The sequence below is a fragment of the Merops nubicus genome, unplaced genomic scaffold (genome assembly GCF_000691845.1).
Source record: "Merops nubicus isolate BGI_N331 unplaced genomic scaffold, ASM69184v1 scaffold14098, whole genome shotgun sequence".
NCBI lineage: Eukaryota > Metazoa > Chordata > Aves > Coraciiformes > Meropidae > Merops > Merops nubicus.
This window is the reverse complement of record NW_008626463.1, coordinates 3,652-60,132: the sequence shown is the minus strand read 5'-3', so window position 1 is coordinate 60,132 and position 56,481 is coordinate 3,652. Positions and strand designations below refer to the sequence as shown.

At 38.3% G+C, this 56,481-nt stretch overlaps 1 protein-coding gene across 1 annotated transcript; it reads right to left on the bottom strand.

Annotated features, from left to right (window-relative positions):
* Nucleotides 1–14,325: 14,325 nt before the first annotated feature.
* PER2 (period circadian clock 2) lies at nt 14,326–44,003 on the bottom strand. Its single transcript, XM_008946017.1, has 22 exons — nt 43,630–44,003; nt 42,980–43,048; nt 39,713–39,867; nt 39,094–39,215; nt 37,283–37,484; nt 35,509–35,560; nt 34,037–34,179; nt 33,620–33,698; nt 28,599–28,705; nt 27,852–28,005; nt 27,321–27,429; nt 26,808–26,939; nt 25,215–25,311; nt 24,847–25,003; nt 24,637–24,764; nt 22,871–23,044; nt 22,350–22,610; nt 20,199–21,046; nt 18,267–18,453; nt 17,591–17,783; nt 15,716–15,866; nt 14,326–14,667 (listed from the first exon to the last, which is right to left on the bottom strand). Exons 1-22 carry the CDS (start codon nt 44,001–44,003, stop codon nt 14,518–14,520), a joined length of 4,044 nt encoding a protein of 1,347 aa, XP_008944265.1. The 3' UTR covers nt 14,326–14,517.
* Between the last annotated feature and the right edge of the window lie 12,478 nt (nt 44,004–56,481).

Genomic DNA, 56,481 nt, shown 5'->3' with positions numbered 1-56,481 from the left:
CTGTCCAGCGTGCCACAGTGGCGGGGGACCTGGGCACATCCCTTCCCTGCTGCTGCCGGTGGACATGAGCAGAGGGGCTGCAAACCTGGGGCCAGAGCTGCCTGGCCAGCAGCCCTCCCAAAGCCAGGAGGGTTAGCAGGAGCCCCAGCAGAAGGGCAACAAGCCTTTCCCTTGTGACTTAGTCCTGTATTAGCTGAAAAGAAGCAGCCAGGTCAAAGCAGCACTACCAGGAGTATTTTAAAAAGTGTCAAAAGCATTTTAGAAATGTGTTAGCAATATGGCTTTTTTTTTTAAATCCACAAATTAGGTTCACAGAAAGTTTACATCCTCTGATTAGGTGTTGCTGGATTTCTCCATTTGCATTTCTGTACCTTACTGCAAAGGTGTCAAATCTGACACTTCCCTGACAAAGGCAGGAAGAGGTGAGCATTTCAGGGGTGGGACTGGGGAAGGGGCAGTGGGGGAAAAGGAAGGTTTCCAGCAGCTCTGATGAAAAAACAGTGAAGCCTTTTCAAGTCCTTCTTTATAGAAACTGCCTTTATTCTTTTCCATTCCAAAGTAATACAAACAGACTATCTGATCTGACAGTGCACCGCCTTGTAAGAGGAGAGAGGAGCAGCACACTAACAGGAGCGCTCTCGTTTGATATGCAGTTGAAGAATAATAGAAAGAAGGGCTCATTTTCCTCTCTCTTTGCATGTCAGTCACTCACACCTGTTGCAGGGGAAAACTGCGCCTTGTCAGACCAGATCAGATGGGAGGACTTCTGGTTTAAACCTTCTCCCAGCCCCTTGGCAACATGTAGAAGGTCTTTTGTCAGAGCCCTTTGGCCAGGAGGCAAGATTGAGCTTTCAGATTGTCCAAATGAATTTACATCTTCCATTGTCTCCCACTAGCAAGTATCACATAGCTCTCTACAGAGTTATCTTCTTCACATACATGTTTCACTCTCTATTCCAGTCAAAAAATTAAAAGGAAGAATAAAAATTCAGTCCAGCCCTCAGCAGAAGGGTTATGAGATGCACACAGACATCATGAAAGAAATCCCTGCTAGGCAGACAGTTCATTCCTGTGTGTAACAGAGCTTACATTTCTTACCAGCCAAGATGCTGTCATTAGCAGAAGGTTATTGAAGTAAGTCACAAAAAAGACAAATTTCTGACAAGTGTGCTGGGATGAGTGTTCCTCCACCCTTCAGGCCCATGGCTGCAGACACATGGGTTTTACAAATCTGGTGTTCAGCTTTTGGAACACACAGACTTTTCCCCAAGCAGCTCTTACTTTTCTCTGGTGAGGAAAACAACTGGATCAAGCAGCACATCTTCTGCTGAGCTTGCCTCATCAGCCACAGCTTGGGCCATCCTCACTTGGACCACAGAAACACACACACACACCAGTACAGATGGTAGCTTGGAGAACATCCTCTTGCTCCACAGATGGGCACAATGGTTTGAACAAGGTCATGCAGGAAGCACATGGACAACTCAAGGATCCAAACAATCTACTAATCCAGCTGTCTCAACCAGAAACCTATTTTTCTTCTGTTTCCTAAGACATTTTCATTTTCCTGCATGAGATGTTTGGTTCCAGGTTGCATTTATACTCTTTCTTATGGAGATTGCCTGAGTCCACAGTTATCTAAACAGATAGTGTCACTACATCGTGCACTTCAAGCCTCTCAGGCTTCTGCATGAGCTAAGCTAAAGAAAAAGAAAACTGGAAGGAAAAAAAAAAAACAACTCTCCTTCCATGGGATTTTTAGCTGCCTGTACAACATGAGCATTGCATTACTGTTTTCAGGAAGTACAAATCATTGCACTGCAGTTTAAGAAGGTTAATTTCTTTTTTTTCAACCAAAGCTGGTGCAGAAAACACTCAAACATGGTAGTACACCTTACAGCAAGAGACTTCAAGCTTAATTTAGTTAAACAAGATGATGATTGAGGGCAATTTGATTAGTTATACTCCATATGTTATATTATACATATGTTACATTGCTCACTTACCAGCTGAGGAAGTCACGGCTTCAAAAAGTCTTTTAATCCAATAAAGCAGAGCCTTAAAAGCTAAGAGCTAAATAGAGGGCCCAAGCTGTTTGAAATGAGAAGGAAAATATTTAAATTAGACACTAAAAGACACCATCAATTTTCTCTCAATGTCACCAGGTCAAGTGAGACAGAATATCATTCCAGATGCAAACACAAGTTGCTTTAGTTACACTCTTTAGTAAAACAACAACGTACAAGTAATTATATGAACTAATCCTTTCTGGCCTTAGTTTTCTTAAGTATGAAATTACCCCAATTTGTGGTTGTTGGTTTGTGTTTTTTTTTTTTCCCCTCCACATTGATTCAGGCTGAAATACAGGCTGAAACCATGGTGAATAGTTTTTCTTTGCATCTGGGATAGTGAAGTCCTACGGCATCTTCAAACTTATTTCCAACCAGCACAAAGTCAAGCAGCCTAATTTAAAACCACCACCAAAGAAGCACATTTTAAAGTATTCTTAAAATTAAGTGCCCATTGAGGAGAGAGGGAAATAACTGGGCATCACCCAGAGCCTGCATATCCACTTAAAAACTTTTGAATTTCATTCTCTCTATCCTAAACCAAGTTCACCAGAACCAACCTGTGCTAAGCATAGTTACCATAAAACCCCTTCTACTATCACCATGCCATGGCCTTTCCAGTTGGTGCTCCACAGATTAAGAAGTGGGAATACAGCCCAAAAGACACACATCAATTCCATTATCAGCCCAATCAAACTTCTCCACCAGTGGGGAGAAGTTGTTCTCAGCATCCATATGCCTCACCAAGCCCTGCACCACATACATTCTTGCCTCCTTTGGGCCTGCAAATGCTATTTGGCATTTATGATCAGCCTTCATAAAAGAAGGATGTCTTCATTACTCACAGCTGACCCCCAGGATGGGTGGTATCTGCCTACACATTACCCCTTTCCAAGACAACATACACAGATTCCTTTTCCCACTCACTGGACCCTCAGCAGATGCCTGTGGAGTACCACAAATTCAGAACACAATAAGGATCCTGGTCTGGTTTCTTTCTGTCCTTCACAGCAGCAGATTGACCAGTCAGAAAAGTGTAACTGAATTCCCTGCTCCAGGCAGAGGAAGTACCAAAATCTATCAGTCTGGAGCAGATCTCTGCAGAGTAGCTGCTACTCTCCCAGCAGCTCCAAGCCTCCCACTCATTAACCCCTTCACTGAAGCAGCAGTTTCCTAATAACCCAACACAGGTTCTCAGTGAAGTCCATGACAGCAGCCTTCAAGTGCGCAGTGACGTGCTCCCGAGGAGCTTTGGGATGCCTGTACAGGGCACTCAGAATGATCCTCAACTTCCCAGAAAGCTTTATATGAAGTGGCACAAAATTTGGAAAACTCCTGAAAGCGCTTGGTCTCAAAAAGAGGGTTTTAACTTCCAAAAGGGCCCAATTACTCTCACATCATACCTTACATACCCTGTTTGTGAGCACAGAAGCAGCTGCCCAGAGCAGCACTGTCATGTAGACAACATGGACAACCAAGCCAACCAACAGGTCAACGCAGCCACTTTCTGCTGCAGTTATCAGCAGCACTTGGCTGCTCAGGGGTGACCACGCCGGCTGTTGGGGAGCACAGCCAGTCAGGGTGACTCAGTGGCAGCAGGACAGACTGCACTTTCAATTGCTCCAGGAAGCAGGAAAAATGATTCACATCCTTTCAGCCAACGCTGAGCTGGAGTGTCGTTCCAAGGCTTGAAAACTCCAGTGACAAAAGGGAGTCTTCAAAATACAATGTTAAAACTCAACATCCTGGGGCTCTCTGCTTAGGAGTCTGTTCCCACCCCCCATTCCTTTCCAGAAACACCACTCCTCTCTTTGTGGAATTATAATCTACTCCCTGAACCCTTTTTTTAAAAAACAAACAAACAAACAAAAAACCACAACAAACCACCAACAAAACAGCACACATAGATTCTTACTTCTCAGCTTTTTGCTAGGAGGTCTATTGGTTGCATTTCCAGGGAGGACAAGTAGTAGTTACTACCTCCTTGCTTTAACACCTTGGAGTTTATTTATTCTTATAGATTTTAAAAGATGCAATCAAAATATTATTATACTGACAGTACAAATATTATTGTGTGTCAGTTGTTACAACAGCAACCAGCAACACTTTGCTTTTGTAGTGTTCTAGCAAGGCTTCAAAAACAAGGGAGATGTATTATATCAAGGGCTTTTGAGAGGGGAAGAGATAAAAAGGAGAAATTGCCAACAAATTGCCTGTGTCTGTCATGGGATTAAACAGTTACACACTAATTTACAGCTGTTATAATCAATCCATTTATAGCACAAATTAAAGGGGTGAAATTCTGTAAAGGAGATGATGAAAAAACTAACTGTCCTTTTGCCAGAGGAAAAGGGGAGGGAACCATAGTGAAAAACTCGTTTCCACTAACATCTCAAAACTGTTGAGTCTTCCCTGTAATCAAAGCTCTTGCTGCCAGTTGCAGGAGTGACTGCTGCTGAATGCAGCCAGTGGCTTCCTGCACTTTTATTTGTATTGTATGTGAAATTCAAGTAAATACACTCAATGCAAGCAAAGGCTTCTCTGTTAGCTAGGACAGAGCTGGGCACTGGACACTCCTCCCTCCATCCTCTTTTCATGCAGTCTGTATTTAACACCAGAGTTACATTAATGAAGAACTGCTCACACATTTCTCAGGGTAGGGTTTTTATTGCCTAATTGGCCAATTCAGACAAGGAAAAACCTCCTCAAAATTTATGTTCTGAAGTCTCCTATGACTAAAATATTATGTGACTCAGATATTAAGTGAAACACTAAGGTTTTGCATAAAAAGCAAGTGTTGCCATACCTAAAGTGAATGACAGATGTATGTGTTCTGTCCGTGTGCTTTATTTAGTCACCCAAACAGGTTTTGCAAGTCCCATCCAACCCTGAACACTTCAGAGATGAGTTCTCCTTGCCCAGCCTAGCAGCGATCACTCTGACTCAGTCACACACACACGTGTTAGGATAGATGTAAATAGACATAGGCCAGATGGCAAATGAAATATGCAAAACAAACACAGAAAATCAGCCTCATGTCAGATCCGTAGATCTGGAAAGAACAGTTACATGCATTCAAGCACTTCTTTGTTTTGGTTGGGGGTTTTTGTGTCCTTACTCTTTTGCTCCCAAAGAACATGCTTCCAAGTACACTGTCTGGGAAAATGGATTCCCACAGTGCTGGCAACACCAAGGAAATTCCCCAAGTATTACCCTCCTTCTTGAATATATTAGATATGCACCAAGCAAGTTTTAATTCTTGCTTACACAGAGTTTGACTCTCTAGACTAGTAATCCTTCTGTTACTTTTACAGTACAGCATATGCAGTCACTCAACACCTGGAGCCCCCTGTAACAAAGAGGTCCTTGCCACGAGAAAATGCTGATGGTTGGCCAAGCCAGAAGTAAGTGGTTTAGCTGTGGATCCCAGTTTGTTTCACTGCTTCTGGGAAAACCTATCAGTCTGTGGGAAAATCTCCAGCTAAATGTGTTGCCTTGACCTTTCCTTCATCTTGTTGATAAGATATCAAAACAAAACTGTTGCTCACAATACATTCCCCCTAGAAACGTAGCAGAACCCTACAAAATAGTGGGGAAAATTCAGCCCTCTGGGCCAAATGAGGAGATTTTGACATCCGGTCCTTCCTGTTGCTGAAAGGCATCAGCATTCAGCCTCACTCCATCTCCTGTTAGAAACCCACTAACAGGCAGAGAAGTTTGGACTGCTGGAAAATAGCAGGGGGGGCCTACCTGGTACCACGGGTTTGTTTTCCATCGTGTTTGTAACCATGGCATCTGAGCAGCAAGAAACAAAAGACACACACACCTTCAAAAGCGGAAGGGCTTCCACTTCCCCTCTCCTTCCCCTGAAAGAGGTTTATCACTTTTTACATGTTTTGTACTGACTGGGTTTGTGTTTAGAGAACATTTAATATTAAAGAAACCGTTTACACAGTTATTTTATACACTGCTCCAAATAAAGCCATAAACAGACCCAAGTGGCCCAATTGATTATTTGGGGTTCATTTTTCAACGACACCAAAATCTGAAGTGTCTGGATACATAATTTTGATTTGAATCAGTTTCTAAACACTACCTTAGAGTGCTGGTCTGTAGGGAGACAGACAATTTGGGAATGTACTTAGCAGAGAACCCAGGTGAACACAGCCCTTCGTGGAGTTGGGGGCTGCAGCTGTAGCTTCTTTTGCCAAAAGCTCTGAACATCACTCTTCTCAATTCTGCCCCCACCCACCTCTCCCCCCTTGTTGTCTAGACACAGGGCAATTCCAACCCTCTGTGTTTTGACAACTTGCTCATTTGTTATGGTCACAGCTCACCCAGGCACACAGATTTAACCCTTTGCCTTCCATTTTGTGTCTGTATTTTAACAACTCCCTGGCTCCATTCAACTGAACTGTTCCTAAAAGTCCAAGTATCCACATGACTCAAGAGACATTCGTCTTCATCTCTTTCTCAAATTCTCTCTTTGACAAGGAATGGCTACATCTCATCCAGAGAAAGATAAAATTGTGTTTTGCTGTTGATAAAACTATTTTTAAAAAGATAGTGCTAAGTGATTTCAAAGAAGAGGCAGTGCCCTTTGGAACTCTTATTATCCTCTTCCTCCAATTCTTTCACAAAAGTCACAAACCCGAGTGCAACAACCCAAATGTTTCCAGAGCAGCAAACTGTCACCTTCTATATATAGCCCAGGTGTCACTGTTTAACCCCAGTCTTATCTAGCGGGCTTAGAGGTATGGAACACACAATGCTTGGGAGGCTGCAGATACATTTACTTACAGTGATTCACTCTCACTAAGTTTTGGCCATCAGCTTCAAGTCACTACTCTGTGTTGATAAAGTCTGCAAAGTCTGGGGAAGGCTGTTGGCATCCATGCTCCTGGGGATACTCCTGTGGGACAAAAATACAGATTTTCTTACCTTGTACCCTCCTTTAAATGAACAACAGATTTTATATCTGAAAGTTTTCAGGCTTCTTTGGAAATGCCTGAATAAGCAAGTTAGACTGTATAAATCAAGTAGGTGATAAATACCATCTCCATTTATAGACCCTTCTTAAAACACATTAGATCGCAGTGCTGCGCTTCCTGTGCCCAATTTACTGCCAGATCATTCAGACACATGGAAGATTTACATTATGGTGGCCAAGATATTCTGACCTTCCTCTGCATTACTTCAGTTTGTCCCTTCAGAAGGCACCAGTATGGGCAGCGTCACCATTCAACAACTTCCTGAGCATTTGGACCCTTTGATCCTGTTAAATACATTCAAAAAGACTCTACCTGTAAAGCCACTGTTGTCAGCCTAATGAGTAAAAGTTGACACCATAAACTTCACAGGCCTAGGAACGCTAAATGAGGTGACAAAGGCAGTCATACATCACTCCATCAAACTAATTCTGTCAGTGAGTGAAATCTGCACAACCACTTACCCTATGCAGCCCGGTTCAATTGTTCTGCTGTGAAATCGATTCCAGACTATAAAAGGTTTACTCAGATTAGGATACAGGCACCTTTATTTTGCTAATCTGTTAGCTAATAGACTATCAGACAAACATTTTTTTAAAAAATAAGCAAACAACATTTTCCTCAAAAATCCAAACCAGAAATCCCTGAAAATTCTTTCAATTTAAGACTGAAGCATCACCTCATAATGGCAAAGTACATGCAGGGAAGGGGTCTCAGGTGGACGAGTAGGACAGTCCACTGTAGATAGAACAATGTTGTGCATTAAGTGCTTCTTTAGATACACAAATTGCAATACTTCAAACACTGCTGCTGGCCCCAGGCTGGTCACTGAGTCTGTAGGAGGGCCTGAAGGCACAGGCTGAGCAGCCCGGAGCCTCAAGGAGCTGGGTTCCAGGGCTGGGGCAGGCACTGAGCCTTCCACACCACCCTGGAGATCATCCTGCAGCCAGAGGGGCTTCAGGCAAGTCTTGAGTTTTCCATGCCCTGACACAGACATTTTATTCTTCAATACCAGTATGTCATGGAGATTTCTTTTTTCTTTTAGTAAATAAAAACCTCATTTAGCCCAAAAGAGGAAGAGAAACAATTTTAGTGGGTAGTTAGGACATTGCACAAAAGAATACAACGAAGATCACTTAAATACCATCTGGTACAAGAATATAATGGTTGGAATAACAAATTACACCTGTTCTGTCACTGCAAGAGAAAAAAAAAAATTATTTTTTAGAATTCTGTATTGCTGCAGAACCAAAATAAGTTCAAAACAGTATTTCTGCATTGCAGAGTGCCACTCCTAATTGCTTAGCACAAAGAAGTTGGTCTGCAATCTAGTTAAGCATTTTCATCATAAAACTCTAGTTTTACCAGATTTATAAATGCAGCTGAACCATGAAAAAAGTTTTCCACAAAATGGGAAGACAGATTTGTCAGTATTCAAAATTCTAACTGCAAGTTAAGGGAGCTGGGAGAAGTTTATTAACACAAGCACAAGAAATGCATGGAGCCAAATTTATCTATCAGCTTCCATCTTTATGTTTCAGTAATTTTGTATATGCTCTCAACAAAACTGCAAAGATGTAAGAGCTGAAGGGATGCAGCCAGGAGCTTGAGTCACAGCACACAGAATGGACAGATGGTTCAGATTAAATCATTACTATAAATGCTTGTGTACAACCCACACCATGGACGTGGCTCTTACCTGGAAAGTTGAAAGAACTGAGCGTGTCTTGCCAGGTCTCCACAGAACTGAGCTCATCTAGATCAGAGCAGAGGCAAGCACAGGCCACCCGACCCCTCTTCTGCTTCCTGCAGCAAAGGGAATTAAAGATTAAAGCCAACTAGAGAAATGCATTTGCTAAATTTATGCATAGGTTGGAATATGCGAGTTCTTGTTTTTTTCTGGTTTCTAGGATTGGTTTTCTTTTGTCTCCCTATATAAAAAGGCACAGGAAATTTCAAAAGGAGCCAGCTGGTGACAACTGAAGGGAAAGGAGCAGACCTTACCTTAGACAAGCAGTGGCCATACACCTTTAAAAAAAAAAAAGAAAAAATGCAGCCAATAGTTTCTTGGACAGCAGTACAATTTTTCAAGTTGCTTGTGTTGCTGTTGCACTGTCAATTTACTTTTATACCATTATAACAATTCAAGAAGGTAATAAATTCACTACCTTCTCTCTTATCAGTACACATGCTACAGAGAGAAACACCTTGCCAAATCCTACACCACCAGAAAATTCTAATCCACTCTCAGATTTGTGTCCTTTTTTGTCTAGTTAAAACAAGAAATGAAGTGCAAAGTAGAGCTGCTCTCTAAGGCTGCCCCACCAAGCCATCTATCCCAGCTGCAGCAGGTGCCCCAGAACTGTCTCGCTACTGATCTCCCTGCTCTGTATTGCACAGCAAACATTGTGCCCACCACTGGAAACTCTTAGCAGTTATGCCATAGCACCTGCTTGTCTTGGTTAATCCAGTGCTGACAAGTGCTCCGCGTTGCTTTGTTTTTTTTTTTTTTTTTTTTTTTTTTTTTTTTTTTTTACAGGTGTAAACACATGTCCTGTGAGTAACAGTGAGTGGCAAAGTTTTGTATACTTTCATATTAACCACTAAGGTCATAACAGTACTGATGTGCTGCCACAGCAGCTTCTTTTTGTCTGCAGTTAATGAGATATAATCCAGAGCCACAAATAGTGTAGAATGAAACCCCTTCACACACACTCCTATTGCCCATGGCAGCCTGATGTACCTCAGATTTTTTTCAGCAGATGCCAAGAGAAATACCCATGGTTAAGAGTTCAGTTTTCTCAGTTTCCACCCAGTCTCACAGCTTTCCTCTTAGACAGCCTGGCAGAAGAAATAGTTTCCTTATTTTTTTCCCCACCATTGAAGCACACTGATGAAGTTATTACGTATCTTGTGTACCACCCCAAAAAATACTGTCTTCTTCCACAGTCCCCAAGAAAAAGGACCTGATGAGCTATTCCATAACTCATTCAATAGATCAAATATATTTCTTAAGCTCCTAACTACTTGTGAGCAAGTAAACACTGGAATTTCTGGATATTACACCTACAAGCATTATTCTCCTTTTACATCAGCCATTTGTCACTTTGCCAGGAACATGCATCATTTCACCACATTGAGTCAGAAGCTTATCAATGCACTAGGGTTTTTTCCACCCTTGCTAGAGAGACAAAAGAACAACCAAGAACATTAACTCTCAGTAAGGAGAGTGTTTACCATCCCACCCCACTCCCAATCATGACAGCTGTTAAGGAGTAAAAACTGATGCTTTTCAGTAGTCTGTCTCCCTTTTCCAAGCAGGAGGTTCAGATTTGCATTCTCCATCACTGGGCCAACAGCTAATCATTATGAGTTTTCTCACCATCTTATTTGAAATTCAAGTCATAGATCTTTCCCTTTACATCTAATGATGTCATAGCCACCTCAATAACTCCAAAAAGCAAGGAGCTAAAGCAGGAAATACAAAGGCAGCAAAACTGCCAGATATAATCACAGGACAGCAGTGACGCCTAGGGGCTACTGAGGTGGGAGAAAATCTCTGACAAACTGCTCCCAGCGGTGCTGCAGTTAAAGCAAGTCATTCCCTTTGAGTGCTGACATCACCAAGGAGAACGTGAACACCTGAAGTCACATTTAAGTTGTACCTGGTGCATTTACCACTGCAAAACTTACCACAAGCAAAAAGAACTGTGAAAAATTACCTGGTAATTTATGGTCTCAGCAGCACTTCAGTCCTCCCAAGGTTATCATCAGTGATCAAAACTTACATCCAAGTGCTAGCACAACACTTTGCCTGCCAACTTGCACAGATACACTGCACACATGCATGACATTCACAGCTCTGTAAACTGCTTCATCAATACATCTCTCCTCTGCATGACAAGCTAAGCAAGGAACCAAGGTGCTGTTGGGGCAAAAGTGTTTTCAGACTTCACACACACAACTGCTCACGTATTTAGAGTCAGTTCAGAAGACTTCAAAGGGACTTGGATGATGTGTTGAGCAAGCATGCCTTAAAATGCAGTTCTTGGCAACAGAGTGCACAACACTATAATTCTACCCTCGGTGTGAAGGCAATTCACCTGTGTGGTGAACTGTTCCGTGGTACAGAAACACCTCGATTTTGCAGCTCACAGAAATATCTGGGTCCCTCACAACCAGAGTAGGGTTTGCACTAGCTTGTTCTGCTTTAAACCTCTCAAAACAGAGTCATAGGAAAAAAAGACCTAATGAAGGTCTCATAACCCAAGCAGTTCCTAAACTGGACAGGCAGTTCAAAGGAGCATCCCACTAAACTACATCACTGCTCGAAGGAAGAAAATAGAAATCTTCAGACCTCCCCACTTTCTCCACTGGGATATCAGAGTATAAAACAAGAACCTCAGCAAGAAAGTACACAGGCTGGGCAAGTTTGTGTTCTTCAGAAGACAACACTTTGGAGCATAGGAGGTTCAAGATGAATATCAGGAAAAATTTTTTCACTGTGAGGGTGACGGAGCACTGGAACAGGCTGCCCAGAGAGGTTGTGGAGTCTCCTTCACTGGAGTCATTCAAAACCTGCCTGGACACCTTCCTGTGTGATGTACTCTAGGTGGTCCTGCTCTGGCAGGGGGGTTGGACTAGATGATCTTTCGAGGTCCCTTCCAACCCCTATGATTCTATGATTCTATGACTTCACACCACAATAGAAGACTAATAATCCCTGTACAAAGCAAGTTCAAGGGAGAGAACTGGAATTCTCTACCTGTGAACGACGAGAACGAAACCAGAGGGCTGCAGGAGAAGAGGTATCCATAGCTATTGTTAAACAGAGCAAAAGGACAACGTGCCTTCAGGTGGTTTTGAACAGTGAACACCAAGAACACAGCTGCACATGCTCTTCCAGGTAGTAAATTTGTACGTTTTTAGAACAACTAGTCAATATAAAGATTCAATCTTACATTGAACCACAGAACTTACAGATTAGACAAGATGCCAACAATTTTGCTTCAGAACTACTACTACTGCTTCAGTAGGCCACAACCAAGTTCACAGCTCTCAAGTTCTTCAGTTTGAAATACTGGTTCACATACTACCACTAACACATATCTGTGCTTCTTCCTTGGAGCAGATGGCTAAAGGAACAAAAAGGCAATTAAAAATATATCTGTTTTATTTACCGGTTTTCTAAAAAGCAAAGTCATAAAAATTAGTCACAAGTGGCAAAACCAAAATATATTGCACAGTGTACAGAAAACATTGTTGACATGTTGACAAAGTGTCATCACAAATAAGTCATCTTACAACAGTTTGGAAAAATTACAGCTTCAGAATCTTATCTATAAATGGAGGCATGTAGATTTAAAGTTACAGGAAAATATTTTAATACCACCCTGTAAATGCAAACACTTTAAGGATGCAAGATTAAGTCCATAAGTAAGCACATCCACAAAATGCTCTAAATATACTTTTCTCTTCCTTTCACTAAGTTATGGTTACAAGATGGTCATTGAAAAAAAAAAAGAAGAAATGAGAATAAAAATAATAATAATGATAAAAAAACCAAAAAGCATGCTAAAGCAAAGAAGTTCAAAGCAGTTGAGAAGTCCCTGAAAATAATTTGTATAATTATGATGCACTCCTTTTATATAAAGCTTTTATTTTTCCCAAACCCTGGTCCAATTAAAACTGTGTTTGCATGTAAAAATGAAAGATATTTAATATGTTGGTATAACTGCACTGCTCCATTTATAATTAAAACATCTAATACATTGGACTTGAACACCAACATTTTTAAATTTCTCATTCAGTTTATATTTACACCTATCCGAGTCTGACCTTGATAAACTGTTAAAGACAGGAATCAGGTCTTGCTGGGTAGTGTTTCATACCACATTTAACATACTTATTTTTTTAAACCCTGATGATTTTTGTTTCACAAGTTCACACAATCTCTCTGCAGAACTTGTCTGCAATGCAAATTTACTCGTGACACTGTCCAATTAGTAACTAATCACTTGACACAAATTATTTCTTCCACTAAGGAAATACCAGTCACTTCTGCGTGTTTTTGGTGGTGTCAGATCTAACCTCACATCCTCTTTGTATGCAAAGAGAAATATTTTTATAGAATGAAAACAACCTTATAATTTAAGTGAATAGAAACATTGTTCTAATAAAAAAGGAAATGCTTTCCATGAAAAATATTTTAAGACAGACATATCAAAGTTAATTGAATTTATCAGTGTTTTTCACCCCAAGACCTGCAGCTGACATCTAATGATGCTGCAACTGCATGTCCTTTAACTAATCCATATATTAAAGTTGCTCTCGTGTTCTTTTCCCACATCCAACACATATAAACAGCACAAGAACATAAAAGTACACATATTCAAGTCAATACAATCTCAGAGGCATTAAAATTGAATCCTTGACAGCAAAGGATTCCAGTCACACTAAATTTTAGATTATGCAATTCAAATATAGTGAAAGTCAGCACTGTTCTCAAAATCACTCCTTTATAGGAACTATCTTCAAATGACAGGAAACGTCTAATCCTCTCTAGCCACATACAAGTCTGATGTTTGTTTAGCCACACAGGAAAAAGTGATGGCCCACCTCCTGCCAGAACTAATCATAAATAAAGGCTGAAGTTACACCAGGCTTTGTCTAATGGTCACCAGAGCATACGCAGTCATCCTCTGTGGTCTCAATTTTTAAAATCTTTAAGCATAAAGATTCCTTGTGTACAATTTCTTGGAAATGAAACAGTTCATAGTATTGCAATGTCCATTTAAATAAAAGGCTACAAAGTTGTCAGCATTCATCCATACTTTCTTACACATTCACATAAGTATTTTAACCCAAGACCCTGTTACAAAATTAGTTCAACATTTCTCTTAGACAAAAAAAAGGTTCCTACATTCAAAACTCTAAGAAACAAAGAGGATGGATTGGCTGGTAAGAGAAGGGCAAGTGTGAATTCATTTGCTTGAAGGTTATTTCTTCCACTATGCTGGACCACTTCAAATATTAGAACAACGCTGAAAAGCCACTAAGAAAGACTGCTAGAACAATTTATAATGCTGAATCGTTACCAAAAGGAGATTTGAAGAACCATATGTATGTGAAGGGATTTTCAGTACTCATTAATCCACTCTACAAAAAACAGTAGGCATCAATGAAAGTTTCTATAGTTTATAAAGAAATACTTGAGGCATGTAAGTGCAAAATAGGAGTCCATCTTTTTTAAAGAAAAGCTATACCATCTTCAACAACGTCCTTACTGGGAAGAGATTGCCACCATTTAAAAAGAGATTCATTCACAAATGACTCTTCCAGAGCAAGAAAAAACACATTTGTTTTTATGAACTGCATTCATCTTGCTGGATACAAGATTAAAACCTTTGTGGATCATGACTGTTGTTTTGAAGCAGCCTGGAAAACAACAGGCTCAAAGGCTATGTTTGTTCTTCGCTGACTTGACTGAGAGAAACCAAGTTGTTTTCCCCACTGTCTTCAATCATTTCATTAAGGTCCATTTCATGGATTTCTTCATCATACGACGTATAAAAATTGCTCTGTATATTGTCCTCACAAAAAATACATTCCTAAAAAGAAAAAAAAATAGAAATAATCATAAGGGGGAAAAAAAAACCCTTTTCCAAACAACAGTCCGAAGAGTCCTTTTGATGCAATCCCTGATTCCAATGGAACTTTTGCACATGTACTGCAGCTATCAAATATATTGCACTCTCTAATTCTTCCCTCACACAATCACTTTATAAGGTGTAGTAAATCAATGCAGGTACTTGAGAACTCCACTGGAAGCAGTTATGTCACAGATTACTTACAATGCTGACATTTTACAAGCACTTCCAACCACCTTTTCCTCCATTTGGCTGCTATCCCTGCAGTAGGATGTTTGTGTCAGGTGCAGTGCTTCAGAAGTAACTGTGCACGTAACACGAGTTGGGTGCTGTAGTATCAACACTGCAGTAACATTACCATCAGGATTCTACTGCACTTCTGTTACACTGACTTTTGAAATACTTGTGCAAAAAGAGCCTCTGCATTTGATAACTTATGTGCAAAAAAGCTACAAATGATGGAAAGCTTAGGGAAAATAGGATGCAATCAGGTATTTGTGTGTGAATTAATAAAATACACAGACAACAAAACTGCAAAGATGCTTTGTTTTAGGGGTTTTTTTGGTTTGCCTTTTTTTTCCCCCCCCTTTTTCCTCCAAGCCTTTAATCAAGTCAGGAGATGATCCTGTGAGAAATCTGACAGCGCACTCCTGTTAATTTTGTATTTTTTAGAAAAGCAGTGAGCATCTATTTCTGCTCACAAACCAGAAATTTTATGTGTTCAGGTTTCTGGCTGTGTTGATAAAGGATTTCAGTTACACAGAAATTTAGAAATAGGAAGGAACTTTCTTACACTGTATTCACTGCTACTTTGACTTTCCCAATGGAAAGAAGACTTATAGTAAATTAAATCAAGTCAGAAACCACTGCATGGAAATTTGATTTTTTTTTCCCCTCTCTGCATAACTGACCAATCTTTCATAGCAAGAGGAATGGAAAAATTAACATAGGCCACTAATAATTTAAGCACTGTTATACATGGAAGTGTAACTAACTCATTTAAACTTACAGAATTCGCTACAGTTTTTGGCAGTCCGCCTTGCTGGATCCATGGATGAACTTCAATAAGTTCTCTTTTTTGTTCTTCTGTAAATTTTGGCTGTAGTTTCTGCATTTGCTTTAGTTTCTGCTTATCTTCCTTTAAAACTGTTTCCAAATCTCTGAAATAAAATGTGTTTAGAAATTGAGCTTCAATAGTTTCTGGGCTTTATGCCTATACAACGTTACACAGTCAAATCCTAACATTTTTAAAGACTATTTTTATTCTGGAATGTTAAGCTTACAAATCTTATACTGGAAGAAAATTAAGTGTGGTTATTTCAGCAGCTTTCTGCATTTGCACACAACTTTAATGCATCTCTGCTGGCTCACTGTCTCTTCAAATCTCTTCAGTGAAAACAGTTTTCTTAGAGCTATTCAGGCAGCACCACCAGTGAAACCACTAAGAACTCCAGTTTCCCCTGCTGCAGTAAGTTTGAGTTCCCCTTCACTGGGAGGGCAACCCAAGACAGACACTAAATGCACATATGAGATATTAAAGCAGAATTAGTAAGATATGTTTAAGAAGGTCATCAAGAATGGATTAAACTTCAGGACTAAGTGGTAGAGATTTAGAAAACACTGCTCTATTTCAGCAAAGTTCTCTCTCCTCAATGCCCCACCTGGATTCAGACACTTAAACCCCACCCCACCCCAAACACTGGATAGCTGTATAGCTCTAGAAAAGATGACAACAGAAAACAAGTTCCAAGAAACCCCATAGGACTTCTGTTCCTTGCAGCATACCTAAGTGTAAAGCCAGTCTGTTCTTCTCTTCTTGGGCACCACACTCTGACAGTGAGCTTAACTCATCTTATCACAATGGCCTGGTTTAGATGGACTACCTTCTCTTTGGCAGGCCTTGCTACTCTTACAGTCTACAGGAATTCCCATCTGTAGCTGCCAACCCTTCAGGCTACAAAAACTGAGAAATGCCACGCTATTTTTAAGTCTAGGGAAAATTTTTATGTTTTTATGACGTGTTTTCTTTTCCCCCATCAGCCCCATGCTTAATTTTGAAAGCTTGTTTCCCTTCCCTTTCAAAGTACTTGTCTTTACTGAAACTTTCTATTCCTTTCAAAATACCATTCACTGCTCCCAAGAAATATAAACAAGAAGATTAAAAAAAAAAAAAAAAGAAGTCTGGAGCTTGTCACCCCCATTCCCCTACATCTGCTCTTTGCTATTGAAGCCAAGGATGTGGTGTTGTGTTTTTTTTTAATTAAGTTTTTCCTATGAAAAACCTTATAGTTTTTACCTTCTACTTCCTTGTCCTATTTGGATGGGAATTTGTGGAGAACAATGAACATGTGTAAATTAACAATCCAAGAAAAAAACAAAACAAAACAAAACCACAAGGCAGAGAAAACAGTGTGCCACTGAATGTGACATCTCAAAGAACAGCCATGAAATACAGATTGTCCATGCTACAAACCACCATTAGATCTAAGCATACCTGCCAGGATCTATTCATCAGACTACAAGAATTTCTAGGCAAGTAGTCACAAATCATTAACTATAAAACAGCTTCAAAAAATATACACAGTTCATTTCAGCTCAGGTAATTGATCTAAAAAAATACAGGTCAGCCTAATCAAATTATTTTTACTTTTTCAGAACTTTCTGTGTATTACACAGAAGATAGAAAGGAAGCAAGAATTCTTCTTGGTTAAGCCTGAAGACTAGCCTGACTTGGCTAGCTAGACTCAAGACTAGCCTGACTTGGCTAAACACTAAAACCAATTTTCTTCTACTGAGAATGAGATCCATGCACATCTTTCCTTCTGTACACCCTGCTCCCCCCAACATGCATACAGCTCCTGAAGGACTCTGGTATGGGAATTACCGTGAAGGTATCTGGTAAGTCATCATGACAGTGTCATCCGTGTTAGCCATCAAAAGCCATATAGGATCCTGAAGGACATATTTGATGAAGTGCTCACTTTCTTCCATTTCTGCCTTCATTTTGGTTTTGTGATGGTTTTCTGAGGAATCAATACTCCCAAAGTATTTGCTGGTATGACTAGTTTCACTACTACCTTTAAAAACAAATTTCAAGTTTCATTATACGTTGTCAAATAAGTAGATTATCTGAATATTTCTGAAACTGGGTAAGATTAAAGAGAACTAAAAGTATAAATACAACCCTCCTTTCATTTAATTTTTTAAACAAAAGGAACTTCCACCCTAAAGTAACTGAATTAATGTTTTAAAAACTCAAATTCTAAAGCTAAGTCTCCAATTGCCACAGAATAATTAGCTGATTTAAGTTAAAAACTCTGAAATGAGACATGAAAGAGTACAGTACTTTAATTATTCTCTCAAACCTACATAATATCTTAATGGCTACTTCACACACATTTAAAAAGGGCTCTATACTGTAAATTGAAAAAATCATGAATAAACTATAATGAGGATTAAAGACAATAACAAATTTTACAGAAAGCTCTTGATGTTCATGATGTTTTTTGGAATACCTCCAACTTCTCTAAAATGCTGAGAGTTCTCACTGCCAGTGTTACCTGTTCTGCTCCCTGACATGCCACAGCCATTGGATCCAGACCCCAGGGACTCAGCAGCTGCAGAGACACCGCTCCCCGAGGAAGCTGAACCAGTGCCTGAGCATGCATCTTCCTGGAGCAAAATGTCAAGCAGGACACTAGACATGGAGAGTGCATCACTGTTCTGAGCATCCATTGGTGATTCAGCCTAGTGACAGGAAGGGAAAGGGGGAAGAAAATAAAGTTAAAAAAAAAACAAACCCAAAAAGGAAGGCTACTTCATGGCTAGTCACTTACATTTAGTATTAATCCATTTCACTTCATATGGTTTATTGAGGAAATAAGGAAGGCACTTGCTACTCAGTTTTGACAGCTTCTACTGCACTAGACAACTCAGGATTTACTCAAGTCACATAAGACACACTAGAACTTGCTCCTACTATTATCTGCCTCAGAGATTTGCACCACTGTTACTACTCCCAGTGCATGAAGAGAAGGAAGGTGTGTTCCTGGAGGCAAGCTTCCTGGGCAAGATAATTTGCATGTTCTTTTACTCCAGCAGAAGCATCTCAGAACATGCTGTAAGTTAAAGACTGTCACAGATGCTCTGTTGTATCACAGAACAAGTCAGAAGTCCTTAGATGGATTAAGATTTCAGGGATGTTATGTAGTGCATAGAACAGTCCAAATACAGCACTGGATTCATATATCTCTGAAAATTTCTCCAGAATTAGCATTTGCAGTAGTACAATGGAGAATTTTAATGACACCCAAATGTGTTTCTCCTCAATAATAAGCATGTAATAACAAAATCTGTCCAGTTTTTGCACAGTATCAATCAAGTTTGGAAGTTTCTCTAGAAAAAGACAGATCTAACAAAATAAATTTCGCTCTGTTCTCCCTCCATTTGTTCCCCTTATGAATCAATATCAAGAATATCAGGTAAAATGAATCACCTGGAAACTACTCAGAGTGAAAAGTTTAATGTAGAGATCTAAATTCCCCACCATGAGATGCAGAGACCAGTTACAAACCCCAACACAAGAAAAGCAGGAAGGAAGAAGGAGCCAGTCTAACAGGTTTAGGCTGCAACCCCATCCCCATCAGTGACTTAATGTTTACAAAAGATACTCTGTGGTGCCTTTAGAAAACACTAATATTTCTATATATTTCTGTCATAGAAACCTTTACAGATATATTACTCCGTCTGAAGTTTCTGTAAGGTTATTTGTTAAACTGATTCATCAAATCTGAATGAGTCAGGGAACAAAAGAAAACACCATGAAGTTAACAAATAGCCCAGCATAGTTTTGAGGCACTAAATAAAAATAAAGTTGTGGTCTTCAAGCAATAATTCATTCTTCCATTACTCTAGTTGCTTGCTTGTAAACAACATGATTTTATTTTAAATTGGCTTTTTCCAGACCACTTATAGATTGTTTCCCCCCCTCCACGCAAATTCATTATTTTTAGAGAAAAAGTTTTGGGCTGAAGTGTTTATCTTACTTTAAATCTATTTCAGTGCTTTTCAGTTAGCTTACCCATATTCATTTTTTTCTTTTTAGGGTAGAACAAAACTGTTTCAGGATATATTTCCAAGCTTCTTAGTGTAACTTTAGAAGAACAACAAGGTGGTTTTAATTTTTAAAGGTTGAGACTCTTCTAATTATTTGATTTCATATTTTATTCAGCCTGCTTAAGTTTGAATATACTAACTACAATTGTGAGTTCACTTCCTGGCATTATATTGACCAATTATTGTTTATCATTAAAAAACAGGTCCCACAAATGAAAAGGACTGAAAGTGATGTAGCAGAGACAGGAAAACAGGAAGGTGGAGAGAGAAATTAATTTTAGGCATTTCTTAATATTAAGAACTTCAAACACATTCAAGAATATGAAGACTTTTAAAAACAAAACGAAACCCCCAACAAAACCCATCAGCATACTTACTGGTAAGGATTCTTTTCCACTACAGTTATCAGTTGTCATGATTTTGCCTATGGCTCCTTCCTCATTTAAAGCTCCATGTAAACCTGCAGGAGCTCCACTTTCAGCAGTTTTTGTGGTTTCTTCTAACTGCAGAAGATTCAGGGGAGAACTGCACCGTGACTGGAACAGGGGTGGTGAAGCCTGGTCCTGAGGACCTACCGACTGCGGAGTGCAGGAGCGGGACGGCTCGTTCCGGGGCTCTGCCACAGGAACCTTCTCACTCTCTGCTGGGGGGTTATAATGGAATGGCTGCGTTGGGAAGAAGGCCTGTTGTGGGAAAGGGCTGGGCGTAGCAAACGGCGCCTGGGTCGGGAACACCGTCTGGGAAGAGAAGGTGGAATGGGCAGGGAAGCTGGGCTGGCTGTGGTAAAGCGGCTGAGGTAAGTTATTGTTCATCTCCGGGTAGACGTAGTTTGGGAGCACGAGAGCTACGACAGGTGTCATGAGGGGTGCAGAGAACTGGGATGGTTGCACAGGGCAAGGATTTCCAGAGTCTGGCAACTGATTAAAACCAGAGAGTGAAGGCTCAGGAGCTGGTGGCATGGTCCCTGCTGCTGGAAAAACAGGAAGTGGATATGCAGGCATAACAGTGGGAAAAGACATGGCTGAGTAGCTCGCTTGAGAAGTGTCTGATGGTGACCAAGCAGTAGCATTTAAACCTTGAAGAGGGAACCGATGGGGGAATTTAGTTCCAGAAGTTGTGCTGTCCGAAGACTCCTGTGGTTTAATGCGCTTTGATTTCCTGTTCTTTCCACTTTTCTTCCAAGGCTGATCCATTCCACAAGTGCCATTCCTTTGTCCACGGCCACCTGCAAAGAAAACAAAACATCAGGAAGGATCCTACTTGTAATCTGGTGGATCCCTTTTATCTTGTCATCCCTAGAAGTTACAATGAAAAACATGCTGACACAACACAGAAAAAAGAGCAGCAATGGATCAGTTCAGGCTCAAATGCACGTCACCCAAACAGCATAAAGCTCCAAAGCTGTGGTTCTCAGAGGGGCAAACTTCTCATTATTCCAGTAGTTACAATGAAAGCAGTATGGGACATAAAGAAAGCATTTCTAGAGAGTTAAGTTGATACAGGTCCATAACTGAAAAGGGGGCAAAAAAAAGAAAAAACTCATGAAAGAGAAAGTACATAGGAAAATTTCAGGGGTGTGGGGTGGGGTGTGGAACCAACATGCTACCTTTACAACCTCTATTTTAGGAGAATTCTGCACCAGGTGACCCTTTCCCCATGTGAAGGCAGTCAGTTCAGCTGATTACAGACATGAAGAAACCCCTAAAAGTTCTTCCAGCACTAAAAGCTGCTAAAATTTTAAGTTTGACAAAAGCTTATTTAGATAGCCTGGAAGTTTATAAAGAACACAAGAGCTCTAAAAGGTTCCAGAACAGGTTTCCTAAATCAAGGACCTACATAACTATTTAAATGAAAAATGAATGATAAGAATCTGTACAAAATGCTTAGCAGTGTCTGACTTCTGTTCCAAGTCAAGTCAGGACAGAAATAGGAACAAAGTCAGATCAGTATCAAACACTTCTAAAAATGCCATCTGGGGTTCCTAGTCCTAACAAACAAAACAATCTCACTATTACAGGTAGTCTGTGCCATTTCCATCCCACTGATCACATTATTAACTTAAAGGCAACCAAACAATTATCAGATCGCTTCACTGATTACACAGTAGTGAAATGGGGGAAAATGGATGTAAAGCAAAGGGGCTGAAAACATACCAAAACCACAGAACTGAAAGGCAGACAGATGGAGAGACAAGAAAAAGAAAAGCAAGGGAATACAAGAATAGATACAAGAAAGTCAACATGCTAAAGCATAGGTTTTGTCCCCTGAAAAGAGACGCATGACAGTAATAGTGTAGTGCAGTCATAAAAATCAAAACTTTGGTTACTAAAATATAAAAGCTATATTCCACTCAGTCTTCAAGCAAGAAAATATTTCATCAGAAACAATTTCTCTATGGACATTAAAAATAGCATGCAACTGTCACTACTCACAGTAGCCCCACAGTACAGCTACAAATGGCAATGCCCTCTCAACAGGATTTACTTCCTATACAAATACAAGTTTTATCATGAAAACTATTGTCATACCACGTTCAACAGGCCGTGCTTTTGGTTTATCTTGTAAGTAGTAATTGCAGTGGGACTGAAAAATATTAAATCTCTTGATTTCTTTAAACTTATTCAAAAAGCTCTGCTCCTCTTTTTGTGTGTGCACTGCGAGGACTTCCTTCGTAAGTCCCAGCTTTTTAAATGGCTCCTTTTCTTGATTTACATGTGCAGAGCTGGATGGAGGTGCAAGAAGTTGGCCATCTATGAGTTCTGCTCCAGTTGGACCATCTTCTATCATTTCTACATAAATGGGAGAGAAAAAAAGAAATCAAGATGAGGTAAAAGAAGCTCTGTATGTGCATTTTTAAGCTATTAAATTCTGTAATAATTTTGCTGTGAGTTTAAGAGACAAATTCTGTTCCTATTCATTCCATTTCCATAGGAACATTTTAACTGTAAGAAAACATAAGTCACATGCAGATACCAGCTGTTCATATGGCTGAAGATTAAACTTGCCAGCAATTGCCATTTTGGAGAAAACTTATTAGCAAAAACCCTACCTAATTCAGGTTGTGTTTTTTTGTCTCCAACATGAACAATGGTGCTACTGTAGCTGCACTGACTTGTGAGTGAGACAACACTCTCAGGCTTGCCAGGTAAAGCTAAAGATGTTAAGTGAGCACCAACCACTGGGGGACCATTTGATTTACCAGATGCCTTCAACACAGCAGGATCTACAGAAAGAAAGAAAGAAAGAAAGATGTAGTGTACTGAATATAAACAAGAGCAAATGCAAGTTATGTGCTGCTAGGGATGCAAAACAGTAGAGGCTAAGCTGCACTTAAAATGACACAAAATGAACATTTTACTTCATGCATTCCACCAAGAAAATTTTAGGAATCCAACAACTTCTAAGCAACCAAATCCAATCCTCTCATATGCAGCAAAACCAAATCTTTTCAATGAAGGGCTTTTTCCTCTTTCCTGGTCTTCAACTCCTCTTTCACAGCATAATTTTGGAAGAAAGTTCCTAGCCTCTTACAGCCTAAGATTAAGTCCTGCCCAGGCCCTATATTGTTATACAGCGATCTCTGTCATTAACTGGTTATCCCAGCAGCTTTGCTCTAAGCATCCACCTATTTATATTCTCTCACCTGAAAGCTATACACAGTAATCCAGCAGAGGTCATACCAGTGCCTCATAAAACAGCATTAAAACTTTCCTTCTCTAGTAGGAATACTTGGCATGATACATATTTAAGTTGTAACATTTGCCTGCCTTCCTGGCTGAGTATGCTGTCAGTGTGCATCACTCAGCAGTGCACCAAAAAACTACTGAACCCACATCTTCTCCTGTCAACTCAAACTGCATAGACTCCAAATGACAGCAGAAATTGTTTTCCTAGTTGCATGATTCTAGTTCCATCGTTTCTTCCTCTTTAGTTCTCAAGGCATTTTAATTCTTTCTACAGGACCCTTTGTTCCTATGTACACTTGTACTTTCCAATTTGATTCTAAAAGCTGCAATCAGAACTTCTTTTTGAAGTTCACCCAACAGAAATATAGACAATTTAGACCAATTTTTTAGAAACTCCACTAGATACGTCCCCTTCAGTCTCATACAATGATAAGGCTGAATCAGCAAGTATCTAATTTACCTATAGTTCCTTACCAATCTCACAATCCTTGTACTAATGAAACAGTTACATTCTTCACTTTAGCTCCCCACCCAGACAGGGACTATATCCAAGGCTGTACCTTAGCCCTACCAAATTAAGTTAATGACTTGGCCTACAGCAGAATTTTTTAGATAGCTTTTGTCAATAACTCCCAGCTTCTGTTTTCATAGCTGGACATTCCTTTCAAATGGGTTCTTGTGCCTCACACAAGACTGAGAGCAGCCTTAGTATGCATTTTACACTCTTGTTCCTTGCTTTTGTCCACAAAGGAGAACCAGCACTGTAATATGCATATCTTTGTTCCAATCAATTAGTTGTCTTGTAAGAACAACCAGCTTAATTAAGAACAAGTCCCAACTGTGAAAGAAGCTTTTTACATTTGATAATGACTCAAGTCCCAAAACTCGATATCCTGCTGTACTTTGTACAGTATAAATAAGCTTGTGCCGTCTACAATCCAGATACTCAGCCAGCTAACTCAGTATTTTGACTGTAGGGAAGGTAGAAGTTAGACCACCAGTTTGTAACACTGAGAAAATGGTATGAGGTCATGCCTAAGCTACATGGGTCATTATTCTGCAAAGAAGTAACATCTAGCTGGCTGCTAGCAAAAAATTAGTGAAGAAAAACGGTGTGATGTAGAGCTACCTCCCAAGGGCTGTATAGCATGATCAGCTGGTTTTTGTTCGTGAACTCCAGGATTCAGTGATGCAACATTTGGTGAAGGTTCACATTTTCTTTTTGCTGTACCGGGCACGTTACAACTCTCCAAGTACCTAAAATACAATGATTCATCAATATTAGATATGCAAGTCTTAGGACCAGAGGTCAAGAGTAATTTACCCACTGGCTGCTTACCTGATGACGCTGTCCAAACAGCTGATCTGTTGGTAAGAATACACAGGTTGTTCTTTCCAAGCCAGCTCTTCAGTAGTCACATTTTTAGGAGCAGTTGTTACTGCAGTGTCCTTTCCTACTACATCTTTCACCTGACCACCAGAACCATTTTGTTTTTCTGTGAAAAGAGATACTGATATGATGCAATTATGGTATTAAATCCTTGCAAATCTCCCTAATAGCAACACTACTAAGTTGTCATTTATATATATTTCATAACAGAAAAAAAATTATGTCATTATCCATTGATTAGAACTAAACTAGAAAAAAATCTTAGTTCAGATTATACAATGGACAATAGACTAAAAATTAACTTGCTAATGTCCTACCTGCAGAAGGCTCTCTCTTATGTCCCAGTTTTGCTTTACTGTCAGTGAAAATACGCTGTCCTTTATTTTTGATCTTACGGGCATCTTGACAAACATCCTGAAAGCAGGTCAATAAAGAGTTTTGTCACAAAACTCTGACGTAAATCATCATGCATAATGATTCCTCAGTAGACTAGATCTAACCTTAATTAATCTCTATCTTAAAATTAGTCTGAACACTAGACAAATCCTCATTTATAGAATTGTATTGTGCAGCAGCAGAATGTGGGGGGAAAAAAGAAAATTAATAGGAAAGGAAGATATCTGAAGTATGTTTTTTGTATATAATTAGTCTGTATTTTGTTTATTACGGTTGAACGACTTGCATAGAAAAATAGAAAGAGACAATTCAAACAAGACCAGAATAAAAAAAATAGCAACAACAAAAAATCCCGGTATCAATTTGTAAACAAAATAGTGCTTCCAAGACCGAGAACTTTTTGTGCTGGAAGTTTATCCAAGCACTAACAGGATGTTGTAGAACTACACTGTAACAGTCTTCACTATATGTAAAAATAGTGAAGGAAAGATAAGTAGTTATTTCCCTCAAAACCAAGATCTCCTGAAACACTACATTTCAGAGCTATGCAGAAAAGTAATGTTATCTGTTAAACAACATCAAAAAAAAAATCCAGAGACTTCATCTCCTTAAGCCACTAGTGTTTAAGGACTGAAAGCCAGGCAACCTTGGCAAGAGCAGTAGTCTGCCATGTCTGATCACAGAATCAGAAATCAGATTTGGGAGAATTAGCCTATATGCAACAGAACCAAGTGAAGGAAAATTTTGGCTTTCAGAATTAAACGTAACTCCACAAGCTACAACAAGTTTGGGAAGAACAAGAGGAAAGCCAAAATGACTAGAGATGTTAAAAGGTGCAGTCCCTTTGACTGCATCCACACTCAGTACACTACTGTATGTCTGATTTACTTCGCCTGTGGAATAGTTCTGCCAAGCATAAGCACAAATTTAATGCTCCTGTTCTATTCAGACTAATGGAATTTAAAGTTACATCTCGCTATCAACCACATGTAGAATGGCCCAATTTATGGCAAAGTTAAGTTATTAAAAAATATTTTATTCCATTCAGTATCACAATGTATTTTTGCAACATAAAGAATGATCAAGGTCAAGCTATCACTTTTTATGCAGGTAGTACTGCATTTTATCTTCCAAGATTCATTTGGGAAAACAATAATTACAGACTTCCCCCCCGCAACAAAACTGCTTTCAATTCTCCATCTGCTTTTCCCAGAAACACAGCATGTAACATACAACAGAAACTAGACTAAGTTAAGACATGGTACAGGTTTAAATTCTTTATGCACATCGAGTTTTATACCTATAACTGTGCTTCAGTACCTTGAGACTTCATCTACAGCAGAAATGTTTATTTCCCTAGACAGAATGCTTTTTTGCATGTCAAATAGAAAAGAAAGATGACTTTTTTCTTCTATTTTCTTGCCTCTCTGACAGAGTTATGCTAGAATTAAACCCCCCAACTTTTACTGGTTTCTTTTGTGCTACATACTTGAAAAACAAAAAAGCAAACCTACTGGTTTATCCTTGTGAGTGTCTTCATTATTATTTCCTGTGCTGTCACTGGAGGATGCCACGCTCATTAAGTGCTCGTGTGAACCATTGCTCCCTAGACTTCCATACCCACTGGATCCACTGTTGTGTACAGGCTGTTAACACCAAAAACAAATATATATACACACATACACATGTATCTCAGCACACTAGCTTTCAACAAAACTGAAGCTGTTACTAGTAATTCCATGTGAGGCAAAAAGGTTTTACATTAGTAGGGTTTTTTGTTTGTTTGTTTTTGTTTTGTTTTGTTTTTTTGTGAAGACTCCATAGCTGCATGAAATCCTTAAAATACCAACTGGAGCTTTAACATACTTCAGTACATCTCATCTGGTAATCATGAGTGTAAGTAATCTCCAGGACTGTAGCCAGGAATTCCAGTACAGTAGCAGACAGCTAAACAAAACGTCACACATAGATAAAAGTCCTTTCTCCAGCAGGAAATGAACAGGGTAACATCAAAGCACAGGCTGTACCTGCAATAACAGCCGATATATTTGCTCAGTGATTTCCTGAACACTGGGATGAAGGATTCTGTCCTCTGTATAGTTGGGAGCAGCAAAGACATCTTCATTTAAGGGACCCCTGTACAAACCAAACATATCCCAGCTCATTACAAACACAAGTACTTGAATCACAGAGAGATCACTTCTTCAATTTACCATCTATATATAGTAAACAAAATCTGATACTTATTCTATTGCATCTACAACCTCTGAATCTGATAAAATATATACCCTTATTCACTTTGAACATGATTTCCCTCTTCTGAAGCAAGTCTTGACAGTACTGATATAATTTGAAGGACTTCAAATTTCTTTTTAAAGCAGTTACCACATCACAAACCCCAAATTTAAAAAGGAAGCAATTTGCATGTGTATTTTTTTTTTCCTAACCTCTGAAAATCCCATATTTCTTTCTTAAGAATCACTATGTAAAGCCAAGGGGAAGGAAAATAAAAACAAATTTTAAAACCCCTGGAATGTCCCAACAGTTTATTTACTTACGTCCTAACTTTGTGTCTTCCAATAATAAACGAAACTTTTCGACTCCAAGGGTTGATGAAACTGGACCAGCTAGTGTCCATGGTTATATAGTCTCCATTTCTCGTGCAAAACCTGATTGGTGAATAGTCAAAAGGCTGTCCTCCATACTGCAGTACTGTAACAAACAAATCAAAAAGAAATTTCAGATTAATAGCTAGAATTCTAATTTCAGATTAAAAATTAATCTACTTAATGACTCAGGATTTTATCATTAATTGCAAAGAAGGAAGGTGATATCTGAAGGAATGTAGGTTTAGAAATGCTGGCCTTCTAGAATAAAGGACTATGTCAAGAAAAAAACCTTCAGAATGCAACAAGTGAAACATGACGAAAGAAGCAGCTGTATATTCTCAAATTTTAACAAATAAACATTGCCAGAATGGCTCTTTTCTTCTCTGTGAAATAAGACTATTATTTAAAGTATGACAAATTCTATTATAGCATGCTCAAGAAAATTTTCTTTATGTAGAAATATTTACAGCCAATTTGTTTACAGCAGACACATGCATCCCATCAAACACAGAATTAAGTGATTTCTCATTTTCATCCATCTGCAGTAAGAATCCAGTTGTAAAAGATTCAGTGTTTACTTGCAGAAAAATTCATAGTCTTAATTTTCACCCCCTACTTGCTAAGGGTCTTTGTAGTCATTATTGCTAACTTGTAGAAAAAAAAAAAAAAATTCTGCCAGAGTAAGAGTTTCCATACTTTTTTTGTGAATTGCTAGCATTAAGGGTCTGTCATTTGGATGAAGATGCACCAAGACTGGCGTTCCTATTAAGTCCTGAGGTAGGTATCCCAACAGAGGTACTGCTCTGGAGAAAGAGAAACAAAGGAAAAATAAATCAAGTGGAATAAATAAATATTTAATCTTTCAAACGTTTACATTTCTATTGCTCTTTGTCCTATAAAAAGAATAACTAAGTTTAAAACTGGGGAAACAGCAGTGCCTAAATAACAGCAGTAGTACTCTTTGAGCAAGGCAGGTTTTGTTTGTTTTGTAAAGCTACAAAGAAACCTTGAATCAACCACCCCACAGACAACGTGATCAGACCAAGCCAAGTCTGCTACAGCAGTTCTCCCTTTCCTATGCTGCCTAGTTCTAGCAGATAAATACTTACCCTAATTTTAAAAGAGCATTAATAAAGCTTAATCTTGTAAAAATCTCATGAAGGTAAACAGTACTCCAATCCATGGGCTGCAAGCCAGCTAAGGATCACAGGATTACTATAACTGAACTAGCAACAGGGCAGTTAACTAGGACTTAAGAAAACTTTCTCACAGGCAGGTTAAGAGTTCAACTCATAAAGGAGCTGGCAAGGAAACAAGCTTATTAATTAAAACAAAGAATTAAAAGCTACATTACTGAATTCCTGCACATTATCAACAACCACTTCTAATCATGTGAACAACTCATTTATGGGATGAAGTAATTTTCACTGATCACTTAAAATGTTCATATTAAGGAGAAAGAGTGAAAGTTCACAAATGTCTATTTGTTCCTTATCCTGAAAGCTAACCATCAAAAATGTGCTTTTGAAAAAAAAATACATGAAGTCAATACTTCTCAGTAACACTTAAGATCTTGCCAGATGCCACCAATAACCCACTGGATTTAGATCAGCTCCCCAAAACATCAAACATACCCTTGTGGCAAAGAGGCAGAGATATTCAGAAAGAAATCCTTCTGAGGGCCACCAAAATGATCAAGGGATCAGAGCACCTCTCATATGAAGACAAGCTGAGGGAGTTGGGGCTGTTCAGCCTAGAGAAGAGAAGGCTCTGGGGGGACTTTACTGTGATCTTCCAGTACCTGAAGGGGTCCTACATGAAAGCAGGGGAAAGTCTATTCAAAAGGGTTTCTAACGATAGGACACGGAGCAATGGTTTTAAACTAGGAAAGGATAGATTTAGACTGGATATTAGAAAATTTTAATATAAGAGTAATAGATCATTGGAATGGACTGCCCAGAGAGGTGCTGGAGGCCCCAGCCCTGGAGTCATTCAAGGTTAGGCTTGATAGGGCCCTGGGCAACTTGACCTAAGGTCCTGCTTGTGTATGGTGGTTGGACCACATGACCTCTAGAGGTCCCTTCCAGACTAAAACATTCTGGGATTCTAAATTAAGATAGCAACTAATGCCTTATAGTTGAAAAAGTTAGTTACGTAATGAATCTTAAAAGCTCATGGATGATCTAAAGCAGCAAATTTACAAAGCTGAAACTGGCATGAAACTACTATCAAATATTTTGACACATGGACATTCAAGGATGCTACCAAGTTTGAAGTATACAAGAAAAGCTATGCTGTTAGAAGAATTTAAAATACTAACCCACTCTAAATGACTTCAGTTAAGACTTCATCAAATAACATGGTAAGAAGTAGAAGAAAACAAGTTTTTGTTCTGTACTGTTCCTATTTTTGCCACCTGCTTTATGAAAGCCTGGCAAACTACGTTAGTTTGCGCTGTGACAGAACCCCTACCCTAAAAGGGATCAAATTTTGACCTCTTATTAATCTACTCATAATGAAAATTATGCAAATTGTCACTTTTGTCCAAAAAACCCATTCCCTATGTATTTTTATACTGTTATAGAGATGACTAGAAGAGTCAGGGATCTAGAAGATAAAGCAAATAAGCATAGATTGAGCTGGGCTCGCCTGTTCTGATGAAAGGAGGCTAAGGGATGATCCAGGAGCTTCCCACCACTACTGGAAAGAGGGGTTACAAAGATGGAGTTAAGTTTTCTTGCTGTTGCCAGACAATAAAAATACTGGCAATGGCCCCAGACTGCAATCTAGAAAACTTATGCTGGATGCTAAAGAAAGTTTAACAGAGTGAGTAGTGCAACACAGAACAGTTCCCCACAGACATTGTGTAATCTCTGTCCTTGGAGGCTTTCAGGCGTTATTGAGACAAGGTCGCTGCTGACCTCACTTAGAGCTGGGCAACAGTTTAAGCAGAAGTATGGAACAGAGCCCTCCAGCAGTCCCTTCCACCAGTGTTTTTGTGATGGTATAATTTTGTATTAGAGAATATTTAATTTATTATCTACTAGAGGCAGTACCTTGCATCATTATGCTTCCTCACAATGAATAACTAAAAGTAATTAAGAGTTCAAGTTAGTAAACTAATTCTATGAATGCAAATGCACATAGGGCATACAAACATTTGATGAGAAGAGGCAGCAAGCTTAGTTTTTGTTTTATAGAATGACATTTAAAGTGTCAAAACAATATGAATAAGAAATCTCTTTAGAGCAAGTTAAATAGTAAATTAATTTAAAGCAGTTTCCTAAGATCCCTCCACTGTGAACTACATGGTAACTCCCTACATCCATCACACACATCAGGTATCACAAACATTTCAAAGACAAATGTATACAGAAATGATCCATCTAATGTCAGGAAAATATTTCTTTTTACTTAATATATTCGGTGCAGATACACTTGCAGAGATAGTACAAGCAAGCATTCTTCCAACCCATGAATAAACATTACAGAATTAACTTTATTTTATGCAAGTCAGGCAATGGTTTCAGCATTATATTAACAGCAATTTGCACTTGACAGCAGGTGTTGAGTTGTATATTTTAAAATACCAGACTCCACTGCCTCTAAGAATCTATTGTTTTGTGCATTCCAACTAACTCTGGAGACCTTAAGAGTAACAAAATGCATATGCATGTCTTGGTAAACATTTGTCTGGCTGCCAATGCTCTCAGGAGTTAATTAAAAGCAAAATCAGCCACAGCAAAAGTCCTAATATCAGACCAAGATGTAATCAACCCTCTCTGGGAGTATTCAAAAATGGTATTTGAGAATAAATGGTACTACCACCTAACAGGAAAGATCCTTCCATAGTAGCCATAGGGAAGGGATTTACTGCACTCCCTACACCCAAGCCCAAGAATAAGGGCAAGGCTCTCCATTTAGTAATATTGCCACTTGTGTTAAGTGACTACTGGAAATAAAAGGGCTCAGGGTGCATGGAGGAAGGGAAGCTTTACATTGTGCCATTGGCTTATTTGAAAAAAAACAAACCCACCCTGCAAACCTGCTGTTGGCTTGGAGCATTAGTGGGAATGAGGAAGAGAAAGATTCATGAAGAGGACAGAACTATATTGGACAAAGTAGCTCTTTTGTCAGCTTAAGTTATTTAGAGAGACCATATAAATGGAAAAAACAGTTTTGTCATCATTATATTGTCTTCTATCCTGTAGGAACTCTTCACACTAAGCTGCAATGTCTGCAAAAGTTAGCCAAAACCAGATGTACCTTAAAATGCAAAGTTATCCTCACTGATTAGCCACTGTCTTCTTTTAGAGTAATCTCCAATAGCTACCTTCCAAAATTCTTGTTAAATCAAAATCGTGTGTGCTGCAGTGATACTGACATGTCTTGTGAGACAATTTACCAGCAGAGAGACAAGAGAAACTGTAATATTTACCTTGACCCCAGCTTAGCCAAACTTCCCAGTAACCTCCTTTCCCCCAATCTCACTCTTCTGCTGCAGTTAAAGATTTTGCCAAGAACAAAGTATTTCTTCAGAAACAAGAAGATTGCTGCCCAAAAGATACCACAAAAATCCCAAATGGTCCATTATACTGCTACTATCTGTAGATACCCTCCTCATCTAGAGTTACAAAGAAAATTTTAGCATTCTTAAAATGCTTAAAAACAAGAGAAGGGGAAAATCTCAGAAGTCAGATGCTACTACTGCAACCAACTTAGTTTTCAATAAGGAGAAGAAAAAAAAAATTCAAAATATAATCCCACATACAGCACATCAGAAATCATCATGAAGAAAATATCAAGTAAAGCAAGAGAAGAAGAAAAAGAAAAGGAAAAAGTGGCCTATGTTTTCAACTCAGAAGCAATGAATTGTCAAGTCAAGTCTTCAAAACAGTACAATATTCCAAAGCTCAAAAGCTTGTTGAGATGACAATCTCCTACTCAGCCAAGTACGCTCCTAATTCTGAAAAAGTATCTTTTGTTGTTTTCAGAGACCTCACATTTCTACCACGTAAACATTCTTTGAAAAGCCCAGACAAAAGCAATCCAGAAAACTCAAGGAAAGCTTGGTTTACATCTCAGTTTCTGAGCCTCTGTGTATGCCTTAAGAACACAGGTGGCATATTTGGTTCTACTCCAAAACATGAATACTTATCTAATCAGCCTTCCTGATTCTCAAAGGAACGTGAAGTCTTGGTCAGTAGAATCTGAGCATTTTTGTAGACAGACAACTGCAAGAACTATGAGGACTGTAGTTTGAATTAAGAATGCAGATTATTTGAATCTTATTTTTAATAGCTAATGCCACATTTACAAGACACCTCTAGTTCTATCTGGGCCAGCAGAAAGTGACAGCAACAGATTGTTTCACTTGAACTTAAAAAAACCCTACCAACTCAAAATCTCATACATGTGATGGCTGATAGCCCAGGAATTTTCCTGACCATGGGTTTCATTAATTGAATTTATATCCAGATCTGTCCTAGACAGAAGGAAAATGGAGGAACAACTTGTTAGCAGGCAAGCAGTTTTCCATTTAAATACCACAGTGTAGTGTGTTTCCATGCTTAGTGAAAACGGGGGGATGTACTTTTCTAGGGTTAAACACCCTTTAGAAGTCACAATTTTTAAACTCACACAGGCGACTTAAATCCTAAAAAATTGTGAAGATACTGGATAGCTTGCAAATTGAGAATATTTTTCTTCTAAGTTACCTTTCATCTACATCCTGGAACAAACAGGTCGGTGTGTGCGTAGTTGTAAAAATTCTTTTGTCAGGAGGAATTCTGGGTGCTGAGAGAAAAATAAAAGCAGGTTAATAAGTGGGGGTTTTGGCATACATAAAATACTTGAAGCTACATATTTCTATTAAATATTGAGTAGAGTCTAAAAGTCTGAATAAGAGCATACAGGAAAGAAGCTTTCTAGCTCACCGCCTCTCAGCAAGGAAAAGGAACAGAACCAATTATCTTTCGTCCTAATAAAACTTGAGATGACTGGCAGTAACTCAGAACTGCCTTTTCAGACTGAAATTCAGTCGTGCTACACCTCATGAGAATTCCTGTAGCAGAACACAGAACAGTTCTTATTTTCAGAAAACCAAACTAGTCTTTGTGCATTCAAAGGATTACCTTCATAACCAGAATGTACTTTCTCTGCAAGCAACACACAGCAAAGCTGGTCCTCTGCTACTTCTGGATCCTGCACTTTGATAAGGTAAGGAGTCATCCGGAACGGGTGATAGCAAATCTCATTTTCACGCTCCTTTCCCGCACTGATAATTAAACAGAGTTAATTATTTCAACAGATTCATCTTACACTAAACAAACTTTTAATTTATCTATTGTAATTGCCTCATGACACAAGGACTTCATGATAGCTCCTAAAACAGCATCCAAGAACTTAACTTGTGGGTTTTTTTTTCCTCTTTGATAGAAGAGAAGCTAATTCTGACAGCATCTCTTGCATACCTACTGCAATAAATGATATACTGCCCTCTATACTGCCTGAAATAATAAGATCCACAATTGCTTTAAATGGAAGTTTGGTGGAAAAAAAAAACCCCAATGACACCTCCTATGATAGACTACGTTTTGTGGATCAAATAATCTTAAATTTGTGACATTATACCCTTCAGAGCTATATTTTAAAAAGACTGCTGTATCCCCTCAGTTAATAAGTCATTCTTGTAATCAACATTTAAAATAAACAAAGACTAAGAAATTCTTGCCTATAAAAACAGTTATTTACTTAAGAATCCAAAGTAATTAAAACAACATTTGTTTACACAATGATAAATATATATAACAGCTTAATAAAACTAATGCTTTTGGAACCAATGTTAGTTGGACAAAAAAAAAAAAAGTCTACAGTGACACCAGCAGCACTTCCACAGTACATTCAATCCAAGGCTCCGGAGCAGCACATGGTCTCCCATTTGTTAAAGTTTTGTCATATTTTAATGATAATTATTTATTTACTCCAGAAGTACTAAGATCCACAATGTTTGGTTTCAGAAATGCTACCAGAGAGATACTAAGCAGCAAGAAATCAAATGCCACAAGAAAAAAAACAGAGAATAAGTTACCAGTATTTCCTAAATATAAGAAACTACATGGAGTGGGGGCAGGAAAAGAAGGCAGAAAAGCAAAACCAAAACTAACTGTCTCATCTAGTAACTGTAAAAGTGACAAATCAAGTTACCCTCATGTATCTCTCTCTACAGGACACTTGAGATAAATTTAAGATTAGACATTAATCTTCTAAAAATGAAAGACTCTGTAGCAGGTGCTGAAGAGAACAGGTGAGTTAACATGCATTGAAGACTTTCCATAGCAGTAGGACAGCATGATCAGCTTCCTTCGTGGTGCAAAGGTCAATATTCACACTGATTAAATCTAAGATGCAACTTCCTGAAATCTTTTTGCAGTTTTCTCTGGAGATTCTGGGAGTTAATCAACTAGAGGACATGCACGTTTTTGCCTTATGTTCACATTATGGAGAAGTAAGGATCTTAGAGACCATAGATTCTTACAGAAGTCAAATATTTTGTAATGCATGGTTTCACAGGCTAACACTAAGATTTAGAATGTTGTCGTCTTACCTGATGCGACAGAAAAAGGATTTCTCTTCCATGCAGTCCTGGGTGGAAGACTCTAGAAATATTAAATGTATTTCATGACAAGTTACAAATTATGATAACCATGGTATTTAAAACAAGTATTTTTCCTTAAGTGATAAAGGCTGAATTCTTTTAAAAAAGTTTACATTCCCTCAAGTTTCTGTATGTTTGTTAAACTATGTATTTTATAAGCAACTAAATCTGCACACCACTCAGATTCCAAGGCTGGTGTGTGAAACACATATGCTTGCTCAGTAAGCCTTTTGCCAAAACTGTATCTAAATGGTTCTCCCATTTGCCCCGTTTACTCTTATCAGCTTTTCCACTGTAGTGTTGACCAAAAATGTTCGGTTATATGGGACCCAAAATTTGACCTTTTTACTAGAAGGGCACTAAGACAGATAGATCATCAAATCCACCTCGCCTCCCTCAAAAAGTATGTTTTTCATTAGGGCTCCCTCCCACCTTTTAAGCCCACCAGAGATACTTTTCCAGAGTTGCCACAGATTGATTTTCAAGGCAAGCTCGGTCCTTCTAAGGCCTCAGTGTGCAATAGTTTTTGATGTTATCAACTGCGGCAGCTGATACACAGGATAGCGTGCATAGTTCTGCTTACTGCAGTTTTGACATTTGAAGCTACACACAAATAATAAAACTACAGAAAACATCTCAAAAAAAGCATAACAATAATATCTGTAATTAGGATCACATGGTCAGAATTCCCCACTGACCCTGTTTAGTATACATTTATTGCTAATTGTTCTTTTCAAATTAAACATGGTTTACACTCTGACTTAACAGACCTAGTATACAATTAGTTTCAAATATTTACAGCAGACCTTGAATTTCAAGTGTTTGTTTAAAATAGTTGGCAGTTATTTCTCAACTCCTAACAGCCATAGCTACAGCAGTAAAACAATCCTCCCACAAAAATAATCAAGTGCCCCAAGACATCTGATCCTTCACCATCAGTATGCCTAACATCATTTTATATGGCTAAAAGAACAGAGATACAATTACACTTGATGAATGCACAGTGATGGTAGCTGAAGTACATCCTTCTACACTGTGATCAAGGTGTAGTATTAATTCGTAACCATTGCAGAAGGAAGGGGGAAGAATGTTATGGAACAGTTTGCGCTGGAAGGGACTTTTAAAGGTCATCTAGTCCAAGCCCCCTGCAGTGAGCAGGGGCATCATCAACTAGAGCATGTTGCTCGCAGCCCTATCCAACATGACCTTTGAATGCTGCCAGGCATGAGGCTTCCACCACCTCTCTGGGCAACCTGTGCTAGTGCTTCACCACTAATGCATTTTTTAGTGTAAAAAAATTTCTTCCTTATACCTAGTCTAAATCTCTACCTACCACCCTTGTCCTCGTGCAACAGGCCCTTGATTACCCCTCGATATATGACGAAGAAAAATTTTAATGAAAAACAGTGGTCATTTGAGTGCTTTTGAGAGTGGAAAGCAAACCCACTATTCCACATGAATACCTAGTTTATTTTCATTCATTATTTGGATAAGAAGGGCACAAGAACCAATAAACAATGACATTCAGTAGACTTTTAGCCAAGAGATAAGCCCTGCCAATTTATCACAGCATATTATATGTCTAGTGTTTTTTAGAGATATTCTAGTAAGGAATCTGTGTTATACCCTCAAGAACTGAAGGATAAAGGATATTAAAATCAGTTCAAGTATTTGCATGACTGAAAAAAGGTCCTGAGAAATATCTGCTGTTGGGACCACTCACCAGCTCTACTGCAAATATTCCATGATGGTAATCTGTACGGGGTAGTAGAAGTGTAGAACACACTGACATCCTGAGGTGCCAAGAACTCCACAAATTTGGCATTTTTAAAATAACCCCTCTTACAGCGGAGAATAGAAGCTGCTTGATCAGAGATGTACAAAATTTTCCCAGTAATCAAAGAAACAGCTACAGCAAACATATCCTAAAAACAAAAATCTTGAGTTACTTTGACAATTTAAAACATTCTTCAACACAGTATTTCATATAAAAATACTTAAGATATAAAAGCATTAATAAGTTCCAAAGAAAAATTAAGGGTATTGTGTTAAACTGCATCTGCTTAGGGAGCAATAAAACTCACCTGCCTAGGAAGGAGACACAGAGTACACTTTTTGAACTGTGCAATAAGACACTAGGTTTCTTACTCCATTACAAGCCCTAAATATCAATGCCTAAAATTTTATGATGCAGAATGAATTTGCAAATTAAGAAGTAAAAAGCTTCCACCTATAAAACTGCACACTTTCCTTGTGCTTGTTACAGGCATACTTTACATTTGAAATTTAACTGTTTTGTGAATGGCTTACTTGCTTGTCCATCCACTGCAAAATGAAAAGGAAGTCCTCTAAACCCCTTGGTAAATTAATGAGTAGACAGGTATTAAAAAAGGTGCCACGTAACAATATACACACTTCAGTTGTATCCTTTCACATTATCTTCTTCTGGACAAAAAAAGAGCTTCCTGCATTAGAGCACTTACCTTTAGTGCTCTACTGCCAACGCTATACACAAAAACTTACGAGCTGTCGTCAGCACACCAGTTTCACAAGCCCAAATGCTTCAAAGCAATTGAACCATGTTTATGATATCTGGCTGATGCTCTCAGTTGCACTCTAGACTTTCTATTTATTTTCCCTCATGGGCAACCTTTACTTTTTGTAGATACAACAAAACCCACCTACTTCATCAAGCTATGGAACATGCCCTACCAGGCCATTGTTTTATTGATTTCAGAACTTCATACAGTCAGGCAGAGGCGAAAGAAAAAGAAAAAATAGCGGAGGGCAGTCTAATAAATTTAGATGCAAATACTTTTTGAAGACTCCACAATATAAGCTTAAATTATATCAAAAAAATACTAATTAAAAAAAAATCAGACTATCATTTTACTGCTAAAAACTATATTGATTGTGACAGCTGTTCTCATCTGGATGAGAAGACAGCATCTATCACTGGATTATGCAGTAAGCCTGTACCAGTTGCAAAGGCTAGACAATTACCACAGAAGAGAACAGAACACAGGGATTCCAACTCTTTCATCACTTTTCAGTCACACCAACACAAAGAACTGCTGAAACATCAAATAAACCCTACTGATAAGGATAAGCTGAAATGATTCACTGTGTGTTTGACTAAAATTTGGAAAGAGTTACTCTCCAACTTCAGTAGGTCTTCTACAAGGACAACTAATGATGTCTCATGTGCACTGTATTACACAGATCTTGAGGTGTGTCACACCATCATCTCTAAGCACAAGGTACAGTTCAGAGGACCAAGGAGTTTAGACTACTAACTTCCCACCTAACTGACAGGAAAAAAAAAAGCAGCACCTTAGATCAAGATGCTATTGGCACAGTCTGAAAAGTCTGAGAGTTTCTACTTCCCCTGAAATGCAAAAGCAAACTTCTTCAGCTTACTGGCCTAGCTACCAACTCTTACCTTGTGGAAAAAAAATATAAAAAATTTCTTGAGAATTCCAGTTCCAGAAAACATTTTTAATACTCTCTGTAGACTTGGGTCACCATACTCACTGCATTTTTCATGATGTATTCTGAGGTTATAGTCTCCACTTCTTCCACCGTGTAAGATGACACATTGAGTCCAGCAGGCTGGGATTCATTAATCATCAACAGTTGGTAATATTCCTCATTGGCTGAATGAGAAGATGAAACAACTTATAGTCAGAATAAAAAAAAATCTCATCACTAAACATCCAGCCTGGACATCATAAACAGCTAAATTTTTTTTTGCATAAGCAAAGAATAGGCAGTGGGGAAATTTAGGTACTACTTCAGATTAGTTTTCCCTCGTTAGAGCCTCCTCCTCCTCCTCCGTAACCCAAATAAATTTACCCATCTTAGATACCCGTACATATTTCAGTCTGACAATTCAAATAGTATGAAATTGTCAATTGCTTTCAATTTAATTTTCTAACTCAACAAAACGCAGTAAAATATCAAGCATCTGCTTTAACTCCCAAAGAAACACAAGTTAACAGAGCCAACAAATGGAACACCATGTAAACACCTGTCTGGAGAGGTTTTCAAACATAATAAACAGCTTTACCCAGAGAACCACATTCATAGTCCCATTTTAAATGTTTCGTACTACCTAGATAATGCCAGCCTAGGTAACATCACACTCAATTACCTTTAACTTGCTTAATGCTTTTAAGGGCATACTTCAACGTTGTTAGGACACTAGATTTGCCTTTAATTCTCTTCTCAGAAGGAAGGTGAGCTTTCAGCTCTTGTAATGTTTTCAGCAGCTCCTTTTGTGTTTTGGCTTTAGTGGACTGCTCACTACTGCAAGATTAAAGACAAAAAATAAAACGTCACTGGAGTGCCTGAAGTGACACACCATCCTCATAGAAGCCCAAATATACTCTGACACTTGTCATGTACCTAAATTTGTAAAACTAGCCACATTAACTTTTCCAGTACTTAGTATCAACATTCAGAACTTACAATAGTTCTTAAATTAGCTAGAATCATTTAAAATGAAAGATTTACCACCACCTGAAGTCTTATTGTAAAATGTACTCTTTATGTGCAACAATACATATACCCAAGCACCAGAAAACTTTTTTTTTTGCCAGTCTCCCTCCTCCCTTTTTAGTGGTATTTTCCTTAGTTCCTTTCAAATTCAAACTCATAGAAATGTTCATGGACTTCAAAGGAGAGAAGCAGGAGGTCCATTCAAGTCTTCACCTCCTGTTCGAGCAGGTTCTCATAAGAAAGGTCCCTGAAAAGGGAATGGCAGTGGGAGAGCATCAAGTTAAAACAAATGGAGAAATCCTTGGAACAACGTATCCCAGTTAAGCATGGCAATACATTAAATAAGATAAGGAAACTTGACTAAATATGTGGGGTAAAGAAGCAGAGGAGGTTGGAGACAGAAACTGCATTCACATTTCTCAGGTGCATGTTCAGAAGTGCTGTCTCAGAATATAAGGTCAAACTACAGAGATTATCAGAGATTCCTGCCAACGTCAGAAAATTATTGCCTTCCTTTGCAGTTCCTGATATCTCTCCCCATTATCAAGAGGTGCTGAAAAAATCAAAAAGGAATAGAAAAGGAGGGAAGGGAAGGGATGGGGAGGATGACAAAGATGGGTGGCAGGTGGGTAGGAACCAGTCAAAAATGAAAAATCACCTTGTCTTTCTTATTAGAGCAGATTTTAAAAGCTAATCAGTCACAACAATCAAGAGGATTCTAGAGCTTTTTGTAAACCTTCCTGAAAATAAATTCCTTCCCACCAAAAGGAAGGTCTTCTCTTACCACCTGATTGTCATGGCTGGTAGTGTCTAAGAAGTTACCCTGAGAACCACTGTAGAAAGAATAGTCTTGGCAAGTTTACTGCCCTGTCTGAAGTGCTCAGTAAAGTGGTTTCAGCTTCCAGGCAATCTTAAAGAGGATTTCTGACCATTTTTCTGGGAAGTTTGAAAAGTTCTTCAGGTAGATCAATCATCTGACAGGTTCTGGGTGTACTTCACTGAAAATGTTTGGAAAGTGACAAAGCTGGCTCATACTAGAGACTACACATTGTTCTTGCTCACAACACAATGTGCTGTGAGAAACGTAGCTTTCATTTAATCAGTGGTCATTTTGTACCAGGAAATAATGGCAAGGGATAAGACAAAAGAGTATAGTATTCCCTTGGGAAACATTATTTTCATGCTGTATATTAAAATCACATCTACAACATGGCTCGACAGTTTGGATTGATGTAATCAAACAGTGCTTTGTTCATAGAAGAACCCTCTATGCTGACAGTAGGGAAGAGGAAAGAGGGAAAAGATTATGCAATAACCGAGTGTATTGCTGGTTTTGCACTCCGAGAAGGCTTCAGGGGAGTGGCCAGACTCTTTTGCAAGAAAAGAAACCTTTCTAAAGTAGCCTACAGCAGCAGCAAATATAGAAGATGGGCCTCCTTGGAAAATACATTACACAACTTGAAAATGTTATTCCAAATATCAGTAATGTCAGGCCCAGTAGCCAACCACAAGGAAGGCATAACTTGCAGAGGACAAACTAAGCAAGCTGTGTAAAGATAGGATCTAGCTTTATATGGACAGTGAACTGGAAAGGTAACTTCTGATACCAAACCAAGTAGCTGGGTGGTGCCAACATTGAATTCAATGCCCAGTTTTTGAACTGAAGACTAAACCTATACCTTATGAAACTCTTTTAGTCTTCTCTTTAAACATAATTCTATAGATTAGTCTCACATTCCAAAAGATGACCAGATTCTGCTCTGTAACTTTCTAGCACTGTGCCTGACAGCTGGGGAAAACTGGATTCCTATTCATGAACCGAGAGCTATTGATCAAATTTAAAATAAAGAGGTATCAGAAAAACCGTAATAAGTAACTCCCTAAAAACCTTCCAGTGAAGAAAATGGAATCAATGGGAAAGGAAGATGAAGCAATGCCTTTAGTTGATTCTGTTAATCTCTCTGTTCTCTAAGGGACATGAGCTCCAGAACACACTTTCCAATTAAAAATACAGCATGAAACAAGACCTCCAGGTGCCTGCAAGGCAGACACAGAAAATATGTTCAGTGAGCACCAAATGGTGCAAAGGGGTAATTTTGATTTACCACTTCTCTAGGAACTGTATCAGGTGAAAACACTTTCAGGTAGGTATATGTAAGGCAGAGGTCTTAATATCAGTATGATAGCTAGATATCCTTGATCTGCTCGGGATCAGGTTTTGGTCTCCTGATCAGAGGCTGACTTAAAAAAAAAAAACAACGAATACAGTAGGGCACTCTGAAGTGTCCAGATTTGAGCCTTCAATGCCACCAGGTTTCTCAAGTCTATCGGGGTCAGAAGCAGAGTTCATACAGAGGGTTTCCTGCAGCTCATGTTGGTTTATCCTTACAGACTTGAGGCTTGAATCCTGGCGAATGGAACACAGGAGAGGCAGATGATACGGCTGCTGGACATCAGAACACATCCAACACACTGGGTGAATTCTGATGTTAAAACACTACTAGGTTGTCCCCAGACAAGGGCTTCAGACTAAATTCTGAAGAGTAGAAAATTTAAAGAAAAGCTTTAAAAAAAAAAAAAAACAAAACCCCAAACCACTGGAGCTGAAGCAATATTCCAAGTGAACCAGAAAAAATTACAGAGTTAAGCTAACAAATTAAAAAAAAAGTAATATGATTTGAAAGGTTATCACACAATTTGCATGGAACAGCAACAAAAAGCTGTTGCTTTTTTCTTTTCAATGAAGTGGTTAATAGGACATGCTGCTGGTTATGGACAGGAAGAGAATCTAAGATAGTACTTTGTGTACTCCTCCAGGTTTAGCAAAAACAGAACAGAAAAACCAAAACACACCGCTAAGTTTTCAGCATTTAGCATTACATACATGCAAATTGCTGAAAATATATGCACATTAACTTACCTGCATCCACTGCTAGACTGATTGTGTTCAGAGTTTGCAATCATCAGACTAAATGCATTTGAGCTTGAACTAGAATAACGAAAGATAAAAGGAAATTAATATTAGTAAACCTAACAAACAACTTTTAGTTCATTTTAGCTTTACGTTTTCCTATTAATAACTGGCTATCCTAGGAAAAAAAAGAAACTTCAAAAGCTTCTGCCTGGTACAACAAATTGCAGCTACAGCTGTTAGACATTTGTCTAAGAACATTCTTACTGCAGCTTTGTCTGTATACAAAGCTATTATTTAGAAGATTAAAATAGCACAGCTGCATCTTTACACAAAAACAGTTTGACATATTTTGATATACAATTATAAAGTTGGTTTACAAAAAATTATATATGGCTAATTAAACACACGATGAGAAGAAAGATTCAAATGAAGTTGTCCTTGCAAAACTCCAGAGACCTTCTCTTTATGAATTATAACATATTACACAATTTACATCATACAAGAGTTACATCATACAAGAGTACAAGTTAAGTACAACACCAAGCTTCAATCTCAACATACACTTCATATTGTAGATATTATTCTGAAATTAGATTCAAGTGGATAAAGCCTTTAGTGACAAAAATAAGTGATATTTATTCAATATTAGCTACTACCTTTTATGACAGTCTGAAGATTCCATGAGCATTGCTGAATCTTTCCCATTTTCATCCGATTCATGGCCATGAGAATCATGCCCACTTGAGTAGTTTTCATTTGTGTCATTGCCACTGAAGTCATTTCCACTGGATCCACTGCTCATTTCAATATCTTCCTGGAGAACTTCATGAGAGTGTTCAGGCTTCGTCTGAATTTCCGAATCTTCAGCAATCATCTGGCTATGGTTATTGGCAAGTCCAGAATAATCACTCATTTTCTGTTGCTCTTTTAGAGAGAACGATGAAGAAACGTTTTCACTGATACCAGGTTGCTGCTCAGGGTTCTGCTCCTCAGTGCTAGAGTAGAACCCCCTGAACTTGATAGAGTCCATGGGGCACTCATTAGAAACACTGCCAAGATCAAGAGCAAATCAAGCCATATTCAGAATTTTCTCTCTGTACAAGTTGTTTGGAAGTACAGACCCACAAACCTGAGGAGGAAGGAAAAAAAAAAAAAATTATTTCCTTGTTTGTCTTTGCAGACAAACTGAAGTTCTCACTGATGGATGGAATTAAAAGTGGTAAGTGATATTCACAGTTAACATATTCAGCATTTTAACAGCAAAAAGTTTAAGTTAAATATAATTGCAAACTTAATGTTTTACCATGGAAAATACATTTATTTTTTAGTAAGAACACACACAAAAAGAAGTGGAATAAACATGAAAACCTCCTTAAAAGTTCAAACATTCACTTGTTTTCTATTCTCTTATTTAATACTTTACAATTTTACTGCCTGGATTTGGCCAATAGCTATTATTATTGGCAGTCATACCATTCCCCTGGCTTCCAATTTACCTGGATAAATAACAAGATTCCATTCAGACATCAGAGGATTCCTTATTTGGTTTGGAGTTGTTTGGGTTTTTTGTTTGTTTTTTTCAAAAAAACACAGCATCATTTTTCTTTTAAGATCAGTTCTGCCATTTTGACCAATTCTTTATTTCTTTCTTTGTACAACCACCATGTAGGTAGGTAGACTGAATATACAGTAGCAACAGGGAAACCAAGCACACAAACCCACCTATTTATCAACAACAAAAAATTCTAAGCCTGAGACTATTTTATCTACTGATTACCACTAATTCAGGGTAGAAACAAAGTAAAACTCTGCATTTTTTATAAAAGTAAGCTAAAACTGCACAAAGGAAAATCCCTGCTTTTAAAGCAAGTTCTAATGCACCAGGCTTAAAATCAAAATGTATATGGAAGTGAATTAAGAACAGAGTAATACTGAAGTGCCACTGAAGAAGTACTAGAGAGTAGTTCAACTTTATGAATAAAAAAGTTATTTCATCTGACTCATTTCCTTGCCTATTTCAGCAACTCAGGAGACAATAATACTGCAAAACCCTGAACTAAGATTCTCTGAACAATGTAATTCATCATCAGGGAGAAAAAGGTTGTTTATAAAACAACAGAACCATGTTTGTTCCTTCCTCTTTGTTCCTTTAATATAGTCAAGATTACAACTATTGACTAATAAACCTCTGACTGGAATAAAGCCAATTAAAAAGTCTGCAGCTAAGTTTTGCTAATACTAACTGCATTAGCTCTTTTTTAAACACAAATAAATATATATCTTTTTTTCTAGAAAACCTGTAACAGAAAACATTAACAAACATTAATTTAAACCACACTATGATTCAAGTCTACTCCACTTCAAATAAAACCATCAAAACTATTCTCTTAAGCTCCTAATTGCTGTTTTTCCAGACATTTCACATTTACTCTGAATTCTTCAGAAGAGAAATGCTACTTGTCTCCTCTTTTGGTCAAAGTAATATTCAAGATATCTCTTTTCATTTGAAAGAGGAAGTATAGTCTAAGAAGGACATTCATTTAAGCTATCAGTAATGGTATTCAAATATAAATAAGTTTTTTTTTTTCTTTATAAGATTATTCACTGGTACTTTGTTACAGGTAATAATAAAAAACTCCTCTGGCTAGAATAAAATATAGTGGTATTTCATTTCTGCCTGTATTGACTTCAGGTACTCTAATCCAGACTAAACAGGCCTCTTATTATGCCATTGTACTGAACAGGAGTACCCAGACAGTACATTGCACTTCAGTAGCTCTAACAGTTTTTTCTGGCCTGAGTAAGCCACTTCTGTGTTGAAATTACACAGCTGGAACATGCAATAAAAGAATATTCACTACTAGATGAAACTCCAGTGTTATTTCACAATGGCACGTACTCTGGTGGCCAATGATTAACTAGATCAGACAGTTCTCCTTTAATCTCCCCAGTAGATGAAGCTCACACTTTCACTTGCCTTACTTAGCTAGAGATTTTAACGAAGTTCTGTCCCTGTTTAGAGCCCGCTCTCACCACACACGCTCCTAATGAACCTGACTAATGGCTGGTGGTTCCCATGCTACTATCTGCAGGATCACAGCCCGTGCTGAACAATACAGCCACCACTCCTTCTGTCAGAGAGTGACTGCAAAGGGCTCAGGAGAGCGACTACAGGAGGTGGCACTGTGTGGACAGCACATGAGACAAAGCTCCTGTTGCTGTAAAAGTAAGGAGTTTTATAAATATGTTAATCCTTTCTCACCCAGAAATGCTCATACTGTTACCTCAAATATTGCAGAAATAAGACCATCTGTCTAGTTAAGTAACTGAAGCCACTCTCAAGAAGCCATTTCTCATGTGTCACCTGCACCACTGTTTCTCAGAGGGCACTGGGGTTGCCCAGGTCTACAGTGCAGTCACGAGTCAAGGTACTCCAGCAAACCACAGCTAGCCATGGGATGGCTTTTTATGTTCATTGTGAAGGTTAAAGATGACCTTGGAGATCACCTACAGCATTGTGTCCACATCCCATAAATGTCCTACACACATAAAAATTGCACAAATTGTCCCCCTTGTGATTAAAATAAAGCTTTTGCAAAAAAGCACTACAGCATCACCTGAAAAGGAGGTCTGACACATAGGAATTGAACTGCCAGAAAACAGACTCTTAGCATAGCCCTAAATTCTCCAAAGGCAATTAGCCCAATATTACAGTAACACATTAGGAAAATTATGCTCTTTATGGGAAGAGCAATGATTGTACCACAGCTTTCCTACTCTGAATGCAAACATTTTGTATTTCAGCCTTTAAGGATGAGAAACCTCTTCTCCTGAATTCTGAAGCCAAAGAATACTACATATATCATAGTATTTCCAGCCTTAAGAGTTGTCTGCCAATATTTTTTTGGAACAACCTTGCCTTGGAAAATTCCCTCCCCATAATCTTCCCTGCACTCTTTGGAAGTTTAAGTCAATGAAATTGTGCCATAGACAGCACATAGAGTCTTACAGTTAGAAATTCTGAGCTGTTAAACCACTGATGAGTAATTTTTTCCACCTCCAAATATCATCTGTTGTCTCATCTGCCCTCCTTTTCCTGACACCTCAGTGTCAGGTATTTGTAGGAAACTTCAACAGTACTTCCTTAGGTGGGAGAGAATCATTCGCAAAAATTATGTATCTAAGCTGTCCAGTAACTTTTGATAATTTCCTGTGCCTCCTTAAATGAGTTGAGTAATTCAACAACAGTCAAGATTTCAGGGGTTTAAAAATAATTATTTTAAGCAATGAGTTCACATAAAGAGAATCAGCAACAGCAAAGAAATAGACACTGGCCTATAGGAAATAACTGAGATAATTTTCCTCCTCTGGACACCTGGCAGAAACTTGTGTCAGGAAATGCTTAAGTTGTATTACTTCTGTCTCCAGCTAGCAATATGCCAGAGTTTCTGCAGCTCTGCCCACAAATCTATGCAGTTCCTACGTAACTCCCTTACAGTGACTACAATTGGAGCCCAAAGATGGCTCAATTCCTTGAAGTGGAATGGTGTTCTTAGGCAGAACTGGAAGATTAATGTCACCAAAATCAGTCTTGCGCAAAATTTCTTCTGTTCCAAAAATCTCAAAAGCCTCAGTGCCAGAGGCACGTGCCAGAGTAAGGAATATAGGAAGAATAAATAGGAAGGAACAAGAAAAACATTATGATCGATTTCCAGGAACTTCTGGGTAAAGAAAGGAGTATTTCTAAAACAAGAGATTCCAAAGTAGCAATGTTAAGATATGCTGTAAATTTGGAGAGGTTTTCTAAGAGATAAGAAGAGCTGTGAAGAGAGCCCTACCATTACCCTACTCCATGCTCTGTGCCCATGACTTTAGCTAAGAACTGATGCATCTGGCTAGACTTGACTCTCAGACAGAGGCAGACCTTAAGTGGAACATCTGCATGCATTCACAAGCAAGATGCAGACACTTCAGGAGCATAGAGGTTCAGTTGTCCCAGAGAGATTAATTAATGCTGAAACTAATCTCAGCCAAAATGCCGTAATAAATTCCACATAGTCATGCCATTTCTAGGCTTGAATAAATTTCCAAACAATAAGCAATCAAGCTCAAAAAGGTAAAAGCTAACATGCTTTCCAGTCTGAGGTTCTCTCCCATTACCACAGTTTGAGGAAGGTAACTGCATCTCATACCAAGTTCAGTAAGCAAGTGCAGTCACATGGAACAGGAAGAGCTCTTTTAGGTGTGATCTTGAGAAAAGTACACTAAGCCAACTTGCTCTTTATTTTCTGCTCAATATTTCTAAACTTTTAAGGAAGGTCATATATTTTGACTCGCTAAATAAGAACAACTTTTTCATCTTAAATGTGGCACCAGTTAAGCTGGATTTTAAGGCATCTAACTCAGAGGAAAAAAAAATATTCTACTCTTCTAGACTGAGCAAACCTGCCAAAGTCACTCTGGCAATAACTAGAACTCTTTAAGATCCTGATGCAATTTTTCAAAGAGGCAAAGTAATACCACTGAGCACTAAGGACAAACGTATGCATTCACATGCCACCTTAGGTGTGTAGAAAATGTCTTCTGGTTATTCATTAGCTAGAGTAGCTCCTTTATCCAGCAGTAAGACAATAGGAACTGCCTGAATTTTAATGTCCCTAGAAAAAACACACCAAAGCATGTATGGAGAAGCCCTCAATGCTTGAATGGTTTTATGATTTTGAAAAACCCTTTTAAAAAGGACTGTAGAACACCAATGAGGCAAGTTTATTGTGAAATCATGGCATTTAAACTAAAAAGAAAAAAACCGACAACAACAATAAAACCAATCACACCACCAAACCATCTTGTTTCAGCAGAGGTCTGGTTACATTCAGAAAACAGACATTTCCATATTTCTTCTTACACAAAAAATATCATACCTAGTACTGGCATTTAAAGAACAAAAAACTAAAAATCAAAAATTATCTAATTCAAGAACTGAGCAAAAGGAGAACATATGAAGATCTGAAATTAAGTGTGAAACTAATATGAATTTACCAATATTCCCAAATTAAGCAATAGGCACATCACAGTTTAGGACTAGACTTTAGACATGGATATTTGGGGCGAACTTAACTGTACTAGCACAAATATGAGACATCCCTAATGGTCAAGATTCAGTTTTACTGCAGATCTATCAACAAGATGAGGTTCCACAATTTTTGCAAGAACTTCTACTGATGCAAAACAGTAGAAGTTCTCATTTGTATGACAAATAAGTAGCAGGCTTTTAATGACATCATGCAATTCTAGAGAAAACTGGAAATTAATGTCTGCAATGAATGCACCTTCCCTCTGCAATTACACAATAATTAAATGCTTGGTAGTAGCAAAACGTTAGGAAAAAGTGTTTAAAAACAAACAAGCCCAGAAGTGATTTGTCTAACTGTACAACCACAGCAGCAGTAACACCGGGAGCTTCACTTTTGGTGTCAAGAGACAGAATATTTCAACAGAATACCTTCACTAGGACATTTTTTAGAAAGGGGAAGAAAACAAGAAATAGATGGCTGTATTCTCAGACTTCACTCAAAGAAAAAAATAACAAAAAATGCTTATTTGCCTGCAGGGCTTTTGGAATAAGAAAAATAAACTTCCTTATTTTAATAAATTACTCATCTCACTGTAAGTAACCACAATCAGGTCTTGCTCTTTTTCTTAACAAGGAATTAAGTAAATTTTCTACTTATGTCAATAAAATTACCATCAACATCTAGAGTATCAGAAGTGCTTCAAAATCAGAGTTTCACAGCATTCATTTCACTAGTTGTGGACAAGTATTCACCTTCCAGCTCAGGAGAATCCTGAACACAGGATTGTTTTATTTAAATAAAAGTTAGTAGTATCTTTTTGAAAGTGATCCTAATTAGCCACAGCTTACAGTTGGCACTTCACAACAGAGGAACTTATCAAGACACAGCCTTGGCCCAGAGCCACCAAAGTGTCATCCTGAATTTACAGCAGCACCTATTTGGGAAGAAGTCAACATAAGCACGAGGCCAGGGCCTTTGCAGCTATAGTAAGGACGATGCTTCCAACCAGATTGTTTCCTCAGTGAAGAAAATAAAATCTGAATTTAAAAGTATGGGTTTAGGCTAAAAGTGTTTTAGTTTCAAATAAGGGAACTCACACTTTAAGCCCAAAAAAATAGTCCCGTTAGTGTGTGTGTGTGTGTATATATATCTATATATATAAGTGAAATCACAGTTCTAAGACAAAACAAACACAGAACTATGTGGGGGGCAGAAGGGGGAGCGTCTGTCTACTAACATGAATCATAATAATTATGCATGTTTCTTACCTGTTTTTTCTATGAAAAGTTGGTTAAAGTGCTTATCAAGCTCCCTCCCAGCTAGGATCAAAAGCATGAAGTGACTAGGTCCAGAGTCTCCCACATGCATTTAATTCTTGTCTCATCCTCTTCTACTGGAAATCTTTGACCATTTACAGAGTCCGGACACCTCTATAACTATAAAATATAAAAGAAATACCTGGGCCCCCCAACAGTGTCCTCTTCAAACAGATACCAGAGATGCTCACAGCTATGTCATGCCTATACAGATAAATGTTGGTTAAACATGAAACTGTCATCCAGTAGAGTTCAGACACAAACTTGTATTTTAAACATTTTTCATCTAAAATAAGGTCTTAGAGTTTTACAAGAACAGAATCTTCTACACCTAGATAAAATAACTCTTCCAATTCCCTATCAGTATGGCAACATCCTATGTACATGCATAGTACATACACAGTCTGCAGGGGATTACACAGCCACCAAGAATGAAGGGCCAACCTCTCCAGTAGCTAATAGAAGAAAATGTCTGATGTAGTCAACAGTAGCTCCAAGAGCTTAAGATGCTTGGTTAGAATACCATTTTAACACCTGAACCAAACATATCTACATCACTGTAGGCTTGGTATGAACACTAAAGTGTTTACTAGGCAGTTAAAAAAATTCCATTCACAGAATCACAAAATGGTTGAGGTCAAAGGGGACCTCCAGAGATCATCCTGGTTAGCTCCCTGCTCCGACAGAGTCACCTAGAGCAGGCTGCCCAGGACCACATCCAGGTGACTTCTGTTCCAGTGCTCATTCACACACACAGTGGGGAAAAAAAAACAACCTGAAAGCTTTTCTATTAAAACTAGGAAACTAAGTCTGTTGATATATGCCACTGCCATGTCACAAAGAAACAGTATAATAAAAATCAGAAGTTTGGAAGATCAACGTTTGTGTGGCAAACAATTACATCACTTTAAGTGCTTCATTTGAATATGCAGAAGGAATGTCTGGAACAGTTTTCAAATCCCAAGCTAACCATTTTGGAAGACAGCCCATGTTAACATGCCTTAATTTAAAATGCTGAACGTCTACCAACTGTTAAAAGTACATTTGTGTTGGCCAGACTTAAGGAAGAATTTATTCACAACATTCCATTCTGCATAACATTGCAAAGCCGATACAAGTTCTACAAGTCTCAGATGATGATAGAAATCTGTGTACATTGGTTCTTTACATGTTTTGCCTCTGTCTTTATCACAAATTGATAAAACAGGATTTAAATTAAAAGCTCCATATCTCTGACTGGGAAAAGTGTTTAGAAATTGCTGTATCTGGAGGTACTTGCAGGTTTTGGAATTTTTGGCTTAGACACTGAAAATGTGGACTATCTTTCAAAACTAGTTAAATCCTGGTTTAAAGACAGCTTTTCTAGTTCCCTCACAGTAATCACCTCATCTCCCTGTAATCTGCATTTCCTTAACAGCGTTAGGTTTTGAAGAAGATCTTGATTAGTGAAGGTAGAAATTAGCCACGAGGTCTTGCCTGACTGCTTAATGAAGTGACAGAGCACTTCTCTAGTTTGATGACCTCCATCATGACATCTTCATTGATCATAGAGTAAAAAAGGTTTAACAAAGTCTAGATTTGAAGAGGATATATGCATTAATAGCATGTACCAATTTAATTGGGTATCCAACTCTATAGTTGCTTCACCTACTTAATGGTATCCAACTCCACAGTTGCTTCATCTACTTAATGCATTTAAGATGACACTAAGAAAAAACAGCCATTGTAAACTACTTAATTTTCACAATAAGCCTTCCTACAATTTAATTGAAAACTAAGACAAATCTATGCCAAAAGGATTTCTATCTGAAACTGAGTGTAAGTTTTTCAAACCAGGTATTTTATCAGTTTGAGTAGAATTAGAGGAAGTTAAATCTAATCTTCTGGGTTTCTAACATTTGACAGGGGAAATGTACACGTAGCTAAGCATGGCCAAATCCCTAAGAACTAGAAGAGTTCATCTATGCATAGAATCTCAAGAAGGTCTTTTCCAGAGAAGGAAGTTTAATTTGATTAGTATATAAAGAATGTAGAACTTGTGACAACATTTCCTTCAACACAGATATAGCTAGTCTAAACACAGAAGGCTTCAAATATTAGAAAAGAATGAACAACCTGCTTTAGGGAACACACCTGTGTCACAGGATCCAAACCAAGTTCACTGTCTGTGGAGAACTGAAGTCACACTTGCAATGCTGAAAAGAGAACACTGTCAGCTTTAAGATGCTATTCAGTTCACATTTTGTAGCCACAGAAACAGTATTTTTTTTTTTAAATCAGACACTATAGTATTAATCATCAAAATCTTACAATTTCATCTGCATTACAATATGACAGTATCACCCAGAACTGCTATCCTTCCCTTTCCTGTCTTGGGCCAACACTGTCCCATCATCAGATCACAAAAACCAGAAACACTTGGATAAATTCTTTGAATCACAGATGACATAGCTCCACCATTCTCCTCTAAGCTCTCAGTTGTTGCCTTTTTGGCTTCAATAACCATCAACTGTTCTTCGTTTTAAAAATATTTCCATAATTCTTACTGTCTATTCAGCTTTCTTGATCCATCACAAATCTCATCTGAGTTGTAATTAGCTTTTTTGGTCATCAGCTTCTCACATATACAGAACAAACATACCTAAGTCAGTATCTCTGATGCCATATGCTCAATTTCTCAGAGATTAGAATAGTATCAGCCTGTTAGAAAGTTTAGCATAACTGACCAAACAGCACTGTTGGAAGCTGAGCTGCTTTCTAAATCAAAGCTTAGAAGCATCAGATTTTCCTTTCTCCTCCTGAGTTATCATCCTGATTATCCGAGTAACACCAGCTACTTTGTCTTCTGGATCCCAGAACGTCCCTCATCATTAAAATCTCTTTAAGTACTTGCAATAGCAAACAAAAAACTAGAAGTTATCAATAAAGTTCTTCATAGCAAACAATGCAGATGTAGCACCTGATACTCTACACTAAATTTCAGTTTCCTAAAGATTTCAAGAAGCCACATCATTGCCATGTGCTTCTCCATTCATACAACAGGTCTTTACAAATGTAAGGCTCTGAATATCTTTTTATTTTTCAGCATTCTGACATTACAGCTCAAAGGAAGTATACAAAGCAGCAACAACAACAAAGTTCAGACTCACGGAGGAAAATTAATATTAGAAAACACTTTGTCTGGGACAGCCTCAGATACTCACCTCATCACAACCTTTCCAAATCTGAAATTGTCACTGTATTCCTATTAAAAAAAACAAAGACACTAGGTTTATAAGCAAGATCAAAAATTATTTTAAATATAAATTGAGGTCATTTAATAATGCAATACAAGTCAAACCATTTAAAATTTGTATTCCACAGATGAAGAATGTTATAAAGACTACAAACACAAAATGAAAGGAAATGCAAGGAAAAACTTACTGATAAAAAATATTTACCATTATTGTAACCTATCTTCTAAGTCGGTTCCTTGAGCAATGCACAGAATAACTATTCACTAAATTCTGTTTCCTCTATAAACATAAGAAAGCCCCAAAAATTCCATCTTCTTGACCTTCATTTATTGGTAGAATATTGTATAGATAATACACAATGTTCATAGTGTATCAACATAGTGTATTTCAGAAAACAACCATTCATTCATCTGAGAGCATCCAAGCTGAAGAATGTATTACCTAATACAAAATTTGGGATCACACATTTGAAGTTATATTTCTTCTTCTGCAGGTTACAATCTGAAATCTGGTTTTCACTATCAAAATACAAATTCCAAATTAGCCTTAGCAGATTAAAAACTCTCCAAAGAGCTACTTCAAGTCAGCAAAGGTATTGCCAAGCTGTTCCCAGCTTACTCAAACTTATGCTTTTTTTTCAAACTGGTAATAAGAAAAAAAAAAAAAACAACACACCACAACACACACCCACACACACCCACAAAGAGAAGCTTCCTTAGCTCTGCCCCAGAGGGCTAAACGGAAAAAAAATAAATCCCTTAGTCCTCAAGTGATGGATCCTAAATGGACCTAAGCTTAAGTCATGAGTCACTTCTATTCCTGAAGCATCCATAGCACCAGTATTATTTAAATTTCCTTCCAGTTTTAGATTGGTTTTGTTTTTTTTAAAGCTGCTTATTCTTTCCATGGAGTAACTAATAGCAAAAAGTTAGCCTGAGGTAACAGGACAAAGTCAACTCAGGCTTACTATGAATAGCATGGTACTAGCACATTGTTGAACTTATCAAGTTCACCTCATGGAGGGTCAACCTCACCTACACTGTGCTGACCAACCTGGGTCAGCTCCCAACTCATCATCTGCTTTCCTGTAACTGTAAGAAGTACCAAAGTAATCTCATCTTCTCCCTCAAAAAGCAGTGAGAGCCACTCCTCCATCATCTAGCAGGAACCAGTCTCTTTTCCACCAGACCAGAAATAAAGCTGAGTTTACCCTTTCAGCTAATTAAGTCTTGTTAAGCCCACCACCCTGGCTCAAGTCTCCACAGTGGATCTGATCATCCTCAAGAGCCAACAGAAACTGTATTCCTCAAGTTTATTCCTTCGCCTTGAATAATAAACTTAGCTCTGGGCTATGACTTAATTGCCAACAGATTGGGTACTTGCCATAAAGATCACAGACATGCAGTATTTAATTAACACAAAAAAAAAAAAAAAAAAAAAAAAAAAATGTGAGCACAGACATACACCCCTGATGGACAAGATTATTGCAGCCTGGGCCAAGGCACCTTGTGAAGAGGAACACAATCTCCTTTACCTGCCCCATGCTAATTTCTAGACAGCCTTCCTTCCAGTCTTACAAAAGGTACCTTCTTAAAGGTAAGCTACAATGCTTTTTATTTAGTGTGCATCTTTTGATTTTCTTTGTAAACAGAAAACACTATTCTCTTCCCGAGTGGAATGGGAGAAGTTATTAAGCAGGAGATCAGTAGTCAGAACTCTTTAATATTTGCATATGTCAATTCTTACCCTTTTTGAACAAAATAACAAAAATTATAGGTGAGGAAGTGTTGTCACAGAGGAGAAAAAAATTATCACATCCCACCGTGCAGTCAGGTATTCCACCTTTATCATAGGTGGAACTAGATCTAAAGTATCTAAACCACCTATTTCAACTTTAACATTTGTTGGTGTCTCCATTAAGCAGTATATTTGCACACATACTGCTAAACTCCCTTAAAAAAAAAAAAAAAAAAAAGGAGGACAAAATTCCACCATAGGGTATTACATTTACAGACATTCCAGGTTAATACTGCAGTTCATGGCCAGTTAAAGATCTGAATCAGGATGAACATCCCACTCTAAAAGACTCCATGCCAAATAAATTCTCTGCCTATTACTAATACAGCCCCCACTGCATCAGTAAAAGGCTCCACAAAGTGTGGCAACGTAACAAACATGGTGTACTTGTCCTACGAGTAGGCTGTATTAGTTCTGAGAAGTAAGAGCTCCAGTCACAGATGTAATTGAAATCAAAGAAGTGCTTTATATACTGAAGATCTTTGTACAACTGAAGTAACTAAGTAGAAGAAACAGGAAAGTGAGGTCCAGCACAAAAACCACACTAAGATACAAAAGCTGCAAGGATTAAGGAAGGCAGGAGGCAAAACCAATCAAAAAAAGCTAAGTACTGGACATCTTCACCACTTCTTGTCTCCCTAAGCTCCTATTACAAAAAATTACATGTGTTATTCAGTAAAGTACCTCTGTTTTAGGACACCATGTTTGAAAGGCACTGTAGCTTTAGTTCTACTTTTAAAGCCACCTATAGAAGGAAATCTCTATCTATTCTATCTCTAAGATCAAGCACCAGGAATTACCACAGTACGCTCAAAGGCAGTTGGGAGCAAAAGCCCAAAGTCTTTCCCAGACATTCTGATGTTTTTTTTTCCCACTGCATCTTTTCAGGAGCAACATTGGTACTGCTTGCACCGAACTACTTGTGCCCCAAGAAACATTTTCTCTGTATTTCAGTCCATTTGTCACGTCAAGAGCAAACCAAATCTCTTCCTCTTCAACACTCCCAGTAAAGTTCTTGACCTTACAATAGCTTTCATACACATAAAATTCTCATAACCGCACTTGTTGAGGTGGATAAGCAGGGA

Bases quoted from the DNA above. Each gene is read 5' to 3' on its own strand.
- PER2 (XM_008946017.1), bottom strand. From the start codon at position 44,003: ATGGACTCTATCAAGTTCAGGGGGTTCTACTCTAGCACTGAGGAGCAG. The intron at 37,485-39,093 runs GTGAGTATGGTG...TTTTGTTTTTAG, and splicing joins AATACATCATGAAAAATGCA to GATATGTTTGCTGTAGCTGT. The intron at 27,430-27,851 runs GTAAGTAAATAA...TGGTTTGTACAG, and splicing joins GGAAGACACAAAGTTAGGAC to GGGTCCCTTAAATGAAGATG.